Source organism: Pieris rapae, chromosome 15 (genome assembly GCF_905147795.1).
Source record: "Pieris rapae chromosome 15, ilPieRapa1.1, whole genome shotgun sequence".
In the NCBI taxonomy this organism is placed as follows: Eukaryota; Metazoa; Arthropoda; class Insecta; order Lepidoptera; family Pieridae; genus Pieris; species Pieris rapae.
Genome location: NC_059523.1, coordinates 7,170,641 through 7,236,845, shown reverse-complemented (window position 1 = coordinate 7,236,845; position 66,205 = coordinate 7,170,641). Strand labels below are relative to the sequence as shown.

Below are 66,205 nucleotides of genomic sequence, written 5' to 3'. Positions count from 1 at the left end.
GTATCGTAAGTATATCGTATAAGAGAATTTTCGCTGAACATTTATTGACATCTACAATGTATTTCATGGAAGTAAGTAACTGAGAAATGACGATTATTAAGAAGCAGTGTCGGAAATTACATAGTTAAGTGGTATTGTAGCACCTCGTAGTCATAAAATGGACCTCGTAAAGGCAGCCTGGCAAAGCCATTTCTCCACAGATGTTATCACCATATAAAATCCCAAAATTAAAACCTATAAAATATCGAGCGATATATTATATTGAATAATAGCTATATACGTATTATTTTTGTACTTTGTAATAGTTTACGTTTCATTTGTTTTAAAGGGTCTTTCTTTTAGTGCTAGTAAATTATTTTTCTTAACAACCAGTTAATGTCTGTAGACAAAATATACAATAAGAAAACAATATTTTGTGCTAACGGTGTGACGAAATGATACCCTTAACTTTACCCGTGTAATTAGACTTCTTAAATATTCATCATAATAGGGTATGGTATCAACAACATCACATGAGCATCAACAACAATGTATCACAGTGTTCGAAATATGTATTGAATATAAGTTTGTTGGTTTTTGCTTTAGGTCTAAGTGTATCTTACCTTTCTAGTTATATAAATAATGTAATAAACTCTTCTACAGCCAATAATGAAGATTTATTTAAATATTTCTAAATTTTCGCAAAATATTTACATTCAATTTCAGTTTAGTATTATGAACAAAAACACTTATCTTTTCTACCGATTATGGACCGATTCTGATGATATTATTTCTGTCCACGAGAATGATTTCGATTTACAATTAGGTGTTTTTTTAATCGAGAATAGTTAATACTATATGATCCTATAGCGCTAATATTCCTTAGGCATCTTGTTCTTGGTTTATTAATTTGATTTTATACACAGAAGAATTTATCAATACAGATAAGTTATTGATCAGCGTTGAGTAGAATATATGAAAAATGTATTGTTATATACTATTATCTTTACACTTTACACTATACTTCTATTACTAGAAGTCAGGGATGAAAATACGACCCCAAAAGCTGAATGTTGAAAAGTGGTGGAAAAAAGTTTAACGCTAAATGCGTTTAATTTAACGCATTTAATTTAATTTAATTTAATTTTAGGGTTTTTTCTTGTTTCATGTCAATGTACAACTGTATAGCGTTATAAATCCAGAATATGTAGTGTAAATATTTCCGACAAAGTGAGATCTACCTTTCATCCGCGCTCGCAAAACTGCCATCCTTATTTTTCATTCAGAGAGGGAAAGCGAACAGTTGCCATTAAAAGGTCCGACGTTTGCCCCAAGAGAGCTCTTTCAACGGACCGTGAGTGTAGGTGTAATATGACTGACACGGAGCTGCGAAAATACGTTTAGATTATTTGGATAATTATTTACCATGTATCGCTTTCTTTCAGAAATACCGTCAACTTACAATTGTTTGTAAGTTTCTGAACTCAAAATGTTTTCTTGCCTTTGCTTTTTATTAAGATTACTATTAACAACAACAAAATATCTTTATTCATCTAGGTAAACATGTACACTTATGAACGTCAAATTAAATTAATTGTATTAAATGAAGCAGGCGATGGAACTCACATTTTCAGGGTTGGCACGTCTAACTATTTGACCAGAGTTAGACATCGCAAAAGTGAGGGTAGGCTTGTGGATGAATTTGAAACTTCCCACCCAGAATACCTTTCGAACCGGTTCTGTGCCGAACTGTTTCTCACTCAATCTTCGCTAAAATTTATTAAAAATATGTCGAATCATTTCTTCGCTGTTAATGTTTTTAAACGTCATATCTCCACACTGTATTTGTCAGTCGTACACTGCTTGATTCAACACAGATCGTGTATAGATAGAAATGTTAGCTACAATATTACGCGGCATAAAAGAAACTCCACAAATACCACAAAATAACTCGAAATTGCTTTTATAATCAGTCTCGAATATTTTATTATTTTCATCTTGACAAACATCTTTATTATTATATTATTTTCTAAATAATGCGAGTTGACAGGTGTGTATCAGTCACGAAAATTTATAATACACGTCATATTTTCTTGTATATTTTAAATATTGTTTTAGGACTTATAAATAAATTTGTATTTATTTATTGTTGATAAAGTTCAAGTTATCTCTCTATATCTGAAGATCATGTACGTTGTTGTCACCATATTAATAAGTTTCTTAAACAATTAGTCGTAACAAAGGGTTGATACAAGTTTTCAGAATTAAGTGGACTTTTATATAAGGCGTATACGCTAAATTTTATTTTAAACGAAGCCTGTAAATTATGAAGAGCATCGTCGAGCACACTAATTATATTATACTTGCGACAATCCACTAAGAGGAATCATCTAATTAGACATTATGTCTGTTACATTTCAGAAATCCTTTGTATTGCAGAATTTTATGCGTTCTTTGTTCCTACATCATTTTTAAGATATCATAAATATTTTCAACCCTATTCCCATACAATAAGGTTAAAATTATTTGAATAGTGACTGTAAATATTGAGGCAGTGACAATCGGGGGGTGAAGACCGTCCGCTAACGAGCCCCCTCCTCATTTTCATTTTATTACCGTCCTTCGTCTATTTACAATTTTTCTTTAAGTATTTATTTTAAACGATTTTTATAAGGAGCCAACTGGAAAACCCCTAAAACGATTTTTCTCCCCGTTAGTGTTTGTTTAAAAATGTCAATTAACTCATTAATATTTCTTATTAAATATTTTTTTTCATATTGATACATTAATCATGACATAAGAGGTCTAACCTACTGACTCCGTTTGAAATAATAGGAATTCGGTACTCACATAAACTCCCAATTGGGAATATGGGCAAACATATCTGCTACAATTGTTCCTTTAATTATTTATTATTATTATCTAGTAAGTATCTTCTTGCTTGACAGAAAAACACAATTTTCCGGATCAGGGCATAGCAATGTAGGTACATATTTATCAAACCACCAAGTGTTTTATACACACAGAAATCTATAACACCCAGTTCAGCGCCTTAACTTAGGAACGGTGAAGGAAAAACATCGTGAGGAAACCGAGATGTCTTAGACTCAAAAAGTCGACGACGTGTGTCAGGCACTGGAGGCTGATCACCTACTTGCCTATTAGATTTAAAAAAGATCATATAAACAGATTCAGAAATCTTAGGCCAAGATCTAAAGAGGCTGTAGCGACACTGTTTCTTTTTTCAACAATGTTTAATAACTAAATTGAGAAATCTAAAAACTATGCTCCATATTCGTCTGTGAATTTTGTAAAAGTTCTAAATTCCTATAGTGGAAACCTAATTGTGATACGGAGAAATGAAGCGAAAAGCGTTGTTCATTTGTAAAGCAAACTTTACGTAACTGTTATGACAATCAACATGGCTGACACAACCAATAAAATTAAGAGCTTTCACATTAATCAAACGAATATTATTTACATTTTCAATTAGTTAACATGTACACGAACATACACGTTACAGAAAACGTATAAAATTTTAGTTAGCTTTTAACTTAAAAGTACGTAATCAAACAATAAATTTGAAAATGCAACTATGTCGGTACTTCTATTTAATTTGTTTTAAAGATTCGTTTATATACTTAATGTATATATGAACGTCAATCTAACCTATTTTAAACATCAATCAAATCAAACAACAAGTACTCAAATCTGACATATAGAATAGACAGACAGAGTAAAAAACTCTCCGCCACTACTTCTAATCGCTAAGTATTTTGTTTACAAGCTGTAATCATTAAATCAAACTATACGTACTCCACATGTTTTTTTACCCCATCTTCAAGTACTTCTTGTCATAGCTAATAAGTTTGTGTATAGGAATTTCGTATATTAACCAAGTTTATATAATTTTCACAACGTAAACATTGTATATGTCTATACCAAATTAATCTCTTTACATTAATCACAATTGTATATTTTAGAATTAGGCTTTACTATTTACGTAAATTATTATCGCACCAATGATTTCATACCAAACTGTTACATTAAATACTGCCTATCTCCAGAAATAAAACGACATATATATCGTGCAATTATTTTTATTACTTCACTCATTCAAAATACCGTGTTTTAGCTTAGTATCAATCTAAAAGAGCACACAAAATATATCCGCGAAAACGAAAGTGCAGACATCTAAACATATTAAACTACATTATTAAATTGCAATGCTATAACAGTGTAAGATGTAAAGAACATGACACTAGATGGCAGCAGTGTCATATCAATCGTAAGAGATCCAAAGGCGCGCGTGCGTAACTTGCGAGTGGCGACCAGGTGTAATAGATCCTTCGTGGCCCTGTATGAGCTGTGAGCTGGAACATAGAAATTCCTGATAAACATCTAAAAGTGACCAAAGATTTTAGATGTATTTTTAATTAGACCTGTGAAACGAAATTAGTATTTCTTGACTCCCTTTGCCCTGAGATATTAATTATTTATTAATTTTAAGGCCTAAATTAAATAACACACATGTGACTTACTAATAGGACAATAAATCAAGAGGTTTGCGAGGTGGCGTCGAAGACAGTCCGCTGAAGTCTGAAGTGTATGAGCGCTTCTCGTAAGCATAAATAAGGCGATTATGTACAGCAGAAATTTCAGGGAATATTGGATTGACTGAGTACTCCATATGATTCCTAGGAAAAATAGATAAATTCAAAATCGTACTTAGTGTTATTAAAAAAAAATCAGTGGCGCTACAACCTTTTTAAGTCTGGGCCTCAGATTTCTTTCTTCTTTCTTTCTTGCTTTTTGGGTTTTAGTTATGCCGGTTTCCTCACGATGTTTTCTTTCACTATTCGAGCGTTTAAAAATCCATTGCGGGGACAATTTTTAATTACAGATCCACAGAAATGATAGTCGTACGCTGAAGCCGCTAGGCCAGCACTACTCTCTTAGTTTTATTTAAATATGTAGAATATATCTTTACGAATATTTTTGAAACTTGGTCCACATGGAACTCTAGTTGAACGTATGTAAACTATAATTAAACTGGCAGACGAAGGTGTATCTGCACAAATTTCTACACTTAAACCATTGAATAAAAAATATTTATATTATTTATTTTCAAATAACAGATAACTTTCGTTGGTTATGGCGCCACTGGGTTTTTAATTCAAGACTATTATTTATCACGTTTACTTACGGATACCCCGATGGAAGCAGCCTTGTACAAGAAAATTATAAAGTATACCATGGCAGTGACAAGAATAACAGTCATCTAAAAACAAAAAAATACTATAAATCATGCATACCTACAAACATTTAAGAAAAACATTCGTCTGAGCGATAAAAACTTATTAATATTTTTTTAGAGGGTAGAAGGCAAGTGGGCAGGAGGCTCAGATATTTAATGATACCGCCGCCCACGGTAACTCACTGCCAGAGAACTTTGGAGTGCGTTGACGGCCTTTTATATGTTGGAGAATCAAATTTTCTCTTGATCTAGAATAAACCTTATTTATTCGAAAAACATAAGCTCACCTGAAAGCCAAATATATGATTGAAGAGGTTAGAACATTCTTTAATGTTTGTATAAGCGACGGTCCATTTTTTAAAACAGCATTCATTGCCATTTTCCTCTTCAATTTCAGTCTCGGTTTTACTTTCATAGAATTTTGCTTTCTCCTCAACGTATCGGGAAATACAGTTAACATGCACTGTTAGTACACTAAGAATGCTATACATAACGACGTATTCAAATATATACCTCAAGTTGGAAATCCTTAAATTAATATAGAATATAATAAATTGAATGTCCACTGGTACTGCGTCATATGCTGTTAAACGACGAAAAAATAAAAATGAAGTACTTAAAACTCCGTAGCAAATAAGCATTATTTTTAAAGTTTTGTATTTCCTTTCTAAGATATTAACATATTCAATTTCAGGCGAAAACTGAGCTTGATTTGCATCAATGTAATCGATTAGTTTTTTGAAGGGTTGAGAGTACCATCTTGCGAATATAATTATCATCAATCCATTGAAATGAGTTAATAAGTACGATGCAAATTTTGACCATGATCTGAGATGCGATAGAATCAATACTGTACTGATGATAGTTAGGGACAGCTCAAAGAGCATTCGAATATTGCAAAGGATTCGATTTCTTCTTGAGAAAAAATTGTAATTCCTATAGACGCAGAGTATATTTTCAAGTTTGACAACAAGATTTATCGTTTTAATCTTCATTCTGAAAATTCCAACTAGTGATGTTTGAAGTTTCAACGTCAAGTAATTTACGGAGCACTAGAGTTTGTGGTAGATTCATTATCGTAATGTACGCATACACTTAAATTAAATGGGACCGGCTGACAGACAAGTAAAACATTCATATCGTTTCTACAATCTATTTGAGCTCCATATATCTCATACTTGAAAGGAAAATCTGTTTGTTTGTTATTATATTTACATGACCGCAGTTTTTCTAATAGCTAAATTTCTGGTAAATTTTTTTGGAGTACTATAGTATTAATATACTTATTCTTAACAAATATGCCAAAACTGGGTATTAATAATATTAAAAGTACTTCCCCTTCCGGTGGTTTCAGATTGCAACTGTTCCTTTAATTATTTTTATTTTTTATACAGACCTGTAGTTGTAACTAGTTTAACAAGCGGCTTTTTGTGCTGATTTGTGCACATGTACATGTTGTCGATTTTTGGGTTTAAGTCATGCTAACTTTACAACTATTTTCGAAATGAATTCGAATATGAATTTGAAACAACTATTTTTTTACTAGGAATCGAACTTAAGCTCCAATTAAGCTACAGATAAAGTAAGTACTGAACTGAGTGACCCCATTAAAAGCTTTCTAAATTAGTGACAAATAGTATATCCTAAAATTGATAATGATTAATCATATTAAGCCGCTGTGTAATAAAATTAGGAAAGCCATTGAATTAATGAGTTTTCAAGGCGTACACATTTTCATCGGCTTAAGTACATTACTGTGCACAGAGTAAAGTCTGCGCCGTATGTGTTCTCTGTGACTGTTGACAAGCATAATTATAAAAACCACAACGGCTGAGACATTATTAATTTATTTTAGTAGCGGTTGAAGTGCTCATCGGATTTTTGCGTATGGTACAAATGTATTGAAGTAATAATAAAATTAAAAAAAATACATTTATTTCAGACTTAATACATATCAGCAAGCAAACAGCAAGAATGTAAAACGTCTCTTCGTGAGAGTATAAAACAAACTAAGAAATAAGTGTACGATCTGTTCAAATCTGTGTTTTGACTTGAACAGATCGTACACTGATTGTCACTGTTAATAGTCGAATATGACGTGTCATAAAACGTGACGTGTCATGTCATTAACTCTGTTTGGCCAATCGCAAGGCAACAGTTCATCTTGATTCTTTTGTTCACATTCTTACATTTGTTTGCACACAACATTGACTTTTTTGTCAACTCCCAATAGGACAAACCTTTTGTCATATTAGAGAGAACTATAACTTATTTACAACACAACGCTGTTTAAGGCATTTTATGTGACTAACCACCGCTTTGTGGAACCGGAATATGCTACATATTTCTTAAAAGATACTTAGAAAAGAGCGGCAGTAATCACTTCATTCAAACTGACCCACCTGCTTGTTTGCCTCCTGTCAAACAAAAAATATTCGACGGCCAATTCATTCCTACACATACGGTTGTATTTATGAAAGGCAAAAATAAATATTTAGTACGCCTCATACGTGATCATTTGATTGTAAACAAAAAACCAAATATATATTGTTATATGTAGTTTCATCAATTCAAGGAAAAAATATTTAATTTAAGGAAAAATTATTTATCGCAACATTCTTTCCCTTGTACCATAAGCGCTGACGGTTCTAGCTGTTTGCGATGCACTGCACTGTTGACAGTTGTGTGGTAATGGATATTGAAACTACTGTACGTCGTTTTAATTTTTTTGTTGTCTACATTATTAAACCACTGCTAAAAGCGTGTATTGGTTATGCAAATAATGCTCATGTTCTCTTAGTGTGGAGTAGCTACGTTTGTATGAAATATTCAGTTGTAAATACAAAATCGGTACGAAAAATCGAATTGTTAATGTATTTTGTGTGAATACTTGAGCTTCTAAATTAGAAACTAAACAATCTACGCACGAATGACGATCTCACGAATGTTCGCTTTAAATAATTTTGGTATAGCATACGAGTAGTATTTAAATAGAGGACGAGTATTGAATACTCCATCCAATATTTGATCAAAGTATCGAAAGGTCCTTTCGAAGAATTTAATTTTAAAATAATTTCCATCAATATGCAATTATGCATTTCACAAGCATATCGATTGTAATCCTTCTGTTAAAATTCTATTTTTTCTGTTTTTCTCAAATCATAACTAAATTCTAAGTACCATCATTTATTTGTACCAAATTATGTTTGCACTGCAATAAGATAGAAGTAAGTGTTTTTGTAAATAATATATATTTTTTGTAGGGCAGATGGGCTGGAGACATATCTCCTGTTAAGTGCCCATGGACACTCACATCGCCAGAAGACTCCCAAGTGCGCTGCCTCCTCTACAAGAATTTTTACGACGTTTTATTGAAGAACCTTGTATTGGTTCGGAATACTATAGTGGGAAGGTTTACCCGTTTGGGGCAAAATATATTTAACTAATACGATTGTTTAAGATTAGATAGATAGTAATTTACTAATTTAAAAAGTCAATTTCAACTATATATCAGACATATATTCTTCATAACATGATAGAGAGTAGTTTGTTTCTAGAAAATCTAATTAATAACCTCTTCTTCGGTGTTTTTAAACGTCAAATATTTCAAAATGTAGTAACAGCATATTATTGATTAGACTACAGCGACACTTGAAGCTATGAGTTCCACATAGCACGTACTGTGGCCACCGAATGCGGTTAGCCATCAGGGCGTTTACACAATTTTCTATTGTATAAGCGATATTGGAATAATTTTCAAAACTTCGGGGTTTTTGCCATTGTCCATCCGTAGTTAATGGAACTACTTATAAACTAATACTACTGTAAATTTGATATGGTATGGTACTTTCACTGAAATTAATCAAATTCAGAAGATTTTCAGTTCACGACGCTCTCATGATCTACTAAATCTAATCACTATTTTCATTGGGAGAGTGCAACTAAACTAAATTAGTAACTTTAACAAAATATAAAAGTGCAGACAGCCTAGCAGTATTTAAATTAAGACTAATATTATCTCTTGAGTAATACCAGTTCAGGAAAAGTGGTGTAATATTTCGAGATAAAAAAGTGTAAATGTTATTCCGCCGAGAAACATTGTAAAAGCATAAATAATTCGCCAAAGTCACAACGCTTCAAACGAATGACTTTTGTAGATAACTTATGTTGAAAAGAATACGTAAAATGCAGGAATTGTGCACAATGAACAACATTAAAGTGAAATAGTGTAGTGATGTGAAGTGAACTAATTTTTGCAAAAAATAACGACACAAGTGTCAAGACTGACTCATTTAATATAACTCATTTAATGTCTGTGACGCGTGTAACTTGTACGATATTTTCAAGCAAATGCAGTAAAGACACTTAGTCAAATAGCTTGCGGTGCCGGTGACGTTCCCATTGGGTTCGAGTTCGAATCACTCTAGAGAAAAATAACTTTCAAAAATTTATTTTTCAATAAATATTGAACACTTAATTTTAATATAAGAATATCAAAATTGAATATAAAATATATATATACATCTTTCATAGAGGGCACTAAGTGCATCATAACAGGCGATGGAGGAAATAAAAAATATGTTAGTTATCATGCAGCAAGATATAAAGCAACAAAAACAAGACATGCTAGATATGAAAGAAGATATTAAATGTACAATAATCAACAGCCTCAACGAGAAGTTTAATCACTTAGAACTAAAAAACGAGCTTTTGGAGAAAAACCTAGAAGAACAAACAAAAAAAATAAACAACCTAGAAAGACAGTTTAGACGCAAAAATCTAATCTTGTTTGGCGTAGATGAGAGCGAAAAGTCATACGATGAACTCGAAGAAATGGTCATAAACATAATAAATACATACATCAAAATTTCATGCGAAACTCACAATATAGAAGCTGTTAGAAGACTGGGGAAAAAAGGCGAAAAAGTTAGACCTATAGTAATAACATTCAACACATTGGGATTCAAATTAAAAATCCAAAAAAATAAACATTACCTCCAAAATACTTCTTATTACCTAAAAGAAGACTACCCAATCGAAATTTTAAATAAGCGTAGAGAACTTCAAGTCCAAGTTCAAAAAGAAAAAGATGCAGGCAATACTGCCTTTATAAAGTACGACAAAATTATTATATTGAACAACAAACAACCGTTGTATAAACAGTCAAACAAAAGAAATCTCTCTGAATCCCCGGAGACACTTCACCCCGGCAGCCAAGGTGTTCAACAAGCTAAAAAGCAACCACCTAAGAAAAACAAAGGAAGCATGAAGAACTATTTTATACAAAAGCCCAAACTAATCCTCACTCAAGCAGAAACAACTCAACGCCAAACGAATACATCACAACACAACACTGAATAGCAATCAAAATCGGCCCCTCTCCCAACCTCAAATCTCCCAATACGGCCGGTCACCGCGGGAGAGTACGACCAAAACCCTCCAAAAAAAGCCACACAGACGGTGATGAGACAATACAAAAACACAACCAAATTAAAAATCGCAGCTTACAACGTCAGGACCCTATCTTCACATGAACGCTGGTTGGAGTTAAATGAAGCAACAAAAAATATCAATTATGACGTAATCGGTATCTCAGAGATCAGACGACTTGGTAATAAAATAGAGGAATATGACAACTTAATATTCTGCTACATTGGTAGTACACCAGGTAAATTTGGAGTGGGCTTCATCATTAAGAAGTCTCTTAAAAACAACATCGAAAGCTTCATCGGCCTAACAGATCGAGTGGCAATGCTAAATTTAATACTTCACGAATTTAAGATATCCATTATACAGGTATATGCACCCACCGAATCCGCAAAAGAAGAAGAAATAGAGGAATTTTATAAAACTATCGACAAAGCTATGGAAATAACACATAAGAACATTATACTAATGGGCGACTTTAATGCGAAGGTAGGGGCTCCTAAAGAAGGTGAATACTTAATAGTGCATCAACATGGGGACGGTGAAAGAAACGATAGAGGACAGAGACTTGTCGACTACGCACTTGAACACAATTTAACAATCATCAATACTTGCTTCAAGAAAAACCGTAGCCGGAGATGGACGTGGCGATCCTCAAATGGACAACACAAAAATGAGATCGACTATATACTATCCAACCAACCAAAACTATTCAATAACTTTGAAGTCCTGAATTTAAACTATCCGTCAGACCACCGATTAATTAGATCAACATTAAAAATAGCCAAACAAAAACAAAGTAGAGTGAAATTTACAAGCAAAATCAACTTTCAACTGAAGACCAAAGACGAAGTAGTAAGATATAACAATAACTTAACCTCAATGCTACCCTACCCTTCTTACAACTTGAAACATACATCAATACAAACTTATCACGACAAAATAGTAAATGCTATTAGCCAAAGCTTGCAAAAAGCTCGAGAAAAGGGAAGAGAGCCACACAAACACCACAAAATACTATCAGATCGCACCGCTCTATTACTAAAAAGAAGAAAAGAACTACAAGAAAGAAATAATAAATCGAGATCAATGAGAAATGAGCTTTCCGCCCTCTACAAAGTGACAAATAAATACATAAAAAGAGATTACGCTAAATACAGAGAAAATACTATAGAAAGACATCTACAACACACAGGAAGCACAAAGAAGGCCTTTAAGGAACTTAGAACGAACAAAACCTGGATAGGAGGATTAAGTAAAGACAACAGAACTTTGTGCAAGCGCACTGCCATTATCAATGCGGCGACAGATTTCTATAGAAAGTTATACAGTGATAACATCCAAAATAATAACATCTCAAGCACCAACGAAAATAACGACGAAATAAGTATAAAACCAGTGGACGAAATGGAAGTCCAAGAAGCAATAAATAGCTTAAAACTGGGAAAAAGCCCTGGACCGGACAACATAACAAATGAAGTATTAAGACTAGCACACAAAACATTAGCTGGACCACTAGCGGAACTATTTAACTTAATACTGCAAAAGACTAAAACGCCCATACAATGGTCTGAATCGGACATCATACTCATCTATAAAAAGGGTGATCCGAAAGATATTGGCAACTACAGACCAATAAGCTTACTCCCGAGCCTCTACAAACTCTTCTCAGCCATTATAAATAAAAGAATCAGCAGCACATTGGAATTAAAACAACCAATAGAGCAAGCAGGCTTCAGGAAAGGTTTCTCAACTGTGGACCATATACACACACTAGAACAAATCATCGAAAAGTACCAAGAACAACAAAGACCGCTATACATAGCGTTTATTGACTATCAAAAAGCATTCGATACAGTAACACATGTAAGTATATGGGAAAGCCTAAAACAGCAGGGAGTTGAAGACGTATACATACAAGTCATAAAGAGCGTATACAAAAACAACACGGGCAAAATTAAGCTAGAATCTCTAGGACCAAGTTTTACTATAGAAAGAGGCGTACGGCAAGGCGACCCCTTATCTCCAATAATATTCATAGCAATTCTGGAGACTATCTTCAGGAAGATAGATTGGAGTAAGTCAGGCCTATATATAAAAGACAAATACATAAGTCACTTAAGATTCGCAGATGACCTAGTGCTGTTATCAGAATCCAGCACCCAGTTACAACAAATGATGGAAACTTTACATTCGGCTAGTATCAAGGTGGGTCTGAAAATGAATCTCGCTAAGACTATGGCAATGACAAATCGGCGGAGAAGAATATTAACAATAGATAATGTGCCACTCGAATATACAGATTCATACATCTATCTAGGTAAGCAAATTAGTTTTCATCCGAAAAATAACGAACTAGAAGTGAAAAGAAGAATACAACAAACTTGGAATAAATATTGGAGTTTAAAGGAAATCTTTAAAAGTGGCCTGCCTATTACCATAAAAACAAAAATTATGAATTCTAACCTTCTTCCAAGTTTGACTTATGGTTGCCAGACCTGGAAATTCACTTCAAAAGTAAAAAATCTTATCACCACCTGTCAAAGAGGACTGGAACGCAGCATGCTTAAACTAAAGAAATCAGACAAAATACGACACACAATAATAAGATCAAAAACCAAAGCTACAGACGCACTGAAATACGCACAAAAACTTAAATGGAGATGGGCTGGCCATGTCGCGAGGCTTAAAGACCGAAGATGGACCACAGAAGTGACCTTTTGGAATGGACCTCAAGGTAAAAGAAATCGAGGAAGACCACATACTCGTTGGGATGATGAGATCAAAAAAGTAGCCAGCCCAAACTGGAAACAGACTGCACAGGACAGATACAAATGGGCATCTTTGGAGGAGGCCTTCACCCAATAATGGGGTTCCTACAAATTATATTATTTAAGTATACTAAAATCTAACCAAGCCAGCTAATAATACAATAAAATAATGTAATAGTAAATATTATCTAGTAGTTATATTTGTAGGAAATAAAGAGGCTTTTTTATTTTATTTTTTATTTAATACCAGTTCTCTACGTAAATGAAGGTCCAATCCAGTTCAACTTCGCGAATCTTTGAAACTCTTTAAGTTTTTTTTTATAGAACAGTGGGCAAACGGGCAGGAGGCTCACCTGATTTTAAGCGATACCGCCGCCCATGGGCACTCTCAATGCCAGAGGGCTCGCTCGAGTGCGTTGCCGGCTATTAAAGAGTTTATCGTCGTGATATTTTTTTTAGTATATAAGTTCTCACGTAAGACTATGTCTGTTATGATCATAAATGTCGTTAAACCTCAAAATACGTGTGAACAGTGCTTTATACGGATGGTGTGCTATGCTAAGAAGATCACACGAACACAATTACCATAGAATGTCTCATACTATGAAATTGTTATTTGTTACTCAGAATTGCATTAAGTAAAAATTACTCCTTTTGAATTACTTAAGATTAACAATTCTTCAGTACACGAACCGTCAACATATAAAATAATTTAAGTAAATAAAATTTATTTCCAACACATAACTGTCTTTACAATATTCTTTACCAACATAGTAATCATAATATGATATATTTAATAAATCAAAGTATGTACCATTGCTATCTATGCAATTTTGCCATCTTATAGGAAGGTCATTGATCCCTCTATTAAAAAAAACATTCGGTCGGGATTCAATAGAATCTTTGAAGGCGGTTTCGACTGCCCCATAAGTCAACTTATTCGGAATAAATTTTCGCTTGGGGCACGATTCCGCGGGACAATAACTATGGTATTTCAAAAAGTTTTTACCAGAATCTAATCTATACAATTATTAATTTTCTATCGGAGAATCACATCGTTATATTCCTGAAAAACATGATTGGCTCACAGTTCAGCACATATAAAAAGTCAGACGCAATGTTCATTAAAGCATTACATGTTAATAATGGATTTTGTAACAAGAGTTCCCGTTGATAAAGGCAATTGGCGTTGGGCCGTGGCTGGAACAAAGTGGTCCATTACTGAACATCCCCTAATGGACGGAGAGTGGACGATTACAATTACCGCAAGATTCAGCTTTAACCACTAATGATATAGTTAATCTGAACTTCAATGTTACACTTACTGTGCATGTAGATAAGAATGAATGGTATCATTCAATTAATATTTAAAAAAAAATAGACAGAGACACAATCTGGGGACGCGGCAGTGAGCCTGCTAAGTCGAACAAAAAAGCGGCAGTTTCAAAATTAATTAAAACTAAATAGATATTGTTTATGTATGAAATAAGCGGAAGTTAAAATGTGATTTATAAAAATATGATCTATTTTCTAAAGCTAATCTTTTTTCATTACAAACGAAACTGCTTAAAGAGAAAATGATAAATGAAGTATGAAAGATAGACTAGTTTAGAATTAATAAGTTATAGATTTAACTTCCACGGTGTCAGGTATAAAATATACATAATAATTGGTAATGAATATATGACATTATTCCTTACAAATAATACATTAATTAATAAAATATCGGGTGGAAAAATATATATATATTTAAATATTAAACAATGTTGTGTGCGACAGAGAACTAGAATCAAGTGTGGTGTAACCTACCATGATACGATAAGTGCGATACGTGAGCAGGGTGGGTTAAAAGAAGACATGGAGACAAGGTATCACTTAACATCAGGTGAGCCTCCTGCCCGTTTGTCCCTTGTTCTAGAAAAAAAAGGATACAAAGGAATCCTGAGGTGATGCGGTTATATAGCGGATGCCTGAACTTAATTTTAGATGACTAGAACAGAGCAGTTAATAGTACCCATAACCGACGAGCATGCATGGTTAATGAAAGTAAATGAAGTGAGAGAGGTATATCAGGACCGTAGTAAGTAGATATGTGTGGTCTCTGCTTGCTCCAGAAAAGGCGTATACAAAAATATTTAACAAAATTAAATATAGCACACTTTTTTTTATTATTTTATTAAATTTAACACACACACACCCTGTTCTATAAAAAAAACTTTAAATTCAAGACAAAAGAAATAATGCAAATTTTATCATTTTTCCAAAGTTTACATAATGTCAGAGACGTAATCGCGACGACAGCAATTTTCCGTCCGGAAGATTTACAAATGTAGATAAAATTCTTAGGATCTCGCAATAGGCTTTGTCGTCTTTTATTCGGTTCTGCGATCGCTCAATCGAAAAATCGCTAATGAGACTAAATGGCTGAACACGCTCAGTAATTGTTCCTTAGGGAAAAAAGAAATAAAAATTTGACGAAAATAGTTCAATTAGATATTTTGTCAAATAACTACTAAGGTTTAAACATATGTCTACTTAGGGTCCTTCAAGAAAAGAGCGTAACAATTCTTAAAAGGCCGGCAACGCACTCGTGAGCTCTCTGGCATTGAGAGTGTCATCAATGTCTACAATCAGATGAGCCTCCTGTCCGTTTGCCCCACTGTTCCAACCCAAGTTGGTCCGGATATACTTCAGTGAACATGAAATAATGAATAAATAATAGCTATATTTTTCCTGTTTTAAAAGGGGCTATAATGAGCAATTTATTAAAATGTCCTCCACATCAACTCGATCAGAAAACTCGTTACCTGCTGTCGAACAAGCTCGCCTCTAAACTAATGAGACGGTTAATTTACATAATCCACATAAAAAAAGGGATTATTATCTTCCTTTTTCTGTTATCAATTCGTTCGCGAGGAAAATTGCAAAAGGGTTTTAAAGTGCTAAGGATACAGGGGGTGGGGCTTGGATTAAAAATGGGGGAGGGGGAACTCGTTAGCAACCATTTTTCCTCAAAGCCATCCCGGGGGAATTGTGACAATTCCGATTGTGACGAACTACGCCGACAATTCCTATTTATTATATTTTAAAAGGAAATACCAAAGCGAGGCTTATAGTATCTATTTAGTAATTAACGCATGCCTGCGGCATCACATGCGCCATAGGTATTCAATTTTAGATAACATAATATAATGCGAACATCAAATCTGGCATAATTAAACAGCGCTGAGCGAACGTTCTATTTAGAATTGAATTTTAATCGACCCACAGTAAATGGCTTATATGTCAATCTAATATTTTAGTTATTAAATCAAATTGAAAAGCCTACAAACCATATTTCTTAATTTTTTATCTTTCATAAATATTCCCCTGCGCCATCAAAAGGAAAGAGTTATGGCATCGCAACAACTCATAGTAATAAAATCTTCGTTTTCTCAGAATGACACACATTAATATCTTTCTTATATTGAACTCGTTAATGCAATGTAGGTACATCTTTCTTCAACTGTAATTATTACATGTTATAAAATAAATTTTCTATTTCCACAGAGCAGCAGGATCGTAGCAATTTAATCAAAGTCCGCCAAGTGATTGTATTAAAAAGTAATTTGTTTTAGTTCACGCGGAAGGCGTGGCATGCTGTTAATTACAGAACTAATTAAAAACGTCGATTGCTGTAATTAATCTTGCCGGGAAAGACGTGATTGCACCTCAGGAAGGACTTAAATAAATTTACGGCCACCGCATTTTAATAACAATTCAAGTACGAAAATATTATACTTGAGGGTATTGAAAATTCACTGAAGCAAACGGGCACCAGTTCTAGTTCAATACATTACGATGTAATCTATAGTCACACACAAAACTAAGAGTAATTCTAGAGTAAAACCAGATGTTCCCGTACTATATTATAACTGGGTTTATGTTATTGAAATGAAATGTTTATTAACGCTAGAAAAAGACACTTATAGCTAATCAGCACAATGAAATCTATTATACTAGCGACCCGCCCCAGCTTCGCATGGGTGCAATGCTGATACTAAATACACTACAGAAAATCTGTGAATGTTGTATATAAAAATGTGGGTTATCCATAAGAGATAGACATATACCATCACGGACTTTTCTGTAGACCTTTTCAATGTGTACAATACTTAGTACATTATTTTGATAAAACTCGTAGGGTTCAGCCTGCGTTTGCAATGTAAGAAATGTAATTATTTACGACATCACATTAGAAACCTCAAAAATAACAGTACTTCTCCACTATTTAATGGATGTTATTATACATATAAACCTTCCTCTTGAATCAATCTATCTATTTAAAAACGCATCAAAATCCGTTGCGTAGTTTCAAAGATTTAAGCATACAAAGGGACATAGGGACAGAGAAAGTGACTTTGTTTTATACTATGTAGTGATTTGCAAAACAAATTATTATTACGAGTATAATAGTAATGTGCATTGATGATGCATAACTAGGCGAAGGTTAAAACAGTGATGCACAATTTACTAGATTTCTTTTATCTCATAAATAATTGTCTGTATTAATAAAGACCAAGATAGAACGGCCTCAAGATTAGTAAAAAAAAAAATAGTATTTTATTGATTATACATAGCGCGCCACCTAACAAAAATACTTCGTCAAACCCTAGTATCGTAATGAACAATTGTAACATTCATTTAACTCATTATTTATAATGAGTTTACCTTTAGGTAAACATGTGTTTGTGAGAGATAACGTGGGTGTGTAAGACAGGTTATTTAATTAACATATGTTTAAGTACCTAATTATAATGTTTTGTTATAAGTAAAAGTACGATATAAGATAAGATAGACTAACATCACAGCAATTGAGTTGTAGAATGATGTCGAGGGGAGAGTCGATTAAGAAGGCAGCGTGGATAAAAGGCGACAAATTGACAGTAAATTGATTGAAAGTCCACTCCCGCCTCAGTGGAGCATAGATCTAATTACAACTTCATCCCGACACGTACACTACGGCCAGAAAGACATTTTAAAATACCGCCTTTGAAAGTGTGAAAAAATATATTCGCAAAGTTAGGACGTTTTTGACTACGCCGTTAATATTACAATCACCCATGCACGGCTAACATAAACCAGTATTAACTACGGTATATTCAAAACTATATTCCATTTAATACATAAACGTAAAACTGCAATGCTCCCGCCATAGAGTTTTTAAATCACAAGGTTGAATAGATAGAGTGTCGCAGCTTTCACATCAAATATGAAAGGCCGGCCCGTGCGGTACTCCACTATGGGACCATATTTAATACAAGTAAATGTAACGTACATTTTCATATTTTACCTTTTAAACATACACTGCGTAACAAGGCTTGTGAATTATCAATAGCTTGTAAAAGTTTTTGGAGCCGTATACTTTAAATTTTTACGAACATTTTGCTTTTTAAAATTTATAGGCGAGAATTGAGTGATTGTAATACATGTAGATGCAGGAATAATACCGTGCTTATTTAGGAATCCTTTAATTATTTATTAAATTATATCAATCTCTTTTCATACTCGATTGAATATGGAATATATTAAAATGAATGTTATCGTTTCCATTGTAATAATTGTTTTTGTTATGTTGTGTGTAATTTATACATATAATCATCGCGGCCTCTCTCGTCTGCATAAAAAAATATACCGAGACCATTTATCAGTATATATATATCTATAATGTATCGGTCTATTTTATAATAAACAACATTAAGCTATAGAACTAGTGAAGGTCCGGCCTTTGTAGGTCTTGAATTTATTAGGTAACTAATAAATCAAAACATTGATGCAAACTTAAAAAAAAATACTTGGTGATTAAAAGGTGTGGCGGAGAGTTTATAGCCAAGTGTACGTTCTAGTTCCTCGATTTAAGAACGGGCAGTAAAAGTTACGCAGTAAAAATTAAATTTAGAAACATTTAATTACATAGTGTTCACCAATAAATATTTTAATTAGTTTTTTGTTACTCACGCCTTTGTGACTGACACATATCTACTCAATTTCCTTGCATACAAGGGAGCCAGTTTCAGCCAAGGTTAGATTTTTATTACCTTAACAAGAGAATCCAAATTGTTATGTCCATGAGTTTGCACTGAGTAAGAAATGTTACTACCTACACTCCCAGGCTACAATCAGTCTGATGTCGTCACACGCTAAATTCCGCTAATATACATACGACATAAAAATACGACAGGAGTCTCATACTGTGGTATATGTATAGAATGACTCCTGTTTTAAGTCGACTTTATTCAATATCTTTGAGCGCCAATTAACGTTTATGAGATAATTAGTAATATGCCGCATTAATTTTAGTCGGTTGCGCGGGAATATTATAATTTTCTCAGTGTTATGCAAATTTCCGAAAGATTTATAGGTTGCAGTAGTTAGATACGCTCCAAATAGCAAGTCATATCTACGAGCGTGACTTGTGTTATTATCTGCATTTGAATTTAATTTAAAGTTGAAACTAAGCTTTATGTAGTTGTGGGAAGCTCATACGTCTTGTATTTTGCTATGAGCCATGTTACTGTTACGTATAGTATATCATGAAATAGTAATACGTAAAACATAAGTGACTTTAAACTATTATTTAAGCATTCCAGAACTTTTTTTACATAATTATGTAAAAAAAGTACAATTGTACTAGATTTTATTTTAGTTATTTTGTTTAGTTCGACTATTAAAGATGAATCCCTTCATAGCTGGTTTGATAACTGGCACAATTTACGAAACACACTCAAAGTATGATAAATATCGTACTTGGATGATAGGATACATATCAGTATTTTACTTCGCCAAGGCCCTAGTGTCTCAAAAAGCTGTGTAAAAGCTTGACGGTCGGAATAATTTTGTTAGCGGAATTCAAGGTGTGACGACAGCAAAATGATTGTAGATTCTATTGATGCCACGCTACTATCTTAATTTTTTATAACATTAATATTTATGTTACCTATATGAATAAATGATTTTTAAGTTTGATTATCGGTTAATTTTATAGCCTTTTTCGATAAATAATATATAATGAAAGTCTGTTTCAAATTTGAAACCATGTTTAAAAAAAATATCTTGTCTTGAAGAAAACTAAATAAAATGAGTAATATTAACGACGATATTGCTCATATGTATGTCTTACAATAATTTGTACAAGCCTTCAGGCGCATAATCCTTTCGTTTGCTTATTTATAAAACCTCACCTAATCTTTTTCAATTACGTATAGGAACGTCGATCTTTAGTTTTTAACACTTATAATAAATACTAAATAATAAAAAGCAACAAAGTATTCTATAACATATGCAATCATATATTTTGTACTCCTAGCATCTCTACCGATAGTTTGTTAACGTTGCGTAGGCGCTTGAGTCTTATATTGCATACGTCCCAGAAAATACAATGATTGTTCGGACTAATACTTGCACCTGAAAGTAAACCTTTGACGTCGAGATAGAATACGAAATTTCTTTTAAACGGACGACAGGCCTACCGTTTCAGTACAGGCTACATTAAAATCCTTTATGTACTTCCAATGGAGTTAGATAAATACAATTTAGACATGTCAGACACCTGCGGTGGACGTTCCTTGTTTTAGAGGCCATTGGAGTAACTCTCGGGCACTTGAAGACGCATAAATACCGTAGAAACTGAATAATTTTCTTCCACTGAAAATTGTGTTCCAAACTACTGGACTAAACCTACGCGCTCATAAAACGAATTTTATATATTGACACAATTTTCAGCACCTCTTCTACGAGTTTATTATGTGCGATAAACGTTCAGCTAAGTTGAATTTATCCAGAATATTGCAGTGTGGCGACGCATTTTGTCAGATTTGTCGTGAGTAAGCTGTAAGCGGTAACGATGGTGGGCTTACAAATTCAAATAGATTTTCCACTGTTGTCAAAGATATCTTTAAAACTTCAATTCTTAGTATATTTTGTATTGTACTAGTATCATGTTAGAATGTAGGCACGATCCTCAATCATAGGTAGAATGTTCGGACCCCGTCTTTGCATGTTTTTATCTTGTGTATGAGCGCAATTCATACTTAGTTTTTTTTATTTTTCTTTATATTGTTATTAATCAGAACTATCGAAGGCCCGAAAAAAGCAAGTTGAAATCAAATATAGGACTACCGTTTTAACTTACGAGGTAAATAAATAACCTATAAATTATGTAACAACGTCTGAAGCCTTAAAATACATCTGTGTTCCATTATACGTCAACAAAAAATAACACAGTCATGCGTCAGCCAAAGCCTTATTTATATCCTTCTCGTTAAATACCGCATTATACAGTTATTTCTGCTATTTGATATTCCATTTCAATTCCTGAATAAGTAGTGGTATGGAAAACAAATATTTGAATACGGTGATTTTGTTTTTATATTTTTGGCTCTGTTTTGAATAGCATTAGAAAAAAATACCTTGTTTTCTCACAGCAGGATGAACATGAACGTTTCTACCTAAGTGTTAAAGTGACGATAGCATCATGTTTATAACTATATTAAATTAATTGTTTGTTATTAAAGCAATGCTCTTAATTTCTCTCTTCTTTTTTTTTTTTTTTTAAAGATAACTAGTGATTAAAATTTAAGTTTTTATTGCCGATATATAGCCTAACTATTGCCGCACTACTTCGCAGAAAAACGTAGTTCATATCCACATCCATCCATGCCTAAGGTGCCGATTATAAGCGAGTTAAAGAGTTTACATATGCATATGGCATATCTGATTAATATTAAGTCGCTTTAACCGAGTCGTTGGGATGAATTTTAAAATGTGACCCATGTTTATATGAACGTATGAAAGAATTTTGTACGGTTTTCGGCATTAGATAGGATTCTTAAGAAACTTTAAGTATATAGTTAAATCCTATGTAAATTAATATATAACATTTATTGTGAAACATGACGCCAAATTTATGACATAGCATAATTTGTGTGTTTGTGTGTAGTTTTGTGTCAAATAAAATCATCTTTGAATTTGGTTTCCAAGTAACACCGTTCAAATAAATCTACTATGTCTAAATTTCAAAAGATGGAATGCTGTACTGCAGTGCGCCATTAGTGAAACAATTTTACAGCTTTCCCACATGTTGCAGTTAATGTGATTCCGGTGTTCAGAGTACGCGTCTAACACGTTGTAATGGAATCCTTTTACGAATATGAAAGTATAACATAGAAAATTCTATGAGTAATGCATTTTTAAATACCGACGCATATTCTTGAAGAGTAATGCTTAGATGAAAAAATCATATTAAAGTATTTAGGTAAACGAGACACAGTTCAAAGGCTGTACCCCATTTCAATTAGTCGTAGCGAAAGTTGATTATTAAACCTTCATATTCGTAATTAGAGAGACAACAAAATATCATAATAGGGGAGTGTTTTACTTATACATGGTAATTAAATAGCACTGTTTTTCTCATTTTATTTACTGGAGTAAGTTTATAGGTACACCAAAGCATGTTCTTTTAATTTTTTTATTGTTTACAAATTACATGTTATTAAAATAAAACATGGCGCAACTCAGTGTGCAAAATAATCGTTATAACCTTATAATGTTTAGGTTGATTGCAAAAATAAGTTTAGATCCGAAGTCGAGACTTAGAGCATGGTAAGACTTTGTGTCTCTAACGTGATTGCCTTTTTGACATACGGAAGTCATACTTACGCTAAGCGTAACCCTTTTCCCAAGATAATAAATAAACCGAAAAGAAAGAAAGGTTTGCTTTATGGTATAAAGAAGCTTCAGTTGACATTCACTTAATATGTAGTATCTTATAATAAAGGATAGGAAATGTATTTGTAAAACTTGGAGTATAATCATAGGATCTAGAAATCTATAAAGACTCAATTTAATATTTATTAATTTTTATCAAGGATAATGGGAAGGCTCACAAGGCGGATAACCTGCTTACGTTGACAGGAAAATGATCAAGGAAATAGAGTCGTAGCGTAATTTCGATAATACGAGTTGCTCCAATTTCGTTGAACATTGCAACCGCTGACGTTTTGCGTTCTAAAAATGAATAATTGAGAGGGCGCGAACGAATAGCTAACTTGCCAAATTTTTGTGTAATAGAAAGGTAATTTTGATATAGTTTTGCCTTGTTGGTCTTCTCAAAATGACGAGCACTCCTTCCAGCTCATAATTAGTGTAGTGAGCACGCCCAATTATTTATATTTTCACTATGGATAGTATAGGATGAGGACTGCATATCGCGTAGAGTAACGAAGGGTTGCAACTTTTACCAGCTCATATGTTACATATCTTTTAAATAGTAGAAATCCACTGACTCGCAAGTTGTATGAGGATTAGTGTAATGTAATGTAATAACACTGTTTTTCTCATTTTATTTACTGGAGTAAGTTTATAGGTACACCAAAGCATGTTCTTATAATTTTTTTAGGTCTGAATCTGAATCTTTTGTAATAATTCCAATTAATTTCTATACACATTTTACTGTAGAATACATTCTTCATTACATCAAAAATATTGGAGAAAATGAAACAAAATTTAATAGAAATAGATAATATAATTGTAAAAAATTGTATACATATTAATATGTATAACAGAATTCGCTAAGTTGACTAGATATTTACTAAATATTCGGCAGTGTGTCCTCAACTCCCTGATTCTTGTGAACAACCTGCTAACAAAAGATAAGCATTATATTGCATATAACAACTATTTATTTAAAAAAATACAATGCTATATCTTCAATTATTTGTATTTATTAGTATTTTTCATAAACCACGTATTATAGAATAAATTTTGATTCTTTGAGGTTGGGAAATAACGGTCGGCTAGATCGATTCCTCAGACGAGTGGATCCGAATGTCGGTGGCACATAAATGTTATCTGAGATATTTTACTATAAATTCAAATTGTATCAAAGTTCTTCCCCTCACTCGTGGACCATAGATTAGGTTTTTAAAGGTTTCTTTTATAGCGTGGACGAGTATCTAAATCATAAGTTTTATTGAATTTAAAAAAGTTAATTCTTATTGACTTAACTTTCCTATTATTACGACATTTTGTTAATGCTTCTATTATATGATATAATAACTTTAAAGACATTTTGCATGCCGATTTATTTTTGGCGGATTGTGCGGATTTTTATAATAGTTGTATCTAATTGTCCCACTATCTCAGCAAATAAACGATTTTTCATTTTTCATTTTCATTTTCATGGACAAGATTTGTAATATTTCTAAGATTTTAATAATTGAAAATGACTTAATTCATTGAACATGACTCTTACCATGATCAGGGCAATAATGTCGTCTGCGCCTGCGCCTTCGTTGTGCTTCATAAGCATCCAAACATGTTTCTTCTATAATAAATATTATGTTTATCGGTAAATATAATAAAAAAGCGTTAAACGAAACAATTTTCGAACTAAAAATAGTTTTTTATGCTAAATAATTTTAACAACGAATAAAATATCGTTTAAAAAAGAACTTGGTTCTTCAGGTTAAAAGCAGATACGTTACAAACGAACACGAATAGGAATAAAAACGTATATGTAATTAATAAAAAGCATTTTATGACACCTTTATTGTTACAAACTTATTCTCAGTACTGTCTTTTATTAACATAACTTTGACACATTTAAAGAAAAATACTTTTTTAACGGATTGAAGTTATGTATTAACTTATAATTATTTAAACATAATTTTAAATTTAACCGACGTTTCGCGTGCTTTACAGCGTGCATGCATACATAAATTCAATCCGTTAAAAAAATGTTTTGACGTGACAACGTCTTATAAATTGGTTTGCGAGAGGCACGCGTCCCTTCCACTCGGGCATGGTTAGCCCCCCTAAGAGCGAGAGAGACAGACATAAAAAGTTTATTTCATCCTTCTTCCTACTATACGAATGAATATTCACATTAAAATTATTTTACCACTCAAAGTCGTTGTCACGTAAAACTTTCGCCCGTATACCTTACCGTATACTTTACAGGCAACCAATTGTTTCTTCAAACTTATTCTTACCATCAGTGCTATGTGGAGGCGGTGCCGCATCATCGTCATGACGAGCCAGGGCTCGCAGTTGCAGAGTGTACGCTCTAGAACCCGGTCCTACACCCTCACCACCAGCAAAAGTTGCATATGGGCTTATCTCGTAAACATCTGCATGATACTCTAGCTATTACAGTACTATACAACTTAAAAACAATACGGATTCCGACGGCGCATGGCGTACCTTTGTCACAGAATTTCTCAGAGTTGTGTTGGTCAAGTTAATAAACGTTTGAAGCTTTATACCAATTAATTTAAAGAAAACTTACACTATCATTTAATTAAACCAATTTAATAATTTAAAATGTGTTTAATCGTATTCGTTATCAAATAAAGGATTTTCGGCTTATATTGGTTCAAACTATACTGTGTAATTAAAATGTGTTTGAAACAAATATAAAAATTCATACAACTGAGTTATTATCAGTATAATAAAAATTAAAAGGCCGGCAACGAACTCGTGAGCTCTCTGGCATTGAGAGTGTCCATGGGCGGCGGTTTCACTTAACATCAGCTGAGCCTCCTGCCCGTTTGCCCCCTGTTCTATAAAAAAAGGTTTAAGAATAATGGGAACACTAGTACATCAAATATACATCAATAGTCTTTAATATTATATATATTTATGTATTATTTTAAAATAATTTAACAGATATTAACTTCTTTAAGAGAGAAGCTATGGTTTTACTTTACTAAAAAAAGAAAACATATTATAGTATGGTGGTGACATGCGAAACCATTTATCAAAAGTATAATATTGCATATATTGTGACTTACCTGGAGGATCGGGAGGTAGTTTGGGTGTAGAGTGCGGCGGTCTGTACGTGCCACAAGCTGTCTTGTCGGCACTTGTCGTCACCCGAGGCATTGCACCATCCGTCCTATGCAATAAATCTCACGTTAAATTGCAAGATCTAAATCTAAATTACTTTAGATAGTTGGTTGTAATTATAACAATATATAATATTTTGTAGTCTTAAATACGGTATGAATATTAGTTATCTTTTTATTAATAGGTCCTTATAAAAACCTGCTAGAAAAGATAAATTCAAATTTTCCTTCAAGAAAAAAGCGTATCAATTCTTTAAAAGCCGGCAACGCACTCACGAGCCCTCTGGCATTGAGAGTGTCCATGGGCGGCGGTATCACATAACATTAGGAGAGCCTCCTGCTCGTTTGCCCCCTTTTCTATAAAAAATAAAATAAAAAAAATAACGCTGTAATTGTGCTCGTAAAATCTCTGTGTGATCCACGCTATTATAAATTTCTAGTTCGCGAAGTCTGATCTAAAATAATAGATGACAAAATCGAATTCTTTGTAATACTTAGATAATATAGTTTTTTTATTGAGATTTTACTCTCAGTATCTGCTCAATAGTGATTCCGGAATGTTGACTTTAGTATCGCCACTATCACAAGGTATGCCTTGCGCTAACATATTCAGAGAACTCAAAAATGTACACCAAAATGTCGGAATCGGTATCACTAATGTTATATAGTAGCAACACTATATAAAGAACGCTACATAAAGATATTAGTAAATATTTTTTACCTGTATGTTTATGTTTTATTTTACTCATACGTTAATTGTGAGAAATAATAAATAGCATTCCATGAAAAGAAAAATCTGCTCATTCTGCTTGGAAATAATGTCCGTCCTAATATTTGATTTCCGAGAAACTCATTTTGAAAATGTAATAACCATCATCACAAAGGGACCAAGTTGTTGTCATGGTAACATCGAAAATTGGAGACCATCCAATTAACTTATTATTTGCTGTAATTTACTGAATTGGAAAAAAATATTTGGCAAATTAAATAAGCGCAATCTTATTACGATTTCACGAATATTTTATATTTCTCGGTTGTAATTGATTATAAACAGCTATGATATTATAGAACAGTGGGAAAACGGGCAGGAACCTCACCAGATGTTAAGTGATACCGCCGCCCATTAACACTCTCAATGCCAGAGGGCTCGCGGGTGCGTTACCAGGCTTTAAGAATTCGTACACTCTTTGAATGACCCTAAGTCGAAATGGTTCGAAAATACACATAGTACAATACAAGTGGGCAGCTGGTTCCATATGTCTACTATGCCACAAGTGTAATAAGCAAATCTAAGTAGCGATATCATATTGTAGTTTTTGTTTTCTCTTTAGGGGTAGGCGTAATTCATATATTTGTCTGATTGCTAGTCCTTTTTTCGTCAAATGGTGTTTAGTTCTAAACCTGTTTTCAACGCCTAATAATATAGGCAGTTACACATTATAACTTACATACGAGCATCAAACTCTTATTTCTGGTTTATTCGACATATGGTAAAAATAATGCGGCGATGAAAAAATCTCGCTAACCTTTTTCTTCTGAGCAAAATAGCGAGTATAGTCAGTGCCGCTACAGAGAGAGCTGCACACAGAGCGAGCAATAAAGCCAATTCACCAGCTGTAGCGGGGAATGGCGCGTCTACCTCTTCCGCATAACCTCCTTCTGGTGGACTTGTAGTGAATTCGTAGATTTCCCGTGTCCAACCGGCTTCGTTCGAAGCACGGGCTGCCACGCGATAACGTGATCCGGGAGTAAGGCCTGGTAAACGAAAATTACTATGAAGATTATATTCTATAACCCCGATTGCTTAATTATAGGTGATTTTAATCTTTAACATAAATTCCAAGCAGTAGCTGTAACTTCAGTCTGTATTCTGATATACTGAAGTTAGTTTAGTATGTCCGTCAGTTGTTTGAGTCAAACAAACAAACAAACAATAATTATTTATTCATATAGGTAACATAGGTAACGTCAAGAAATATACATTAAATTAAATGATTCTTATTTCACATTTACTGCCAGTTCTCAAATCAAGGGCGTAAAACGGAAGAGAAGAACTGGCAATAAACTTTCCGCCACTCTTTTTAATCGCCAAGTTTTTTTACGCAATGTTTGTAAGGAGCTGCAACCAGTACACCATGTTCCATATGAAATTTAGAGTAATAAAGAATAATAAAATAAATTGAATACAAAAATTTGTCCACTATCAGCAGGAGGCATGGTGAGTACTAACAAATTAATAATTGTATTATGTAGGCATACAAGGCCGAAAAAAATATCAATAAAGAACACATAGAAATGCAGTATGTATCAGAGAATTCACTCACCTCCCAATATGACTTCACCACCAACTGGTACATCCCTAGCACCTGCCACACCTGAACCAGCCCACTCCAGTTTTAAGGCAACTGGACCGCAACCTCCGTCAGACCACATACTGGTATCAAACCGCGCATGAGTAGCATTGCACCGGATCCATCTATTATCGGGTGGAGATACTGGAGGACCCCCAGAGGTCCGGATGGAAATCTCAGTACCGGGTGGACCACCGGCCGAGCCATATGCCCGATACGCTGATCCGCATCGAAGGCCGGTTAGAATGGCCGGACCAGGATTTACAGTTTGCACCCTCCATTCGCCCTATCATTGATAACTTATTATGGCAACTATTTTTTCAAATAACATCGAACCCTATATATATATACTAAAACAATGTATGAGACTTCGACATACGGAAGTCATAGAACGCGGCAAGTTATGTTTTTAAATCTTACTCTAAGTCTTAATGTAGCTTATATTTTATTTTTTTTACATTACTGAAAAAAATATTATTACTTTGAATTTACCAGTCATGGTTAACTTATGAAGTTTTTTATAGCACGTTTTAAACATACTAATGTTAAGGATTCAGCGTTAAATAATAAAAGGAAATTAAATACTTCATCCTAATGAAAATGATAGGAATTTATGTCGTTAATGTCGGAAGTCAAGAGGGTAGGTTAAAGAAACATAAGTATTAAAGATGCTTTGTATTACTCTCATTTCAAGTATCAATTCAAGTCGTTTCATAACGAAATTTACAAAGTACAAATAAACATTTTATATTCAGGAATGATATTAGAGAAATGAAAAGATTACGTCGTACTACATTATTTCTTAATAAGATACAATTTCTCAGAGTACTCTTGAGAAGATTATTCAAATTGACTGAAAGTAGGGTAGAACTACATTTTAAGATTCTTGTCTTTATGCAAATCTAATTGATGCATTAGTAACGACAAAAGTATGAGTCCTTTAATTCCCAAATGTATGAATAGGGGAATATTTCTAATTCTAGTTCTGTAGTTTTTGATCATTATTATTTTCATATTTTATGGTTTGGTTATACCATATCAATTAACCGGATAGTATGATGCGCTGTGTTTTTTTTAAATACCTACAAGAGTACCACTTTATATATCTTATTTTAATAACACGTGAATGTATAGAAATAGTTTTTATCTACAAAAAGGTCTTTAACATTTACTATTAAAAAATATGTGTAAGTTTTGTCATAACTATAATAAGATAATTTTATATCTTAATCTTAATATATATATTTCTTGTGTGCGTGTGTATGTGACTGAACTCCTCCTAAACGACTGGACCGATTTAGACGAAATTTTTTGTGTGTGTTCAAGGGGATCTGGGAATGGTTTAGATTCACAATTTTGACCGCTGGACAATGTTTTTTTAATTAATTTTCAATTTATTAGTTGTTGTTGATTTTGGAATGTTTTACATTGGATCCGACAGACGGCGCTACCATCGCAGTGTCAAATTTTAAATAATATTCGAATTTTAATTTTAGTCTGTCCCGAAATTTAAAAAAAGTTTTGTTATCATTGTGTTATATCGTGTGTGACCATGTGCTGGATCGTTAGATATTGTCTCAACATTTGAATAATAATTTTCATCAAAATGGCTTATTAAAAATTGAAATTTTGAAATTAAAGACGTGTAGACAGGACAACGTCTGTCGGATCCGCTAGTAATACTATAATTTATTGTTTGCAGTAAAATTAAATATAAGCACGTAAAACGACAACTTTTTATGTATTGTGATATTCATCATTAGACACATCTCGACGGTTTTACTGACAAACTAAATATATTAAATGATATATTTATCATACAATTTTAAACAATTAAAATGGCAACTAAATGTATGAAATCTAATAAAATTTATTCGCTAAAGCCGTCATAAATGAAGGTTATACATTTAAAGATGGTCAATACTTTTACAGACATGAGACATGAAGCAAATTTACCTCAGGTGCAGCAAGCCTCCAATGCAGTGTATACTCTTTAGGGATAGCATGCCCTGGCACTCTTGGAGAAGCTCTGATCTCCAGCTCTAGTTCTCTAGACCTGGCTTCAATAAGTGCCAACCCTGGTGGAGACGGGGGTCGTAAGACAAAAACCCGCCACGTCACCGAGTCTGATCCATGGGGGTTCTCTGCTACGCAGGTATAGTTGTCAGCGTGTTGGAGTTCCAGGTCTACAAATATATTTACGAAATCATTGATAGTGTCGATAGTAGAATAATAAGACTGATTTTTATGTTCGCCTTATTCTATGGGTTTGATTACGATAAAATTTTCTTTAAATTTTTTGTTTCGTTTGAAGATCGGAAGATTATGTCAGAACAAGAAGATTTTCTTACTCCTTATCATCAAAGCATCTCCATCCAAATGGAATGGTGTTCGAATGTGAAGTGGACTCCCAGCTCGGAGCCATCGCTTGGAAGGAGGAGGCACTCCACCCACCACACAACGAAGTGATAAGGCACTTCCAGCTGATCCTACAGCTACTCCACCGAACGATGAAATTCGGGCTGGAGCTAAAACGTAAACGTACGATAGCTATATAGAAGATAGAAGAGACAAGAACGAAGGACATTTTTAAATACGTTTTTCAAAAATATGAGGAGTTTTTATCTAAAAATAACTAATAAGTTTATAAGTGAGTTATGTGCCAACCTGCACCTTAACGATATGAATATACGATTTCTGCTGACAAAGGAAGCCACCGGCGACGCTTCGAAATCGTACTTAGTTTTAAGAATTGCATTCTTGTAAGTATCGCGTTTCAGAGCACTATGTTTATTTGTAATTTTATAATAAATTTTTTTTTGAAGTTCACTGGCAGGTGAAATGTAATTAGTATATACATATACGTAAACAGTTGTAGTCACAAGTCACTGGCCTTAGTATGTATATAATTTAATTAACTAAATATTTTCGACGTCCTGGTGGACAGAAAAACTGTGTTCAGTTTGTGTTTCCACCACACCAACTTCTACTATTTAAGATTATTTATACAATAAATAAATAAAACCCATCAAAGTGGTAAGCGCGAAGGAAACCACATCTGACAACTACTTAACTAAGTAATTTACGTTCACATAGTAATAGTTAATGTTTAAAATATCTTTAGGGTTTATATGACATGGAATTTGAAGAACTTCCCACATATAAACTAAACCCTCTTACAAACATTTCGTAAACTTGATCGATAGAAAGAGTGGATAATTATGTGAAAAGACGTGAAACAAAATATAATATGCATGTCCCTATATTGTCTATTGACACTTTTGTTGTTACTAACCCAAAGCAGTTGTCTGACACTCTACAACAGTGGAGGTAGGTCCCTCACCAGCGCCAGTGGCGGCTCTAACCCAGGTTTCGTATGTTCTACCAGAACGTAAACCTCTTAACGTCTTCATACATTCCACAGTAGACCCTTCGCTTTCTGTACACGAGTTCACACGGGTTACGTTTGCTTCTTGGGACCTAGTTGAATACAGTTAAATTTTTAAATTGCTAAACGGGACTTTTCTTTATTCAGTTAATATTTAAAAGATAAAGTTGTGTTAGTAGAGTGATTAGATTATTAATTTAACGACATAAATATTCTTTATGTTAGTTGTTCAATAAAGTTCATTTTATGACTAAATTATTTTATCTACCAACTTGTATGTACAAAACTTAAATGAAATTCGAAAGTGATTCTGTTATCTTAATGTTATATTAACATAAATAAACACTTATTGGGTTGATAGTAAAAGCTTAATAAAAAAATATTAGTAGGTTGTTAAACTTATACTTCTTTTGGCGCATGATGAGCATCTTCACAAAAAACCGACACCCTGAAGCATTGTCAACATTTTAAAATAAAAACTGTGTATTTCTTTTATTATGTAGAAATATTTTTTTGTGATATTTAAATATGATTTATTTAACTAGTAGATAATGCGTTATAATAAAACTTTTAATGTATCAATAGCTTATTTTCTACTGTTGGTGTCGTTTTTTCTACAAACGTAGAAAAATGAAAAGATTTTTATTTCGTTGCGCAAAAGATGTATAATTTCTAACGCATGTAAGTACACACGTTTTTTAATGTTTATAGTATGTTTCCATATAAATATGTGCAGTAGACCTGTGGCTCACCGAAAATCAGTGATATTATTATTTTCAAACTTTTTATTATAGCTTTTATCAAACAATATTTCAATAAATACGTGATTTGATCGTGATTCTCTATAACTGATGCAAGTTTTAGTTATAGTTCGAATTAGTTCTCATTTACTTATTTAAATTGACATTAACATAAAATAATTAAATAATGAATAAAATTATATTTACAACAACAAAAATAATGACTTAAAATATTTTTTTTTTAATTTCTCACCCTGCCAGATCCTTGATATAGAGCGAATAGTGTGTCAGTCTTCCATTTGGTTCTACTGGAGGAAGCCAGGAAGCGCGAAGGCATCTCTCACTTAGAGCAATCAGCTTGATGCCACTCGGTGCACTTGGTACTACGATTATTAATTATATTGTTCCAATTATAATATATACAAAATACATAATATTTATTTTATATATACATATTTTAATATATTATATATTCGTATATCATGTACAATTCCAATGAGGTACCAATTTGATGACGACAGCTAAGGGTGCGTCCACATCTGGCGAATGCGCTGAACATTTGCGGCGCTTTCGCAAGAGGTGGACGCACCCTAATAAAGATAATTTCTGTGTCGAATTTAATAATGTGTTTTTAAGCCAATTAATATGACCTATAATAATTTGTATTGTTTGCAGAACGTTCAGTTGTAGTCATAACTACAAATCCGCTTTTAAAGCTTTTAATATATTAATTGTAAAATAAAATTTTGAAGTCTTTTTTACCGTCTTCATCAGTCCTACAGACTTGTGGTGGAGATAACGGGCCGTCTCCCGCAGCATTGTGCGCCCGGACTCTGATGTCGTATTCAGCAAATGGCGTAAGGCGAGACACTGTTGTTTCTTCACCCTATTAACGATACATGCATACAACAAATAGTTTTATACGTATAGTTAAATTTATGAATGTCAGATTCGTCAGAACGTTATAATCTAAACGTGTCTCAGACTGTTTCAATAAAAATGATTTTTATCTAATACTCGCGTTTTGAAACTATATTTTTATTTATATTTAATAAGATTCCCTTATTTCCTATCTTCCCCTCCCCTTAATTCTATCTTAATGCTAAATATTGGTTCATAAATATATTACTATTAATGCGTAAATCGACAATGTACCTAGCATTGCATGTGCTTCGATATAATAAAACTGAACGTATCTATAAGAGCTAAGTTTAAATAAAATATAGATATCAACATTAAAGTTAATGAGATTTACGATTGTATACTTGCATTTTTAATTGCAACAAGTAAATTCTATATTACTTATAAATATAATACGTAATTTAATCATACCTGAACACGTAAATGTGCATCCTGCACTGGCTGTAATGGATCGGCATCTCGCCGTGTGTATTGTAGAGTGTAGTGAGTGATAAGCCCGCCCCTTGAGTCGAGGGCGGGCGGCCGCCATGACACGCGAAGTGATGTGGAACCGCTTGAAACGCATGCTAAGCCTTCTGGGCTTCCATTTGGGGCTGTTAAATATATTTTAAATATAACTTTTTAATTTTTTTCTCATTCTTTTTTGGTTTACTACTGCTTTTGGTCCTATGTCAAATATATTTAAACGTGTAAAGAACGGTTCGGTGGTCGATACACAATCTTATACTAAAATGATAAGCCCTGAATACATACCTCGTCACGATGTCTCCTTATCAAGAAGAAAGGTACACAATATAGTCGTAAGGATTTGGAGAAATTATATTAGCTTAGGAACAACTGTTAGATGATACAGATACCTTGCCTCACAATAGTTCACAAAAATGCACAAAACCCGAGTGAATCTCAACAATGACACCAAAACATGTGACGATCGGTCGAGTAAAAATATTTTTGATCACTCTCATCAAATTTGTGAGAACTATTTGAATATGTAAAATATATATTATTATTTTTGTTCATTTAAAACAATAGCTAAATTTAAACGTGAACTTTGGCATTCGGTTTGAGTATAAGTGACTTGGGTCATAAATAACTGAACAAGAATTCAAGTCACGCTTGGAATCTGACATCTTCCAAGACAGTTTCCGTTTAAACAGAGCCAAAGTGGAAAATGTAGAGAACTATCAGTTACAAAGTAATTATGAAGCTGTCTCAACCTTTATAGAAGTATGAAGATGTTCGGTTACGAAACTATCTAACTTGCTTCTGATAATATAAATTTGGCTTTACGATTATTACAATATAGGGTAAGCAAGTTATTTTGTATTTATTTTTAATTTTTTTTTTACATTATTTTATTTGGTTTATAACCCTCACGTATACTAATTTGTAGTTGTCATACACGTTTTTGCAAAAAATAATATTTTTTTTTACAAAAAAATGGTCTTAAATCTTTTTTTAGTATGTTACTTTGAGTTTAGGTACAATTTATTCCCCACTTAGTATTAAAGGTTAGAGATTGGATATCGAGAGTAATATCACTAGCCTCCTATACACATAGAATGGTATAACAATTGATGAAAGAAACGATTTAATGTTTAAAAATAAAAGTGCTATCAATTTGTTCCGAATCGTTTGACCTGGATCGAAAAAGCCACGGTCCAATTAAGCCATTTTGCATTTTGATAGGAAAATTTATGACTCACGTATCATGTCCCTGACGCAGATATATTGATGAGGAAATAAAACGGGACTTTTTGTATTACCGAGTTCATAATTATTCATTGTTCCAGAGATTTATGATCCAGAAATTTGGTGTTATGCAAAACCAATCATTGTAACAAAAAGTACATAATATATTCCAATTGAATTTAAATAGGAAATAAGTCTCAATGCATGTTATGCGTAAAATATACACTTACGTGATTCCAAACAATGTCGATAGTGCGGTTGTGATGTCGGCCCATTTCCCGCTGCGTTATATGCTCTGACTGTAACTCCGTATCGTGTAGCTGGTTTCAGGCCTCGTATCGTCGTACTAGTCGCATCAGAACTCGCTCCACTTTCTGAAGCATTTTCCATACTGCCTTTGCCCTCTTCCGATGCCTCCCACCATCGAACTGTGTAGCCTAGTAACGTACCGTGCCAGGATTCACGCGGTGGAGGCTGTGAGTGTACACGTAGTAAACATATCAAAATATTATCAAAACTAATATATTATCTATATTACATTGATATTATATTTTACACTTAAAATTTATAGTACAAAAGAAATAACACGTATACTACAACGATGTACTAAAAATGCAAACCTGCCAAGTGACGAGTAGCTCTCGAGCGCGGAGGGCTCTCAGTGATATGTCCCGTGGCACTCCTCCAGGCGCTACGGATTAAATTGTTGTTGTTAGTTCAACACCAGTTGTTATTGATAGCTTGGACAATTTATCATTAAATATTTCCTGAACAGGATAATTTTTCCAAACAAAATAATCGGTATTATGTAGATTTTTCGAGATTAAAAAAATACGTCTATATTATTTATTTAATTAAAAGAATTGCTTTGTATTCTATTATTCTCATCACCTCATTATACAACTTGGCAAACTCGGAAAGGATTCTATAAAACATTTCAGGCGTCTTCGAGATGTGCAACATACAAATCAAAACAAATGGTTTCATTAAATTGAAACCCTTTGTTTTAGGATAGTTAATACAATGCAATTTATTTCAAAGTTTTAATGACTTGAATAATTTACGCTCCTAATCAGATAGTCCAGAGTTAACCTTCACAAAATCAAAAGTTCTTCTTCTTTCAATTTGTACAGAAATCTACCTCTTTAAAGTAAATCCTTTCAACTTAAATTCTTAGCTAATTAGTGAGAAATTGTATACGCGTTATGAATGCTTATACTTTGAACTTTTATTTATATTAAATCTAAATAACCATTCATAAGCTGCTTATATTTAAAATTAAGTGCATATATTTTTATCACTTGTTGGTCCCATATTTTATGAGTATGATTTTGGATTGAAGATTTTTATTAAATTAAAAATATGAAAGATATAACATGAATTTTCAATTTTAGGTATAAATAGTGTATAAATAGGTATAGAATGTAAACTCCTTTAATATCTCCAAAATAAAAGGCTATTTTTTTAAAAACGAATGAGACGGTATTTTGAAATTGAAACTTAAAAAACAAAACCTTGCAAGTAGATCAGATTTAGAATAACATCTTTGAATTTTTAACGGTCGTTAGGTCAAGGTTAATAAAAAATCCATTTAAAAGAACGGGCTAATTGGTATTAAAAGATATATAATAAATATTGTTCTTGGTAATTTTTTAAATATTGTATAAATATTAGAAATATACAGTATAACTGGACATTTTTTAAATATTTCAGAATCCTTCCTATTCATTAATTTTAATTCAGAAAACTAAGATAGTAATTCAAACAATTGTGACGTCATTGATAGAATTAACTGTCAAATTAAAGGTGACAGCTGACTGCCTCACAAGAGTGAGAACAAAATTATAACAAGTTTTAATTGTTACAATCACGAATAAAAATATCAATTATTTTTTTACTTATAGCTCAGGGATAATCACCCAGCTATTCTATAAAAACATACAAAATCCCATTTTCAACTGAAGAGGCCAGAGGCTTCAATCATTGTATACTTTAGTGCCCGTCTAAGCTTCCCACTTGTTGGCGTCAAAGAAAAATAAAACCGTTCCAAATCTGTTTACTTTTATCTTGACTAGCAAATGGTGATATAAATCGGAGAAAAGGTTTTACAAAGAGAACGTTTTTCGGTAAAATATTAGCGCTTTTCCGTATATTTGAAGCGTTTTTTAGTCATTTAAATGTTACAACGATTTTGTACAAAATACACACACAGTCTGTTAAATAGAATATCATTTAAAGGCATGTATTTTTGATATGGGTATAAATTGTATAATATATATATATTTAAAAAATCCACTATGAAGTTAACATTTTTAATTAATTGTCAGTTTTTTTATTACAATTTCTTTACTTTATTTCAGTTTCAGCAGACAGATGTTTAATTTATGTTAATTATCTATAACTTCACACCACGATGTACATCGGTAACTTGTATAGTCCGTAGCTCTACTACGGCGTAGCGCTAAGCTCTACGTACCTTCCTCTCTAGTAGTAAACTGTAGAGGTGTTGTGAAAGGGGAAGCTCCGACATCGTTGTGGGCGGCTATTCGTAGCACGTAGCGAGTATCAGGATATAATCCGGACACTAATGCCCCAGCCCGACTCGGCCCTTCTGACCTGAGTATGATGTGGTGCTTAAGTTTATATTATCAGAATGATGTGTTATATAAGTGTAACCTATTGTGGATGCATCTGGTTTGTTTGTTTTGTGTTTTATTTTTGAGTTTGTTTTTATGTTCTATGTTTCTGTTTGGTTTCCGAATCAATAAATAAAAACATAAATGTGCTAAACAGTTATATTATAGTAAAAATATTTATGTCGATATAAAAAATGCACTATAAGTATTAAGTATGTTATGGTTGTGTAGTGAAAATATCGTATTTTGGCGTTTACAAAATACGATATTTTCACTACACAACTTTAAACTATTTTAAAATCATTATACAAACTATGGCATAAATATATTAGTCACGGAATTGAAATCCGTAGGGCATTAACATATTCATAAGCTTGAGCAAACTTACGCGACATGAAGCAAATCCGAATTAGCCAGCGTTATGTTGAGGACTTCGAGTGAGTCCCACGTTTCGAGAGCGGGAAGCGGAGCGTTCAGCGGAGCATTTGCGAGGTCGCGAGCGAGGGAACGGTATTGTAGTGAATAATGAGATACTATGGCCCCACGCGTCACACGCCATGTTATTCGGGCCTTTCGCGACCACACATCCGATATGCGGACTTCTTCGGGAATGCTTGGACGTTCTTGACACAAAAAATGAATCAGTTAAAAATGTTAGTTATGTTATTCTGGTGTTTAGTTTAATGAGAAAAACAATTTTTGCATGGTGTTGGTGGACGAATTGCCTGTGAAAAAAAAACTATTTGCTTAATAGTTAAAAATGGGCTGATTATATTTACTTAAGTTTTTACATTGTATCCATTTAAAAATTAAATAACTGCGAAAAGTTGTATTTTTTCTATAAATAACATTAGAAAATAAATAACGATAAAATAACAAAACAAAACATTTAACTGTTAATTAACGTTTGTGACTACCGTTAATACGATATGTTAATTTTGAGTACCTTTTACAAATAGTCTAAAGACCAGTTCATCGGTGCCATACAAGTTTCTGGCGAGGCATCGGTAGTCTCCCGCGTGTTCTGGACCAGCGTGAGTGATTGTTATCTCAGACATCATTGCACCGTTACCCAAATCGCGCATCTCTACGCCTCCTGAGCCGCTGAGACAAACAATGTTTAGATGTAATCTCTTTATTATGACTGTATAAAAAAAATCCTAAAGATATTTTAGCAGGACGAAGTTGTTATGGAAAAGCATTGTACCAACAAATAATACTTGGCTACTAGACTGGTTGGAGGTTGTTAGTCGGTCTTCTGAGAGCGAATTCTTCTGTCCTTCCATTACCAACGAAGCCTCCTCTGTTTTAATAAAACCTTGCCAACTAGCTAAAGAACCACAAATCACAATTTTTAATATGACAAATATGATATACACCGAGAAATCATATTAAACAAAACAATCATTAAAAAAAAAACATTAAAAAGACAAACATGAAACAAAACCATTTCTACTTTGTAACCTCATTTAAAATAGTTGTAGAGATACATGATTGTCATAACTTTATAAATTATAAATTACTTCGTCACTAAATAAAAATAATTATCTTCGTAATAAAATAAACAATAGTGTTGGCCTAGGGGCTTACGAATCTCAAGCCAGTGCTCATGGCTTTAAACCAATAGATATTAAGGGCAAACATTGAAAGCAAAAACAACAAATTTGGAAAAAAAAAATATGATGTAAGATTTTCGTTTGCCACAAAAGACTTGTCTAAAAAAATATCAAAGAAGCGAATGCCTACTGTGGTACTGTGGATAATTATAAGCAAATAATTAAAGTATCAAATTAATAGTATTTTTACGACTAAAGTAAACTGTAGATAACGTTTTAAATTACCATTAATGTTGATTCAAAGAAACAAAAATCGTGAAAAAATAGTGCGTTTAGTTTAGTTATTAACTGTGTTACAGCAAGTTATCTAACAAAGTTTAAAGGCAAAGTACGCTTAGATAATGTTATTAAACGTAGGTAAAGTACTAGGAGTTGCACCTGCGTCTCACTTAAATTTTCAAAGCTTCGGCCGTTAGGTTAGGTAGAAATTAGGTCATATCCGTCGTCTGACACTAACCCTCTTAACCACAAAATTCATCACTAGTATACCGGCTCTAAGCTATATTTAAACTTAAGCTGGTACTTTACGTAGGCGATTCTAAGGTTTAATGACATTGCTAACAATAAGATCATCAAAAACCAAATTAAATCCATTATAACAAAAATATCTTGTGTATATGCTGGCAACACAACACATTTATGTTTATACCTTTGTACAGAAACTGAAGAGTCAACAAAGAACTTAGATACATAATAATTTTAGCGTTTGTATGTATGTTTGTATTATTTATTATTCTAATATATCTAGGATAGAAAAAGGTTATAATGTTACTTTCTGGCACAAAATGATTCGTTTAGTAAAAAAAAAAGTTTGTGGTCCTTCGTTAAATCGATAGTAATTAAAAATATAAGTCGTAAGAACGTCACTCAAAAACGTATTTTACGGCGTCATGAATACAGTGGAAAATCTCGATTTCTCTATAACAAAATATTACATACACTTTTTTAAAAGCTATTTAATCCCGTATGTGTTTACTAACTAATACATATTAATTACAATATAATATTCTTACTGCAAAGCAAGTGGTCGGGTGTCGTGTGTCCAATGTACGTGGATCTCGGGCTCCCCTCTGACACTGCAGGTGAGTCTCGCTGGAGTACCACGTACCACCCACTTTGTCTCCCCAGACCCACTGCCTCGGCTTAGCTTAGGTGGTTCTGTAATATGTAGCCATTAACTACCAGATACATTTTTGCATCTAATGGAATTAATTTGTTTTAAACAATTGGTTTATCATCTTTCTATCTGCATATAATGGAATAAATTTGTTTAAAACAATTGGCTCATCATCTTTCTGTCAACAAACACAAAACAATTTTATTATTCCGAGAACAGAAACAGATTATAGTTCATGTGTTAGCCATTGTATTACATAGGCTGCAAATACTAAAAATATTTATGACAATAAATCAATCGTAACCAATATTTGCACCTATGCTAAAAACAAAACAAATATGACTAAAGAAAGCTGAACTGACTGAAAAAATAATATTATGAAGCATCTCTATAAAATATCTAACCTGTCATTTACCCCAAGATAATTCTATTATATGTACACTATATCTATTTCAGGCTGCATTAAATGTTTGTATGATATTGTCTATACCTAGATTCAATAATGCAAATCAATACAAACAATATCAATAAAATTAATATAAACTATTTGTAACTGAGACATATACCTCTAACATCCAAAAAGAACACATGATGAAGAAATGAATGTTGGACTCTGGCAGTACACCTGTACCACCCCTCGTGGTCTGGAGTTGCAGCACGTAGCCAAACCGTACCATCCGAGAGAATTGATCCTTCACTAAGCTCACTACTTTCTGACTGACCCCAAAGGATGTGTCGCCAGTTTTCGCTATCTATAGAACAACATTAACACGTATTCATCAGTTTCTTATGCAGGCTAAAAGTCGTAGATGGTTCTGAGAATAACATTTTTAAGTCGTATATTCAAACAATTTATATAACCCAAAAAGTAAATTTAGACTAAAGTACATTTGTAAAAACATCTGAAACGTAATGAAAATTTTCTCTTAATTTCCTATCAAAACGGAGAATGTCAATAATAAAACTTCATCATCCACGTACCAAATAATAATGCGTTAAAAACTAATCTCCATAAATAATCGAAACGATTCGTATGGACAATATTATACTTAATGGATTTTTCAATATTTTTAGCGATTTATTATTTCACACAGCACATACCAGTAGAAAACTCCCAAGATATTCTCGGCTGTGGCTGACCCTTGGCGGAGCATGGTAGAAGGACAGCTGCTCCTGCCGATACTGATGTGTTCTGTGCTCGCCAAACCCACAACGGTGCCTCTGTAGTGAAACTGTTTCGTTTATCATCTCATTCTTATTTTAAATTTTACTTTTACATGCCTTTCTGTGAGTATTGAGAATTGGGTCAATCTAGGTTTTAACAAATGGAGCTTTTTGCATTTGCTAACTCTGCGAACAAAAGAATCGCGCGGCAACGGAGTTATAGCCGAACCATTTTAGACATATTCGACTTAGTCACAGTTGAAACTTTGAGGGTTTCATTTTGGTAAAATTTAGTTACCGGTGCTTGATAAAAATTTCTGTGATAGAAAGTATCTCTTTAAAAGTGTACTTGAATGGACGAAAGAAAATATCTGGATCCTAAAAATAAGATAAAGTGTAATGAATATTATATATTATTAAATACCTTTGACGACTAAAGCAGCCGAGTGACTAACAGTGCCAAAGTCATTGGTGGCTCGACATGAGTACTCTCCACTGTGCATTGAATTTAAATCTTGTATCACCAGAATCGTGAAAAAATCCATATTTTTCTGTTCAACCTTTGAACGAAAATGTAATTACGTTTCATAAGTAATTTATTTAAAATTATTGAGGCAAAATGTTGCAAGCTAAGAAATAACCCTTTTTTAATATAGCTGTAGTAGGTATGTTGACCGCACTTACAGCCATCATGTAACCTTTAAGCCAGAAGTTGGTTTGTATGCGGGAAAATTAATTGAAAGAATATCACAAAATAAATTAATTTTTATTAACCACTAAATCAATAATTTAACTCACTTTCAAAACAGAAGGTATAGGTAAATTATCTTTATGCCATGAAAATTGGATTGGTTTATCTCCTGATACTAGGCTGCACGTCGCTTGTGTGCTTCCTCCAACTTCTAATTCTTCAGGAAATTGAAAAGGAACTATCTTCGGTGGTTCTGTTAAACAATGAATTAACATTGTTATCTATAGTCTCACCCCTAGTTTATAAAACATACACGCAATGATACTAAAATTCTGGGGTTAGATATATGTTGTGTTCCAATACCCGCCATATTATTTTCATGTTGCAGTACAGTACTTCTACTAATATTAAACTACCTTAATAATATATAGAATATAGGTGCTTAAATGCTGTTTCGTTAATAACAAAACTACACTTGACTATCATGAGGATGAATAAAATAGCCGTTGCATATAAAAAAATAAGAAAGTGAGGGTAGACTTATGGATAACGAACCTACCCACATAGCCTTGCAATTATTGATGATAATCTTTTATTAAGAACTGTAATACAAAAACGTGTAGATTAATAATATAATGTCAGTTCTATTAAGAATTAAAAAGATATATGTGAAAAAATTGTAAGCTTACTTACTATGCACTTCAATTCGAACTGTCCGTCTAGCCAACTCCCCACTCTCGGCTCTGACCTCACATGTGTACCCTCCCCCGGTGGAACTTCTCACAGATGTTAATCTTAATAAACCTCGTTCTTCACCGGATTGTATGGGTGACTCCACTATGGAGCCATCTTCACGTCTCCATATAACTTCTCTGAAAAATAGCTTAGCAATATAATATGAGAATTGTATATATACGTATTATAAAATAGTGTATAAAATTTATTCACGAGGCCAAAAAACCAAAGTACTTATTACGATTATTGTATTTGTTGTATGTAATATATCTGTAGGATACTAATAAGAATTATACTTAATTTACTTTATTTCGAATATTCACTGATAACGATGAAAGCATAGAGAATTATTCGTTTTATTGCAAAGTGAAGAAAAATGTAAATGAAGCAATATCCATACTTCCGTAGTATCGTTGAATATTATTTGTTTTTTTATGCAAACATCAAACAGAACAAGCTGTTGTTTATAGTATCCACTGTTATTACTGGGTATATTAAGAGAGAAAAATGTATTGAAATATTATATACTTAGACCTCGCTAATTATACGTGTTTTTTTAATAATAATAATAAAAAGTCTTTATTCATTTTAAGTACATTTTCTTTTCTAAGTGTAAGATTTGGAAACCCTTTTAAGTAAAAAATATCTGTGTCATGGTTCCCAGTTCTTCTATACACAAACTTAATTACTTAAAATAATGTCATTATTAAACCTATTTTTTTGAACCGTTTCCTTTTTTGAACTGTTCATCATCACGCCTGTGCATGAGTAAGTGTGTGGGTGTAAATGTGTGTGTGAGTGAGTGAGTGAGTGAGTGAGTGAGTGAATGAGTCAAGTGTATTTACATCGTGTTTTATGAGTGTACTTACTTAATAGGATATCCTGAGTAAGGACAATTTAATGTCACATCAGCTTCTACTGTAACGTGCATTGGTGGTAAATATCTAATATTTGGGGGACCTGTAACATGTCAATCGTATTATTTTTAATCCATTTATAAAGGATATAGTTAAATAAATTTTAATTTTTTTTAACATAATTTCGTTTTTACTACAACAACTATTCATTTATTTTTCTGTTTTGACATATTAACAGCTGCTGCCGGATCGCGCGTCCCATATGACATATTAACTTGTCTTCTAAACGGTTCATCATTCTTTACAGTGTTAAATATATTAATATATTTTTATAATTCACGAGGCAAATGGGCACACTCACCTGATATTAAGTGATACCACCGCCCTAGGATACTCATGCTGCCAGAAGGCCTTTTAAAGTTTCTAATGAAAATATTATATCTTGTTTACCAAAAACGTTAAGCCTTGCGTGGTGCGACTGCGACCCACCAGAATTTGTTGCATTACATCCATATCTCCCACCTTCATCGGCAGTCCTAATATTTATATTTAATGTTGATATTATACTCCCCTCCTCACTTCCAGGGAGAGATTCAGCTCTTGTATTTACTGTATATCTTAAAAAGCCAAAATTTCATTTTTAAAGGATAGCGGTATCAATAATTGAGCGAAACCTCGATGTTTTTTCAGATTGTTACATATTTAATTTTCATAGAATTTTTAAAATATATTAAAGTTGTTTGTGTATTAAATATTTCATTTTGATTTATATTTAATTATATTACTTTTCAGGCGCTGATGGAAGCGGTCTGTCATCTAAGGTCCAGAATATTCTTGGTGGTGGTATACCAGTAGCGGCACATCTAAGAGCAATACTTTGTCCAACACGAGTTATGGCCTCACTGAACGTCGCTACCAGCCTTGGGGGTCTGTCTAAAACGCAGTTAATATATATTTACCGAAAACTCTCTAAAGAAGTTTCGATTTATAGAATATATTTATATGATTTATATTTATGAAATTATATGTTTATTCACTGCAGAAATACAAAATCTCTAAAAAAACCAATTGTAATAAATAAAATATATGTATGTGTACTATATTCCTATCTTAATATATATAAATCTAAGTATAAGTATAATAATCTAAGTATAAATAAAAGTCACTCTCTCTCAGTCTGTCTCTGTCCACGATGGACTCCCTAAACTACTTAACCGATTTTTAATTAAATTGGCCGTGAGCAATCTGTTTCAACTTAAGAGATAGGATAGCTTAGATCTTTAATTATAGTCACAATTATATTTTATTGCAAATTATTTGTTTATTATTTGATACAATTCTAAGAGATGGCGCTGTGTTAAAAGTACGAAGATTTTAATTGAGTACAAAAATAAATAAAAATCGCGTCGCCATACAAAGTCAGATGTAGAACGAATTGTGCAAAATATTACCAGCAATAATAAGTTCAGCTCCTGATACGGCTGAATCCGAGTGATCATATGCTGTGCATTGGTAAAGACCAGCGTGGTGAGACCTTACTGGTCCCAAAGTAAGCTTCGCTTGTGAAGAATGCAAGGGTCTGCCTTCATGCTGCCAGCTTAATGTGACCCCTCCACCTCTACCTCCGGATACCGAACAGTTAAAATTACTGGATCCTCCAGTACCTAACATCTGAAAATGTCCCGGTCTGTCCTTTGACTATAGCTTTATGTATTATCATTCTTTACTAGATGCGATGTTTATTTTTATTTTTTTTATATAGAACAGGGGGCAAACGGGAAGGAGGGTCACCTGATGTCAAGTGATACCGCCGCCCATGGACACTCTCAATGCTAGAGGGCTCGCGAGTGCGTTGCCGGCATTTTATTAATTATTACAATAAAATTGTACGACGACGAGCAGGCGAATGCAGTACAACTTTGTTTAGTTATATAAAATCATATAATAAAATTTCAAATAAAATACAATATTTTACTTTATAAAATACTCACCAAAGGGTTTGGAGTAACAGTTACACTTAATGGTTCATATACAACCAATCTTACAATAATACGTGGTGTACTTTCGGTACCAGGGGAGCAGGCGTATCTGACCGCGTGATGTAACCTCACATTCGGTAATATTAATGCCCCACTACGAACTATCCCTTCCCCTGACGCAGTCACCCAAACTCCATTCGCATCTTGTCGTTGCCAACTATAAAAAAAATACTTTCAACAAAGGGGCAAGCGAAAAGAGGATTATATTGATAATACTCTCATGAATTTCACAATAACAATGGCTTGCGAATGCGTCGGCTTTTGTTCTGTTTTGACCTAAAGAAGATTAAATGACATAACAAACCTTTTTCGACGTTCCTTAAATAAATCACAAGAACTAAACAGTTCACAGTCTTAAAAATCTTAGTTTAGAATTCAATAAACGCGGGTAGTATAAACATGCAAAAATACCTTTAAATTACCTTCACTTTAGTTACTTGGAATTTAGATTTAAAATATTTAATGTGTGCGTTTGTATCAATTGTATAATGTTGAATATAATAATATTAAAGCAATAAATAACTTTCACGGAAATTGAAGTTTAATAATGACACAACTACTTTGATACCTTACCCTTAATACTATCTTTGATATAATATATATATATGTTTTGACATGATTTACAGTAGCAGCATTTATATAAGAAGTATCTGCCCATACGAACGCCGCTTCGCCTTAATACGATTTTTTAATTAGCCTGCCTTTTTAGTAGCTACATGCCAATATGGAACATTTTGTGGATTTTTGTAGTTATACTTTTTTTGGCGCGTTAGGGAAAAATAAGATGAGAATAAATTTATTCGATGCGCGCGCTCACCGTCGAGAAAAACCAACACCCTGAATTTAGCTCTAGTCAACATTTTAGTTTTTTATATTATTAGGATTGTTTTTTCTACGTACAATAAGGCGATAGTTGAATTTTTCAGGAATAAAAACCTTAGTACTAATTTTAAAAAATCCAATTTTGTTACTAAATTTTCTTTTCTTGCTGATTAAACTTATTCCTAAAAAACTTCAACGTTTTGGAAATTGGATATGTTGGTCACTAACTGGTTTAAATTATGATGTTTAATAATCAAGAAATAATATACTTACGTGATAGTATATCTGTTGATATGTCGAAATACACACGGCAAAATGGCTGTATCTCCAACGCGTGCTTCAACGGAATTTACTTCTACACTTTCCAACCAGCTGCTTTCTATTAAAAAATAATCATAAAAATTTCAATACTACAATAATATAGACTTCTTTGAGTTACACGGAACTTTTTGATGTGTCTGTGTGTATCTATTTTATCTTAAATTTTTAAAGATCAACTTTTGAATTTGCTACCTTAGAGTAGTTCATAATAATTTTATATCGAAGGGAAAACTACTGAAAATGACTCAATGGTTTGGAATTTTTAGAGAAATTATAAAAAAAAAATATTTTTTATAATATAAGGTGCGCTAACACACACGTAATAGTCAATTCTTACCATCTGTGGTTAGTTTTGATGTAGCACTGGGTGTGTCTACTGCAATACATGAATACTCTGCTTCTACGTCAGCCTGTGTTAAATCTGTTCCCAATAACAATCCTCCAGCACCTGATATCCATCTGGTGTCTAAAAATAATTAAAACATACAAACAACATAGAATATTTTTTTTCTAGCTGCGATTCAAAACGTTCGACATTTGTTCGACTCTTCCGTTTTTAGACGAGAAAAGAGTAGCCAGGCAAGAATCACAAATATGGCTACCATAGCTGCAGCAATACTTATAGTCTCGTGCTCATGTACAGTATTACCTACCTGTTCCCATGTATCCTGTTGTAAGTGGAAGTCCATCTTGCAGCCATTTGATATCCGTGAACCCTATCTGCGGTGACAATTCACATCGCAGTACTACAGAGCCACCCAATTTTGCTGGAGTTAGCTGCTTGACTGTGGTAGCGAGAACGCTGTCATCAACTGCGACAACAAAGTTTATTTAAAACAAAAGAAACGTTTGTTTAATCTCATTCAATTATTAGAGAATAAATATTCCGATCCGAATCCGAATTTCTGTATCTGTCACATGATCATTTCTAATAGGCAAGTTGGGGATCAACCTTCTGTTATAATGCATGCCGGTTTACCGGTATAGATAGAAAGTCATTTAGTGTACAGCCGGGGATCGATCCTACGATCTGTAGGACAAGTCACACCTTGAAACCATTAATTTCAACCAATTAGCATTTCCTTTACCTATCATTATATTCATATTTATATCATTCTAATAATTAATAAATTAATGATATAACATGTATTTATAATATTTTAACAAATGAACCAGAATAAAAAAGATTTTATGTGTTTCAACCCTTGATATTGGGCTCATGTAGAAATCTGTATATTTTTAGTGATTATTATTTTTTTATAACTTATAGATCAGCCTTTAGTGCCTGATGCCGTCAACTGTTAACATTAACTTTTAAATTCCTTTATTTTTGCTTATAGAATAATTGTTATTCAAACAAAAAATAAATCAAACGTTCCATTGTGTTTTTATCGTTGCAAACAATAAATTGATCCAATTGTATAGTGTTTTGTCTGCGAAGCCTCATTATTGTGTATTGACGTCGCCCAATTATGGATACGTTTTATAGAATATTTTATGCCAATTAATCAACAAAGGCTTTATTGGCAATTTTATCAATCGTATATATTTTCTGGTGTCCCTATTTATTCAAAGATTCTTGTTCTCTTATTTACAATAACACGTTAAAAATCAGTTTTGTTTCTTTTACTTTTATTATAATTTTATGATTAAAAGTCCATCAATAGAAAAGATAAAATACATACTCAGGGGCGCAACAGCTACGCTACGCTTATAGCGTACCTAGGCTTAAGACTTTTGTATCTATTTCATTATCGTTTGTCAATCTAATAGGCAAGGCAATCTTCTGTGCCTGACATATACCGTAGACTATTTAGGCCTAAGGCAAGCCGGTTTTCCTCACGATGTTTTCCTTCACCGTTTCAGCGATAGATAGTTTGATTGTAATTGGTCAACAGTCCAATAAAAATGCGATAGAATGCTTCTTTACATTTTTTAATATATTAGATATGGAGTCGCCATAAAAGGTAGCTGCTGCAGCCCAAGGACACCCATGTTGTGCTAACATGGGTGTCCTTGGGCTGCAGCCCTTAATGGGGAGATGATTATTTCCTTTTTTAAAGTTTATAGGCCGTATCTCCCAGAAAATACCTCACTATAAGTCGATTCCACAGCTTGCCATTCCCTAAAAGGAAATGCCTAAAGAAGCCGCTTGCGGAATATTTCCAGCCATCGAGGGAGTGCTGATGAAACATGGAATTATTTTGAAATGAGGCAGCTTTCAACAATTTCTCACAACTCTATTCAAACTATATTATGTAAAATGAGATACATACAGAGTTAGAAAATCAATCCGTAGTTAGAGATTGACAATTGAATGACCAACTAGCGTTCCGGAGAATTTTGTCAAAAGGAAGAAATACCAAATACCAGCAGTATTTGGGTTTAAACAGCTGCAAACAGTCTTAACTATCGTTTGTTTTACTTGTCCTTCTGGTTAAAAAAATATCTCTATTATTTCATTTAAAGCTGTCTGAATTTAGATAAATAGTAATTATATTTATGGTGGTGGGATGTACCTAATAAAAGCGAACCACGATCGAGATAACCTTTTCTTCTGTTACAATGTTATTTATCGATAGTTGATCTTAAATATAATATATTTCATTCTGGCATTTTTACGGATTTTCAACAAGTTCAAGTTCACATCTTTATGTGGCTTTCCACAAGTGTAAGATAGCAATCATCTGATTAAGTGACCACGTGTTTCAAAGGTTTGTTATATAAGATAACATTAAAACAGCTCTGAAGTTTGTTTAGAACCATTTAAAATTTTTCCTTCGTTCAAAACAAAAGACTTCACTTGTTTCTAACTTCTTGATATGCCATTTTTAATCCTTTAATTAAAAGTTTTATCCCTGTAAAAACTCGGGGCCCGTGGGCTGTTTCTATTTTATTTTGTATTTCCTCGGATTGTAACTGAAAGTTAATTGGTCTAACTCAGCAAAGTCATAATTTGTTTTGCCTTTCTTTTACATTTGTTTATTATAATTTTATGGCTCAAAATGTTGGAATAACAGAAAGTATAAGATGACATACGTATTACGTATAGACTATAATGGTTGGTCTATAATAATATTCCTTTACTAAATCATCTAACGAACCTATGCATGTCATAGACACGTTTCTAGGGTAGAGAGGATGTAAAACAAACGTGACTCGTTAGGTTAGATTGTGATTGAACAGAATCTGATCCAATAACGCGGACACGCTACAATAACCGACTTTACTTTATACATTAACGAATGAACCACGCCATTGTCCTTTGTTTAATTTTCTGTAAAGTTGCATATAGTAAAAAATAAAGTCATAAGGAAGTTACACTTCTTACGTGTGTACACTACTACACGCACACAATTTTTTTTATTATTACAGTCTATATATAATAAAGTGAATTACCTGGTTGTAAAAGAACTGGCCGAGAAAGAGTGACACCAGCCTTATTGGATGCTCTACATCGAAGGATGGCGCTGCCTGCACCACCAGCATCCACCATTGACCGACGAGCACCTATTACTAATCTTCCATCGCTCAGAACATGTCTGTAATCAAAGAAAACGGTTAATTAATATTACTTTTACCATTTAATTAACGATGACTGCGGTAGTCACTTTTGTTCATTTAATTCAATGTTTTTTTTTTTTTTTTTATAGAACAGGGGGCAAACGGGTAGGAGGCTCACCTGATGTTAAGTGATAGTTTTTGATATTCATACAAAAGATATAGTATGTGAGTTAGTTGTAGCAAATACAGTTGCTAAATTAGTATTGTTTAGTAACAATAGTGCCTTTGGTGGGGATGGCGTACCTTGCAATGACTGTAACATTTTAGACATCAGCTATTTTTGTATCTTACTATAGATTTCAAAAATACTTATACAGTAAAATCTTTGGTGACGTTATTTCAAACTTGAGTAGTCGATTAGGTTTTAATATTTTAGCAATTTGTTACATATCGGGCCTGTTTGACCTTCTGTTCAACAGTAGCTTCTAGATTTGAATAGTATAATAAGGTCGGCAACGCACTCGCGACCCCTCTAGCATCGAGAGTGTCCATGGGCGGATCACTTAACATCAGGTCAGCCTCCTGCCCGTTTGCCCCCGGTTCTATAAAAAATAGAAAAAAAAAATGTACAACTATAGATAGAATACGTTATATTTTAGAAATAGGATGTTTATTAATTTTTGTCATTTATACATAGACAAAAAAAAAATTCGTTAATTGGGGACGGCCTGGCAAAATAGGGAGTATTTTATGTGAAACAACGTTAGGAGGATATTAATCATGAAGATATATAATACTAGTAATGCCCCGCGGTTTCACTCGCGTAGATACCGATCTCTTGGTAGAGGAAAGTCAACAAAGTCGGTCTAGAGATATATTTTTGTTATTACACAAGTTTTATTTTATTTATTTTTTATTAACTCGCTTTTAGATTATTAGATAGACTAATCAATGTACGGTTTTAACTTTCCAACGCGTATATATCTAATACATTTTTTATATTTAAAGGATCATTTACATATTAAAAAATCGTCATTTCATACATGAAAGAAGGTTCACACACAAAGGTTAACATTGAAAAAGTTCTTCTATAGTTTTAGACAAGAGGTTTATTTGTTGAACTTCAGTGTCTTAGAAGTTTTTTAGATTTTGTGTAAAAACATTAGAAACATACATAAAAAACAAATGTTTCCTTTTAATAATATTAGTAAAGATTACTTTTTAAGTATGGAAATATGCCACTTAAAACTCAATATTATTTTTTTAGCATTTTAATTCAAGGTTTTGTTAACTTCTATAAGTATATTGGATTAAAGTATTCAGTATTGGGATTGCGGTTCTGTTACGATAATAAATATAGATATTACGCGTACTATTAAAATAAAGTCAAGATATACCATTAGTGCAGAAATAAGTCGCCGGTAACCGCTATTCAAACAATACAAGAATAATAATGGGTCTATAATGATCAAACTTTTACTATTAAGAGCTTAGGTATCCCCGCAGACATTAATGTCATACTTTTATACTATCCGTAGATTTATACACAACCTTTTACCTTAGCTTCCGACTTTTAGTTAAATAACATTCTCAGTACAGATATATTGAACTTATGTATGCTTGCAAAGGCATTTTAAGAACTACGAAAACTATAGCAGTTTCAATAAATTATTCAGTCATTATTATAAAAAGTGAATTGGTATTCCAGAAGTACTTCCGACGACATCAAACGAAATCAAGATATGTTTATTAATTTATTAACACTTCGATATAAGAATTAAACTTAATTAAATGAAAAGAAGGGCAACTGGCGGCCTTTTCGCTTTCGAGCGATCTCTTTCAGGCAACCACTGTGAGTTAAGAAAAAAATGTTATCCTCGTGATCGACCTTAACCATTGGGGCATTTGGGCTGGACAGAAGTGGTTACAGTGCTCGAGGATGTTCCTTTTAGTTTTTTTTTTTTATAGAACCGGGGGCATGATGAAGATGCAGAGAGACCTCACATCTCTACGCAACGCCAAAGGATCAAGCCGCTCGGAGAGAGTTTGGTCGTCAACGATTCGAACCGCACTCCATGTGGGGCCGAATTTGCGCTTTACTTGCAGTTTAAAGGAACTGCAGCACCTTCCTACCTTCACATATTATAATGAATAATCCAGCAGCGCAACAGTACTAATAAGCAAATAAATAAAACTGCAATCAAATAAGAATATCTTTTGCTGCACGGCCCGGGGTTTGAACGCACGACCTTATGGTTGAGAGTCGAAACCTTAATGATGCACCATTGCACTTTTCGATTTATTATATTTAAATCTTAATAAAAAATGTTTTTATCCAATTTTATTAACTTTTACCCGATCCCTATTCGGAACAATTCAAACTCAACTCAAAATATCTTTATTCATATATAAACATGTACACTTATGAACGTCAAAAAACAAATTAAATTTACATTTACAACCAGTTCGCAAGTCAGTCAATTCCTTATAATACTAGAATTATTCGTTACTTGAGGCTTAAAAGGCCTAGGAAGTATTGAAGACACATATGGGATTACAGATAATAGTTTAATACTCAACGTTGCAACTGTTATTTGTCTAGTTGCGATTGAACGGATTAGTCCTGCTAGGCTTCAGTGCATTGTACGGAAAATACTACCGCTTGTAGCAATGAACTGTAATATTCTTTGACGTTTCAGATGTTTCAATATCTTGTGTTAATTTGCTTGGGAGTTAATTCTGGATGTCTTTTGGAGCAGTGTTAATTAATCTTAACTGCGACAAATGGCGTTTATTTGTTTATTTTTTACTAGCGACCCGCCCCGGCTTCGCACGGGTGCAATGCTGATACTAAATACACTACAGAAAAACTGTGTACAATACTTAGTACATTATTTTGATAAAACTCGTAGGGTTCAGCCTGCGTTTGCAATGTAAACGGAAAAAATGTAATTATTTCGACATCACATTAGAAACCTCAAAAATAACAGTACTTCTCCACTATTTAATGGATGTTATTATACCCTATATATATAAACCTTTCTCTTGAAACACTCTATCTATTAAAAAAACCGCATCAAAATCCGTTGCGTAGTTTCAAAGATTTAAGCATACAAAGGGACATAGGGACAGAGAAAGCTACTTTGTTTTATACTATGTAGTGATACTTCCTTATATTAAACATACATATAAAAAATAGGTTACAATTTCTTGTGTTAATTTGCTTGGAAGTTTATTCTGGATGACTTTTGGAGTGTTAATCTAGATATTAAGCTGCGACAACATGGCGTTTAATTTTTTAGTTATTTACACTTTAACGAACATACATATTAAAAAGCAGGTTATATACTTATGTAATAACTTTATTAGGCATCGGGCGGCCTTATCCCGAACAAGAACACTTCTTAATAACTTAACATATTATTATGACATTATGGTTATTATCATATGGCATTATAAAAATTAATCTGACATTTGCATGCCTTTATATGGCTCATTGTGAGGATTTTTAAATTTAATCAATCTGATTGTACCACTATCTTAGCAAATAAACGATTCTTTAATTTCAAGCAATTTGATGCAGACAAAAAACTTCTTGGTTATAAGTTTGTGAATTAGTAAGATTTATAAATTGTTAATAACAATTTGTTGTGTATGAAAATTTAAAAAACGTGTTAGCATTGTGATGGGGCGTTCTATCCTAGACCTTTATGTGTTACAACCCCAGCTGGAAACCTTTTTTAAAAAGCTGTTAATACACACTCACACACACTTGTATGGATCACCGATATGCCAATAAACAACAGATGCAAAATCGTGTCAGCCCTTTCCTTATACAGGTGCTTATAATCTTAATATATATATTTCTTGTGTGCGTGTGTATGTGACTGAACTCCTCCTAAACGACTGGACCGATTTAGACGAAATTTTTTGTGTGTGTTCAAGGGGATCTGGGAATGGTTTAGATTCACAATTTTGTCCGCTGGACAATGTTTTTTTAATTAATTTTCAATTTATTAGTTGTTGTTGATTCTGGAATGTTTTACATTGGATCCGACAGACGGCGCTACCATCGCAGTGTCAAATTTTAAATAATATTCGAATTTTAATTTTAGTCTGTCCCGAAATTTAAAAAAAGTTTTGTTATCATTGTGTTATATTGTGTGTGACCATGTGCTGGATCGTTAGATATTGTCATAACATTTGAATAATAATTTTCATCAAAATGGCTTATTAAAAATTGAAATTTTTAAATTAAAGACGTGTAGACAGGACAACGTCTGTCGGTCGGATCCGCTAGTATTATATATATATATTTATCGCCGTGCTGTTTAGTAATTGGTATAATAACGTCTGAATTCTAATATGAGTATGTTACCATCAAGCATCATTAGACACGGCGTTAATTAAGTCAATTTAAAGTGGAGTTTCCCCGAAGTGTCCAACTTTAGCTTACCTTAGCAAAAGTCAACATTGCTGTAAAGCCGAAGCGACTCACTTTATTTAGTTTAGCAACCAATTTCGAACTTTATTACAGCGAGTTTCAGTCCATTTTCCAATACAGCGCAATCTGTTACCACCTATTTCATACTATCTTGAAGTTTCAAGTTAGTTACGAGTCTAGCACGCCATGTGTTACATTCTATATAAAATAAGAGGACAATTTCTTTTATGATTTAAGGGTTTTAACTAAAAATTGTGTTTGATCATGTCTATTTATATAGGTATAGAAAAATATTGTAGTAAGAAAAAAATCACTTACATAAAACTTGGAGTAAAATATCCAATAAATAATAATTAGTTAATTAATACCATAACTTAAAAAACCCATAACTTAAAAAACAATGATTTTCATATGTCAGTCACAATGACAACCGTCACAGATAGGCCGAGTTGACGTTGACTTGCATGCTTGTATATGTCTTCGTCAAACTAATTTCATAATACGGTCTTGGATTTTTCTTTCGCAAAAGGAACCGCTTCACAAGATCCTTTTGTTTTGCGAACTAGCTAACTGTCGATAATAATCGTCTCCCGGTGGGATCTTTCTTGAGAGATACGACCTCCATCTTTACTAAGTAAAATTGTACTCTTCCCTCAAAGGCCCGCAAAGCAATCACTAAAATTCGTAAATAATCTGATATGGTTTTTAAAATTCTATCAAGTAGCATTAATTCCTCATGTTTTTACATTATAGTAAAAATACTATAACTTCCAATGGTTTACACATTGTTACCTGTATTTACGTACAAAGTACTTCAATTAAACATATTAGTGATACATATATATGTAGTGTCAATGTATAGCTTCTAGTAACAAAAAAACAGTTGGTAAGTGTGTTATAATTTATGGCGTAACAATATAAAGATCTTTTCGAAAATTTATCTTTCGCCTTATTCGACGTGTGTAGATAAAACGATATTTACAGTAGAAATAAATAAAATGTTGATTTATTATATATAGGTAACTTCAGGGTCTCGATTTTTTGTGACAGTGTGCGTACGCATCGTTAAAATTTACTCATCATTTGTCCCTATCGCGCCAAAAGAGTATAACTTCAAAAATTTTCAAAATTAAATTCATTAAATCCAAATTACAACAAAATGTTTTATGAGCCAAAGTAAAGTAAAAATGCATTTGAATATAAGGTATTTTATCGTTATTAATTTATAGCTTTACGCAATTCTAGTAATTGTAAAAGTTTAATTTTGCTACATAACTGGCAAAATGAAAAATATCGCCGACACGTATTTTAACAATTTGTCTCTGCTCGTTTCATAAGTCAACTGTCACCATAATCGTTTATTTCATACACGAGATCGTTTTTCTATTCAAAATACGAGAGTAAAGATAAAAACGGCGACCTAAATTGGTATTCAGGATTTATATTTGGTGTACTAATTCAGAATATCGTCTAGTGCGAATTTCATGTTCAAGACTTTATATAATTTTACCATATAATACAAAGATTTAAATATAGAATAGAGTGGTCGTTACAAATCCCAAATTGAAAAATTAATTCCAAGTCGTTAATAATACATGTCATGACATTTTTTTGCTACTGAAGTCTGAAAAATTCATAACAAATTTTATGACCATTCCGTAATGGAGGAGTGAGGCATACAATGTCGTTTTAGTTTTATTTTTTGTGTTATCATTTACTGCTAAATTAAGGTATAAGTCACAAACGTTTATTTAAATAAGCAATAAGCAATCTCATTATTCCCGCCATTGTTCTAGCTGCTGTCAATTGTCAACTGTCAACTAGTGATGCGACAGTTTCGCCGTGCTAAGTCCGTATTTCGCAAAATGTTAGCACTTATTTTGTAACGACGATATTGGCATGGAATCGATGTAGAGCAATACAGGTGTACATTCATTAAATAAACGACTAATTCTGTTCTTATAACAGTCATAAAATACAAGTCACAGTATATTCCCAATACTTGACAACAAAGCGACCAAGAAACTTTGGTAAATTGTGACCGGTTCAATATTACGCCTTTCAAGTCGAAACTTTAGCACGTACCGACGCATCGAAACAACGTCAGCGAGAAACTTTGTAAATATATTCGTAAAAGTTATGGAATGCATAATAATTAACAGTGTCGTGATTGTAGGAAAAAAGAATATAATTTTTGAGTACATTCCCACATTCAATCTTTTAAAATTAACATAACAAATTTAATAATAATAACAAAATTTATTGTAATCAAATATTATTCCTAAAAATAAAACTTACATAATCAAGAAACCTTACAACAAAAAAAAAAATATAAGAATGTACTGAATAAGATCATTATGTTTTGATTAATGTTGCATATACAATAGTAAATCAAAACCAAAGTTTTGCATGTTACACACTTGCACTGTAAATGGAGTTTTTTCGATATCTTTTGATAGTTTGACTAATGACTGGCATATAGTATGTATCTATAATATCTTTGACAGAAAATTATTAGGTTCTATTCGTTTGGTTTGACTTTAATAAGGGGTAGTCTACTAGTAGTAAAGGGTAATACATAAAGTTACTTCGCGATTAAGTTCTATTAAGTAAGACGTAGTTTTCTAAAAATTATAAAAATGTTTGCGACAAGTAGGTACATAAATCCTTAAACATAACATAATAGAAGCGCCTAACATAAGTTTCATCGCATCGCAACATGATTAGCATAATAAGAAAACTTGATGAAATAGTTTTATGTATTATATGTAGCTCCTATTCATAAACAGAGGTATCGTCTAAATAGTTTGCTAAAGTAAGCGTTGCTAATTGAAGCTTCATATAGGGGTAAAGTTTCGAAGCTCACAAACGTTCGGACACGTCCCAACTTCTGACCACTATTGGAAATTGGAAACTGGCCCAATTTATTAGCTATATGAGGAATTAGTTATTCGCGATTAGATGACTTTGATAAAGATTAGATTAGAACATTTTACGACACACCGGAGTTGGAAAGTTTATGAATCCTGCGGAAGTTTGACTTGGCTCTGTGATCAAACACGTACACTACTAAAATTGACTAATTAAATAGACGCAGATATCAATTTGGCCCATTAAAGTATTAGAAGATATATATTTAAATATAAATATTAGGATAACATATTTTTTATACTCTGTAAAAAAATTAAAGTTAATTTTATTTCGAACCAAGCCCCTCAGCATTGTATTGATAAATCAAATCAAATCAAATCAAAATATCTTTATTCATTTAGGTAAACATGTACACTTATGAACGTCAATAAAAACTAATTAAATTAATCGTAAATTTACATTTACCACCAGTTCGCAAGTCAGGGGCGTAGAGCGGGTAAGAAGAACTGGCAAGAAACTTTCCGCCACTCTTTTCAATCGCCAATATCGCCGATATCAAGCCTCGGAACATATGCTTCTAACAAAAATTATATTTAAGAGGTTTAATAACAATATTCTTATGAACAATTTATTTTAAAGCAACAAGTTTAGTCTCGATTTAGATTTTTCAAAAAAAAAATCCTATCAAATGCCGCAAAATATTAGCATAGTTACGGCAGTTGCAAAATCTAATTGAGCAACGAATGAAGTAAAACTTTAGCGGAGAAATTGGTGGACTGCTGTTACAATTTAACTACATATATGTATATAAGTCGAATTGCACTCCTATGGTGCAAGCCAAAAGAATAGCATTATATGGTCGTGGTCGATTTAATAATGAAAATACTGGATTACTAAGGAACTTCAAACAAAATACTTTGATTCATAGAATTAGTAGCTGCCCCGCGAATTTCGTTTCTCTTCAATACCTAGCCTACCTTTTTAGTACATACCTATATACGTAGTATATATATGGAACATATATATGGAACATTTTCCGAAATCAAAACTTTTCAGGTTGTTCTGTGAATTTTCCTCTATAGGAACCCAGCTTTAACATTTAGGGGGATGAAATATCGATATATAGAGGTTTCTAAACCGTAACTCTTCCTTTCATTTCAATAACTCACTTGAATATTTGAGTTACATCTTCAAGTTAAATACCATGAAGTACCTATTACTGATTCGACGGAATTGAATGTTAACTATGCTAGACTTGTCCATAGTTCCTTTGAAAGACCTGATCTTGGGAAACTCTATCTAACTTCGGATTGTCTGGTATTTAAGTTAGGAAGTACAACCACAGTTGATGCATAGGTATTCTATACATACACTCGGTGAAGTCTTTTTAAGTTAATAGTTAGCCGACATATGGTATTATCTGGTATCTTAAAATAATAATAGAAAAATATAAACTAAATATTTAATTTTTTTTTGGTTTACCAGTAAAGAGGTAAAAATGCACATATTATTTTTTATTAGGTATATATGTAGCTCTTGTTTATTACATAATTTGTAGATTTTTCTATCTAAGACAATTTCAATCAATAGTTTGATTCATCACAAGATCAGGTGTTAGTATTGAAAGAAAATTTATTGATTCATAGTCAAGGTGCAAATGTACGACCTCTGTGTTGAAAACAATTATATCAACCACTAGTTTAAATCGGCTTTATAATCAAAATATCAATTATAATAAACTGTAGAATAATATGCAGTAATCATCGGATATAGTATTGATACGTACGTTTTTTTTATACTCATGAATTGTTTAAAAGAAACTTACAGACTTGATAATATTATGAATCTGATAAGTTAATTCGGTGAAAATAAAAAAATACTAAAACAAACAAATAAAATCCTTTTTCATTAAGCTGTACAACGACATAGGCCTACCATTCATCTCATGTCAAGCTAGCATTTGGCCTACCTCGATATATCATCAATAGACTCAATAATCAAAAACAAAATACTAAATGAAACACTCATAGAAAAGTCCCCTTATGAGCCAGTCATATATTTTAAAAGAACTTGAAGTACAAAATCCTTACCTTAATCCCGGTATCGTAGTAATGACCTGTCCCTCAGCGGTGACCCAATGAATGTCAGGTGTTGGATGGCCACTCGCCCTGCATACCGCATGGGCGCCCCTCGTGGCAGGCCACAGCACCCGAGAGGGTGGCTCTGTGGTAAAGTGTGGCCGCTTGTCAGTACTCGCGGCCTGGCCTATTGCTAATGCCACCACAATCACCCATTGCCCTGAAATTATATAATTGAAATAGTATTGATCTCTAAGTCTTAATTTGTACACTTATATTGATTGTAAAAAAGTCTTGTCACTTAAATACCATTATTCCTGTTACGATTACATATAAATAATATGTACTGATGTTATAAATTAAGACATTAAACACGTTTATTAAACGACTTTAGTCCATAAAATGTAGTAATCTTTTCTAGGCTGTTCTTTTTAGTAGGATTATTAAAAAAAAATACTATCCGGATTGATCATCACGGGTTTGTCAGGATTTTCTTGGTAGAAATTTAAATATGGGAGTAAGTCATTGCACCTAATCAAGAAAACGCTGTCTGCCTATGTACTTCAATCAAAAGCTAAAATTATATCAAAAAAATTTTAGTTTCTAAGAATCAAAGATTTATCGGATTTTAAAATATTTAAATACCTAGATACGGGCGCAGTGTTTATTTTTTTAAATCAAATTATACTTTGACTTTAATTATTTATTTAAATAAAATAGTCCACACTGCCATGCAGCTTCAGAAACTTATGTACAAAGAAATTAACATAAAGAGCCCCTAGTTACGGAGAGTAAATTAATCTTTATTTTATTTATTGTTAACTAAAACAGAAATTTACAATAACAAGGAAAACTGAACATACACGATAAAAAAAAAGCAAAAGCACAATTTGGACATGAAGCTGAACATGTATTATTGTAATTATTACATTTCAGACGTTATTATCAAAAAACATTTTAAAAAGAATTATATTAAGTCTACGCAAATACCAACATTTAGCAATTATTAAGCTTGTGTTTGTGTTAGGAAAACTTGAATAGGTGATGGAGTGGAAATTTGTACCAAGTATTTTAATTACAACGTGCTTTTAAGTTTGAAATGGAAAATTAATATTCTGCTTGAACGAAATTAATATTAAACAAAGAATGTAATAGATTTGTTAACGTTATTTACTTGAGTTGTAAAATCTAATCTGCTCCATTTTAAAACTTACTAGAAATAGGGTCTGGTACAAATTGTGAATGAGGTCTTTGTTTATTTTAATATTTTTAGACAAAACTAAAGTAATAGTTTAAAAGCTGCGACGGCCTTAGAGCTGGCGGTAAATAATACGTTTATTTACCTTTAGCTCGAGAGGAAATAATTATATTTGAGCCGTTGCTTAAATATAAGTATATAAGTAAGTTAAGAAAATTGTATATATTGTATATTTGATTGTTATGATTACTAATAAACATTATTAAACAAAGTTTTATTCTCGGTTCTGAAATTGATTTTAATTACCTTTAGAGGTAATAAAAACCTTTTCCTAACTAATTAAGAACGGAATTTAAAGTTATTTTACTAAATAAACATGCTTGTTTGCGTAATTTTAATAAATACAAACAAAAATTTGCTATCGTTAATAAAATCATAATTTAATATCGTGGTTAGAATTAAATTAAATTTTCTAATTTTTAGGGGTATTTTATTAATTATTTCTTTGATAAGTTCCTTTTCCTGACAATAACAAACACAACAAATAACGAATTAGCGAAATCGGTGCAAGCGTTCACGCGTGATGTTGTGACAAAGAGAAATAGGGATTCATTTTTAATGATATGAAGACAATTTTGTCACACAATGAAACTGTATGGAAAATGAAAAACGTCTTGTACTTGGATTATCTTACTGTTCTAATTTTGAATTCGTTTGCTATTCAGTGCTTAATTGGAATTTCAGTAGTACTACAATAATAATGTGTTAGTTAGCGCTAGTTTCAAATTACATAGAAACAATTCAATATTCAACGAATAGCGGTTCGAATCGTTGACGACCAAACTCTCTCCGAGCGGCTTGATCCTTTGGCGTTGCGTAGAGACGTGAGGTCTCCCTGCATCTTCTACCGCATTTACCATGGAGAGTGTTCAGAGGAGTTGTTCGGAATAATACCTGCAGCTGAGTTTCATCATCGGACGTCGAGGCAGAATACGAAATTTACTTGTACTATCAGATGTTAACAACTATAGTTATAAACAACAATTCAAGCGATTTTTGGCTTTAAGACTTCAATCTCAATGTCAAATATGGAATTTTTTATGAAACGCTTATATGAACTAGCCGGTAACTTTCAACCAGTGTTTAACAACACCGATACTCAAACTGGAATGAACTAATTTCGTATTCCACTGCTAAGAGTAATTACCAAAAAATAATTAATGAGATATTTTATCTACATCACACTCACAAAACGCTATTTAAGCAAACAAAAAAAGATAAATTAACGTTTTCGTGTCGAAATGTAATTATTTAACGTCAAAATTTGTGATTTAATAAATTAGAAAATTAATCAAAAGATAAGTATGCTAGATGTTTTCACATCATATTTAATTCCATGTTTTAATTATTATTTAATTTTAGAATTCCGTCAAAAAGTTTCATTAGATAGAAAATTAATTAAGGCATTTTAGACGAATAAAACATTTTGTAATTTTATATACCTATGTGATTGTTGCTTTTATGTACCATGAAATGAAAAACCTTTCGCAAATGGCGACGTTTTTTTTTTTCAAGGAACACATTACGGAAAACTTATTTATCAAAGAACCTTAAACATAAGTTTTGTTTAAAAAAAAAAAATATACAATTCTAGGACTAGTCAAAGGCATTGCTTGATTAACATTTCCATTATAATTGATTGGAAATAATTATTATCATAACCCCTTCATAAATAAAGAAAATTTTATAGCTCACAAACTTATATAAACTTTTCAATTATTTATTTTTTCTAAATTTCGTTTCGTTAAATCTGTAAAAAGGTCTTAGTTTTATTCTTATAAAATTTTAAATTTGTCATATGTCATATATGACGATATTAAATTTGTTTGTAAAAATGCCTGTCCATCCAAATATTTTTTACGAAAACCTTTGTTCAGATATTTGTTAACTGTATCTAAAAGTGTTCGAATTTTTTTTGACTTTCCTCATGTTTATAATGTATGTATCATGTAACAGTTTTTGTGAATAAATAAAATGCAAAATACTAACCAATCATTCCGTTAACACTATACATATACATTCTTTTCAACACACATTGTTCACACAGTTCTAAATTTACTTAAAGCCATAGTTCGCGTAAAGTTTTGAAACTCTGAGAACGCACGATACGTCTGTACTGCATAGAGTTCCCGCGCAGACTGGTTTTCTAGGAAGAGCGGTTCTGGGGGTGGTCCTCCCTGTCGCTAAATGATAAGGCTATTATAGGGTATTATAAGCCTCTAGGTTGTATTATCGTAATCTTAATATGAACGCTAAGTGATTTTTTAGTTTAGTAAAACCTCTACTAAAATATAGGTAGTATTTTTCTAATTTGTTTAAATGGCCGCGTATAAATAGTGAGATACTATTTGTATATTAATTTTCAAAATATCTACATGTTTGTTTATATATTTCAAAAAGTTATACCTTAATGGTTTTGTTGTATGTTTTCTGCGGCTTGAGATTTTAATAATAACGAAAGTGGTTTTTATGAAACCTTTATTTAAATTGGGTGTTAATTGTAGATCTATTTTTTGACTACTCTAATGGTTGTAATGTTAATTATCATGTAACAATTTTTATATCTAAATAAATTAAAAATCTTAACCAATCGTTCCGTTTACATTTCGCTCTTTAACTTTGGGCTAAAAATTGAAACATTACATTTTGAAATGTAATTAATACCGTGTCGTAAAAATACACCACGCGTTGTAAATATATTTGAAACGACCTTATCTTTTTTAATTATACGTAGTGTTTACGGCAAAGTTAACAGTAGCTATTTTGTGGATTGTATATTTATTAATTACATATTCAAGTTCTAATAACTTTTGTGTGGAAAAAAAGTTTTTTTTTCATAGAGTATGAGCAGGAAACGCAGGCTCATCTGATGTTAAGTGACATCGACGCCCATGCCGCATTCATTTGCGAGTGTGTTGTCTGAACTGGTACGCTCTTTTCTTGACTCTCGAATTCCAATTGTTTTGGAAATACTTCAGTGGGTAGTTGGTTTCACAAAGTGACGGTGCGCAAAAACGGTGTTATATAACGCCTTTTTGTGGAACGATGGACGTTGACCTGATACGGGTGGAATTTCGTATTATGCTCCGACAAATGAAAATTAGCAGTAGGTAATATTCCAAAAAATGATGGTAAATGCGATAGAACATGCAGAGAGCTCTACATCAACGTAATGCTAAGGGATCAAGCCAACGATCGGTAAATACGGTCAGCTGGAAAAAGCTGGTAATGGAGAAATCCCACCCAGAGGTGAGAACAGTTATTCCATCTCGGGTGAATTTTCCCAGTGTACAGTTGCAGCAGTTGACCCGGAGCGAAGTACTGTCTTACTTAGCCAAGCACACCATCTTGCAACCTAATTTAGCCTATACCCCGAAATGAGCGCGAAACTGAACGTCATTCGATATAAGCAAGAGCAATTAAAAAGCAAGTGCTGCACTATTGCTTGTTTGGCTTTAAATTCTATTGTTTGAAATGACCAAATCTATTTCCTTTAGACAAAGGACATTTCCACGAAAGAATAGAGAGAGCTTATTTCAAAGTTTCATTCTGATGGCAACACTTAATTGCGTTGCGAAATGGCCGACGAACGTTGCATTCAAATTGTTGCATAACCGTTATTACTGTAGCTATGACATTTTTAAGCTTTTTGCTTTGGAATAATTTCAGATATATTCGCATGTATTTTGAGGCATTAGATATGAATACCTGTTTGTAAAATGTTTTTAACTTTTAACTATTATATTTTATTTTATTTATATGTATGTTGGTAACATTTCATTAAGTGATTCAATTGTAAAAAGAAAAGTTCCTTATCTTACACAAATTACTACTAGTTGGGACCTGAAACACAAAACGAAATTAGTGTTCATCTGGAATCAAATCCAGGACACCCGCTTTCATTGGACATCTCCGTTGATTTAAATACCTACTATATTAATATATGAAACATATACATTATAATTATACTCTTACAAATTTGATTCTCATTGAAATTAGCAGAAAGTCCACAGAGCTGAAATTTATGGAAAATATGTCGATTAGAAATGGGCATAGACAAAAACATAATTTTCAAATTGGCACGTTGCCAGTTGAATAGCATTGGACAACTGGAAGTCATGAATATATTTTAGTAACACTATCGAACAATAATTTCATGCAAACTTTTATTTACATAATGTTACAGATAGCTGCTTATAACTCGTTATACTGTTTTGTATATAAGTATAGTTTGTGATTAATGTGAATGTTGTAAACTATTTAACCCCTAATTTCAGCTGTTTTCAAACATCGCGGTGAAATCAAGTCACGCAAATACTTCATAAATTTCACATTATAGTCAATGCAGTGATGATTTTTCAAAAAGTGTTAGTTTTTTTTATAGAACAGAGACCAAACAGGCAGGAGGCTCATCTGATGTTAAGTGAGAGTTGAGAGTGTCCATGGGCGGCGGTATCACTTAACATTAGGTGAGCCTCCTGCCAGTTTGCCCCCTGTTCTATAAAAAAAAAAGTGATACCGCCGCCCATGGACACTCAATGTCAGAGGGCTCGCGAGTGCATTGCCGGCCTTTTAAGAATTGATACGCTCTTTTCTTGAAGGACCCTAAGTCGAATTGGTTTGGAAATTCTTCAGTGAATTG

At 32.8% G+C, this 66,205-nt stretch overlaps 2 protein-coding genes across 3 annotated transcripts; one reads left to right on the top strand and one right to left on the bottom strand.

Annotated features, from left to right (window-relative positions):
• Positions 1–9,281: 9,281 nt before the first annotated feature.
• LOC111002348 lies at positions 9,282–10,978 on the top strand. Its single transcript, XM_045631474.1, has 2 exons — positions 9,282–9,567; positions 9,770–10,978. Exon 2 carries the CDS (start codon positions 9,797–9,799, stop codon positions 10,595–10,597), a length of 801 nt encoding a protein of 266 aa, XP_045487430.1. The 5' UTR covers positions 9,282–9,567; positions 9,770–9,796; the 3' UTR covers positions 10,598–10,978.
• A 12,997-nt stretch (positions 10,979–23,975) lies between these two features.
• Positions 23,976–63,684, bottom strand: LOC110992807 (Down syndrome cell adhesion molecule-like protein Dscam2). Of its 2 annotated transcripts, XM_045631528.1 has the most exons (34): positions 63,553–63,684; positions 60,318–60,525; positions 50,808–50,950; positions 48,062–48,220; positions 47,746–47,874; positions 47,361–47,466; positions 46,218–46,422; positions 45,678–45,897; positions 45,012–45,159; positions 44,677–44,843; positions 44,239–44,329; positions 43,328–43,506; positions 42,742–42,887; positions 42,368–42,503; positions 41,881–42,000; positions 41,346–41,531; positions 40,676–40,820; positions 38,993–39,150; positions 38,435–38,669; positions 37,887–38,026; positions 36,031–36,101; positions 35,641–35,884; positions 34,130–34,311; positions 33,560–33,683; positions 33,051–33,180; positions 31,965–32,149; positions 31,021–31,197; positions 30,626–30,855; positions 28,643–28,955; positions 27,845–28,073; positions 26,265–26,368; positions 25,464–25,601; positions 24,725–24,796; positions 23,976–24,109 (listed from the first exon to the last, which is right to left on the bottom strand). In XM_045631528.1, exons 1-34 carry the CDS (start codon positions 63,581–63,583, stop codon positions 24,084–24,086), a joined length of 5,277 nt encoding a protein of 1,758 aa, XP_045487484.1. In that variant the 5' UTR covers positions 63,584–63,684; the 3' UTR covers positions 23,976–24,083. The 2 variants fall into 2 exon arrangements, with proteins under 2 accessions (XP_045487484.1, XP_022114467.2); XM_022258775.2 differs by lacking the exons at positions 60,318–60,525; positions 63,553–63,684 and having other exon boundaries at positions 23,976–24,112; positions 50,808–50,912.
• Between the last annotated feature and the right edge of the window lie 2,521 nt (positions 63,685–66,205).

What these genes read in the sequence shown, in the direction of transcription:
- LOC111002348 (XM_045631474.1), top strand. Translation starts at nt 9,797, where the DNA reads ATGGAGGAAATAAAAAATATGTTAGTTATCATGCAGCAAGATATAAAG.
- LOC110992807 (XM_045631528.1), bottom strand. Translation starts at nt 63,583, where the DNA reads ATGTATATGTATAGTGTTAACGGAATGATTG. An exon ending in ACTACCTCCCGATCCTCCAG is followed by an intron (nt 25,602 to 26,264) that starts GTAAGTCACAAT and finishes AGTATCATGCAG; the next exon opens with ATGTTTACGAGATAAGCCCA. An exon ending in ACATTATTGCCCTGATCATG is followed by an intron (nt 24,110 to 24,724) that starts GTAAGAGTCATG and finishes TTTTGTTAGCAG; the next exon opens with GTTGTTCACAAGAATCAGGG.